Raw genomic sequence first — 72,089 nt, 5'->3', positions numbered from 1 at the left:
ATTTATTCTAAGGTTATTTTTAGATTTTTAAAAGTCTCAAGATATTTGAAATTCTAAGATATCATTTGGGACATGGGCCAGTACTTAAAACTGTAAAACCTTGAACAACCTTTAAAATTTGCATGCATTCTTCTGATACGAAATGGTACAGAATGACTATTAAAATTCAAAACAGAAAGAATGGGAAAAGAGCAAGCAAAGAGTAGGCTGATGTAAAACCTATGAAGCTCTGTGTCTACAGATATGTTACAGTTACTAAGCCTTCAAAGGATTTAACGAGCCTTGACTTTTATTCTCTGGTGGTAATAGTATGCATCCTCTTTCTTGAGCTGTCTGTACCATACACATGCTGCATTCCATGATAGGCACCACAAATTTCTGGCATCTCCACCATCCTGGTGATTCCACTGCCACACAGAATTCAGCTTCACATCTTTATGCATGGGCCTCTCTATACGTCGTTGCAGGATCTACAGTTCTGACTCACTCTGCCTCACCTTAGAGGCTCTTACACTGTGTTTCAGGAACATAGTAACATCATCACTTTGCAAAGTCCTTTTCAGCAGAATGTGTACCTTGGGGATCCTGAAGCCAAGTTCTTCGGCCTGGTTGGATAGAGTCTCACCATTCTGATTAGTGTTTTGTGAATGACACAGTCATCTTAGAAGAAGGAACCGCTGTTGAGATCATTCCTTCATGAAACTGGTCTGGACAGAAGACTATAGATTGATCCTTTGAGTTGTGATTGGTTTGGGAGGTTTGAGCTCTCTGTGGGTGGTGCTTATCCCGGGTTGTGCAGGAAGGCCAGCTAGGGTTCTTTTAGAGAGTAGACTTTAAGCAGTATTCCTTAGTGCTGTCTGTTTCATTCAGTTCCCGCCTGCAGGTTTCTTCCTTGATTCTTGACCTGATCTCCCTTAGTGTTGGACTGTGTGAAGCTCCTACTCTCCTTTCTCTGGTAAGTTTCCCTGGAAGTAAGCCTAGTTGTTTTCTTTGCAATATGTGAATCCTTAGCTGAAGACATCCAGATCAGTCACTTTGTCCTCTTGGTGTTCTCTGCAGAAGTTCCCTTTCCAGAGCCATCCTCACTGTTGCACGGATCATGCACTGAATATTTCTCGTGAATTCCTCCAGAACTCATATTCTAAGGCCTCACCCTGAAAGTACAGTGATCATGAACTTTGCTTTGCCTAAATAGCTTCCTTGGATCTCTCCTGTCCACACCATGCACATACTCCTTAGTCTAGGACCTTTTATTCAGCTTCTGCATCTATTTTACCAGAATGGTTTCCCAGCCAGCTGCTTGCTTATAGCACCCTCACACATGCTGTCCTCTTTCTGTTGAACAGGTCTCATTCCAGCTTTGGGTGATCAGATTCCATGCCATAGCCTGCCACGACACTGCTCACTGTTCCATGCCTGACTCTAGTCACACATGTCTTCACTGAATTTCCTGGTGAGTTCCCCTATTATTGAGACCGTTTGTTTAGTGTCCATACTAAGAAGCCTAGCTAAGCATGTGCAGATTACACATGAATGTTGATCAAGAGCAATCCTGAACCTAGTCCCCCACTGCTGTCTCTTACTCCCAGGCCTTGTTAAGGTTGATCAGCACCTGTATTGGTCTCCCCTGTGTCCTGTTCTCAGATTCTTTTCCTCCTCTACTGTCTGCACACTGCCAGGCCTAGGTCTGAATGATCAGATCATGTGCCCACCTTATCTTGTGGTCTCCTTATTATCTTTTTTTCATCTCTGTCACCCCTTGTGTCTGGGTCATATTCTAGTCATATATGTGCAACACCGGATTTCCTTGGTAAGTTTCCCCATGACCATGTTTGTCTGTGACAACTTTATACTGTAAGGTATATCTCTAAGTGTCTCATTAGACACACTGACCTTGCTGGTGACTGCCCCTGAACCAAGTACATCACTACATGGCTGGATATTGTCATGTATCTTCCATACCAACATTTCCTGGTAGGATATGTGAGAACCAAGACCTACTGGTTCTGGTTCATACTCCCAAGCCTAGGTTGGTGTGGACTCTTTTTCCTGTTGATTCTCCAGATCCATATGCACCAGAGACTTTTCTTCACTCCCATGTTGACATCCTGTCCTGAGTCACTGGCAATAATTCTCCATTTGTATCATGCCAGAACTAACCACCCATGCACCATCTCCACATTCTAAGACCTAGGTCAGGGTGCACATATCCAAGATTGGATTTTCCTGGTGTCATTGAACTGATACATTTATAGAGAGTCGTCCACTCACTGCCGTGTAGCTTCTGCAAAAAGTTTCTCAAATCAGATCCCCCAGAACCAAATACACAAGTACCATCTCACTTGCCCATGTCCTAGACTTGAACTCAGATATTTTACAGGCGTTTTCCTGATTATGCTATTTGGAAACTTACGCCCCAGCCTCAATTCCATATTCCTGGGTTTACTGGTCTAGCTCCAGATGGTTGGAGTTCATAAGCGTTTTCTGTTTTGGGGTATAAAGAACCTCTCCCAACAGTACCATCCACATAAGTTTCCTTTTCTGGTGTTTTCTGTTTATTTTTTTTATTATTTATTTATTTATTTTGGTTTTTGGAGACAGGGTTTCTCTGTGGCTTTGGAGGCTGTCCTGGAACTCTCTTGGTAGTCCAGGCTGGTCTCGAACTCACAGAGATCCCCTGCCTCTGCCTCCCAAGTGCTGGGATTAAAGGCGTGCGCCACCACCGCCCGGCCCAGACATACTTCTTAATGGACATATTCCTGGCCAGATTTCCCCGGTGAGCTCCAAAGAACTCTGCCACATCCTTTCCTATACTCCCAGAGCTAGTTTATGTCAGTCAAGCAGTTAGTGATGACCCACCTTCCTGTTGGTAAATGGTATCCTGGCTTTGGGTGTTGTTCTCCCCATCATGTATCCCTACAGCCCCAAAAGTACACTCTGGTCACTAACGTAGTATCACAGTTTTCCAGATGTTCTTCGAAAACAAAGCCCACCTGCAGCCTTTCTACCTGTCAGCTTTTAGCTGTGCCTGCAGAGATCTGACACTGGTTTGCCTGGTGTGCTCTCCAAATCGCTGTGGGCCAGCATCAATCTTCACACTGCCAGTGATAACTGTGGCCATGAAGCTCCTGCAACGTATTTTCCTGGCGAGTTCTCTAGAACCAAGCACAGCTGTGCCATCTCCAGTGTCCTATGACTATCCCTGGATGCACAGAGAACATATCAGCAATGCCTGAAACTATCCATAGCCTTCCATTGTCAGCCCCTAAATCCCCAACTCCTCACCCCACACCTATCTGTGCTGTCTCCCTCAATGCACAATTCATATAGCAGGTTTGCTTTGCAATTTTCTAAGATCATGTACACTTGACCCTTTACCACACTCTGAGACCTAGCTGTGGTCAGCCAAATTTGCACTATTTTTTTTTCCTGAGGAGTGCCTCCAGAAAAACTACTGCGTGACCATATCTCAACATTCCCAGGCTTACTTCTGGATGTGTAGCTCTCATACAAGGCCAGGTCCTATCATGCAAATGAAGTATCCACTTGGATTTTGGTGGTATGCTTAGTATATGTATCCTCCTCTCCCTGACAAATACATTCTTTATTAAATTGCTTTCAATTCCTCACCTCTTTAGGTAATGATCATGAGTTTGGATACTGCCAAGAAGCAGTGGCAAGGACAGTACTGGTGAAATGCAAGTTGCTTACATTAGCAACACAAATGTAAATTGAAAGAAGTTTTGTAAGTAAGTTGATGCCCCAACACAGAAAGGTCACCCAATTCTTTTGTGGAGACACTCGTGTACACTTATCTCTGGAGGGTAGAGCTGGACCTCAGCCTTGACACTATTGGCAGCGTGAAATGTAGCTTGGTGTAGGGAGGCAACGCTGTTCACCAAGGATGCTTGTACGATCTGTAGCCTCTATCTACTAGAAGGCAGTGGCATCTTCTTGTCACCTGGTTGCGAAGATCCATTATAGGTACATCAAGTTTCTGATTTCTCCATCGTCTTGGTGTTTCCATTGCCTCACAGAATACACCTTCACATCTTCATGCATGGGCCTCTCTATACCTCATTGCAGGATCTAATCTACAGTTCTGACCCACACTGCCTCATCTTAGAGGTCGTTACAGTGTGTTTCAGGAACTTAACATTATCACCTTGCAGAGTTCTTTTCAGAAGAATACACACCATGGGGATCATGCTGCTAATTTCTTCTGCCAGGTACGGTAGAGCCTCACTGTTCTGATTAGTGTTTTCTTTTTTTTCTTTTTAAATAATTTGTTTATTTATTACATATACAGTGTTCTGCCTATATGCCAGAAGAGGACACTGGATTGAATTGTAGATGGTTGTGAGCCACCATGTGGTTGCTGGGAATTGAACTCAGGACCCCTGGAAGAACAGTCAGTGCTCTTAACCTCTGAGCCATCTCTCCAGCCCCCTGATTAGTGTTTTCTTAATGACACAGTCACAATCTTCTGAGAAGAAGGAACCTCCACTGAGGTCATTCTTTCATGAAACTGGTCTGGATGGAAGACAGTTGAGGATTCTCTTGAGTGGTGACTGGTTTGTGAAGGTCAGTCTCTCCGTGGGTGGTGCCTATCCAGGAGAAGTGGTCCTGGGCTGTACAGGAAGGCAAACTGAGTTTATTCTGGAGAGTAGATTTTAATTAGTATTGCTTGACGATGTCTGCCTCATGCAGTTCCCGCCTGCAGTTTTCCACCTTGATTTCTGATCTGAGCTCCCTCAGTGATGGACTGTGTGAATATCCTGCTTTGCTTTCTCTGGTAAGTTTCGCTGGAAGTAAGCCCAGCTGTATTCTTTGCAATATTTGGATCCTTAGCTGAAGACATCCAGATTAGTCACTGTGTCCTACTGGTGAGTTCTCCCATTAGTGAGACCATTTGTTTAGTGTCCATACTAAGAGGCCTAACTAAATATGTGCAGATTACACACGTATGTCCTTCATTAGCAATCCTGAAGCTAGTCCCCTACTGCCATCTCTTACGATCAGGCCTAGTTCAGGTCACACAGCGCCTGTATTGGACTCCCCTGTTTCTAGTGCAATTTCTGCATGATGAGATTCCAGATCTTTGCCTGACAGGACCCTGCTTACCTTCCCACCCATGACTCCAGTCATGCAATTCTTAGTGGAATTTCCTGGTGAGTTCCCCCATACTGAGCCCAAGTGTGTAGTCTCCATAATAAGAAGCCTATCAAAGTATGTGCAGATTACATACTCATAGGTGTCCTTTGTGAGCAAGCCTGAATCTTGCCCTCCAGTGCCATCCCATTTCCTGTTTTCAGACTTATATCCTCCTCTATTGTCTGTACATTCCTAGGCCTATGCCTGAATGACCAGAATATGTGCCTGTCTTTCTGGTGGTCTCCTTATTGTCTTTTTTCATCTGTATCACCCCTTTTGCCTGGGTCGTATTTTAGTCATATGAGTGCAAAACCAGATTTCCTTGGTAAGTTACCCTGTGACCAAGATTCAAGCCCTCCTGTGCTGTCTGCACACTCCCAGGCCTAGTTCTGAATGTTCAGAATGCGTCCCTTCCTCCTCTGGTGCTCTCCCAATAACCTTTCCCACCATTGTTATCCCTATGTGTCCAGGTTGTATTCCAGTCACATGAGTGCTGCTACCCTGGATTTCCTTGGTGAATTCTCCCATGACCAAGCCTGACTAGAACAACTTTATACTCTAAGATCTAGCTCTAGGTTTACAGGTCATACATACCCTGGCCTTTCCTGGTAACCTCCCGTGAAACACAAACAACACCACATGGCTTTGTGTGGTCATGTAGCTTCTGCAACATTTCCTGGTAAAATCTGCAAGAATCAAGACAGCCTGTATCAGGTCCATATTGCCGAGCTAAGGTCTGTATACTACCTGCTCTTCCTATTGATATTTACAGAACCTTATGCCCTGGAGACATTTGCTTACTCATCATGTCCTGGAGCGCTGGAAATACTTTTCCCGTTGAGTTATGCTAGAACCTAGTACCCATGCAGCATCTTCAGCTTCTAAGCCTTAGGTCTGGATGGAGGTATTGAAGACTGGATGTTCCTGGTGTCATAACTTAAAGCTTGTATACAGAGCTATCAACTAGTCCCCAGCCCTTACTCATGTCATGTAGTTCCTGCAAAAGTTTTCCTAAATTAGGTCTTTAAGAGTCATATATAATGGCACCATTTCACTTGTCAATACCCTTGCCCTGAATTCACAGGTTGCATACTAATTTCCCTTTTGACGCTACCTAGAGCCTCACACTCTTGGTTCCAGCCCATATCCAGAAGCTATTGGTATAGGTCCAGATGGACAGAGCTCCTTATAGTTTTATGTTTTGAGGTACAAAGAACCTCTCCTATAGCACCACTGCCTTAGTCCACAGTCTATCCACCATTGTAAGCTTCCTTTCCTGGTGTTCTCTGTTTAACATTCACTGAACTGATCCTGCCCATGCTAACATTCTGTATCCAAACCTCCTCCTCCTCCTCCTGCTCTTCTTCCTCCTCCTCCTCCTTCTTTTGAGACAGGGTTTCTCTGTGTTACAGTTCTGGCTGTCCTGGTACTGACTCTGTAGATCAGCCTTGACTCAAAGTCACAGAGATCTGCCTGCTGCCGCCTCTGGTGTACTGGGTTTAAAGGCGTTCTCCACCACAGCCCTGCCAGACATATTTCTTAATGGACACATTCCTGGACAGATTTCCCTGGTGAGCTCCAAAGAAACTTTCCACATCCTTTCCCACACTCCCATAACTTACTCAGGGCAGTCAAGCAGTTAGTGAAGACCCACCCTCTGGTTGGCAAATGGTATCCAGACTTTGGGTGGTGCTCTCCCCATTGTGTGCCCCTACAGCCTCATGAGTACACTCCTAGACTTACCTCTGGTCACTAATGTAATGCCACAGTTTTCCAGATGTTCTTCCAAATAAAAGTCCACCTGCAGCATTTCTATGTGTCAGCTTTTAGCTGTGGTTGCAGAGATCTAACACTGGTTTGCCTGGTGTGTTCTCCAAATCGCTATGGACCAGCACCAATTCTCACACTTCCAGTGATAACTGTGCCCAGGATGCTCCTGCAACATATTTTCCTGGTGAGTTCTCCAGAACCAAGCACACCTGTGCCATCTCCAGTGTCCTATGACTATCCCTGGATGCACAGAGAGCATATCAGTAATGCTTGATGGAGATACTCAGAACCATTCATTTACACACACACACACACACACACACACACACACACACACACACACAGACACACAGACACACAGACACACACACCCCTGATGTGTTTTGGTTTGGATTCACAATTTATGTATCAGCTTTGTCTTTTGATTTTAAAAGATCATTCTCCAATTGTGCCTTTACCACACTTCCATCCTAGTTCTGGTCATCCATGTCCCCACTGGTTTTCCTTGAAGAGTACCTCCAGAAACCACCTTGCCTGATGAATGTCAACATTCTCAGGCTTATCTCTGGACATTTAGCTCTCACAACAGTTTTTCCTGGTATGGTCCCATACACACTCCCATGAATGCCATGATTGCACTTTCAAGCCTTGCAGCTTCCATATTCCTCTTGCCTGATGGTTTCCAAGTACCTAACTAGCATGGAGCCAGTGTGCCTCATTTCATCTCCTGAAGCAAATTGTCCAGGTGAAACTATCATGCCAGCTCCATCCTCACAACCAGAAGACTAGCTCCTATCTTGCAATTCTGTAGCAGGCTTCCCTTTCTGTATTGCCCCCACCTCCAGCACACACACACACTTCTCTAGAATCAAGCCTACTTGTACCATCATTTGCACAGTCCATGTCTTAATTATGGATTAATAGATCATGTATCAGATCTGACTTGTGAACTACACCTCACCTAACACAACTTCATGCATTAGGACTATTCCCATATTCCCAAATTGAGACCCTTGGTAACTCAGCTGCTGTACTAACATTTCCAGGGGTTTCTGAAACCAAGCCTGCCTGTGCCTTCTCCATACTCCCTTGTCCCAGCTCTGGAGGAAAAGACCATGCACTGATAATCCTCTTCAGAGCCTCTCCTGCCAGTGCCATGCCCATTCTCCCTGGCCTTCCTCTGATGATACAGCTCCTTCACGGGCTTTCTTTATTGAGTGTCCCCAGTAGTAAGCCTGGCCCAAACCCAGTATACTCTGAGACATATCTCTGGATGCACACATTGCTCAATTGATTTATATGATGGGCTGGAAAGATCATTAGTTGAACTAACCTCGCACTCACATGTCTAGTCGGGGTCTAGCTTTTCTTGCTAGTAACCCAGGAACCACATGTACCTAGTTCATCTCCTAAGTCGATCTCCACATTCACCATGGATGCACAGTTCAACACAGTTCAACCATTGGTTTCTCTATGACATTCTTCTGAATCATGTTGCTAGCACCATATTCCCTCTCCCATACTTACATAGTCTCCTGTCAAGAAGCTTTATAACAGAATTCTCAGGTGAGTTTCCCAAGAATCAAACCAAGATGTGTCATCTCTGCAACAGGAGGCATAGTTCTAGTTATGTACGTCATGAACCATCTTTTCCCTGTGAATTCCTTCAAAAGCAGCTAACCTTGTTTTGGGTATACAAACTATATTCTGGCTTTGTCTGCTGGGTTGCCAGTGTCTTGTCCCCCCAGAGCCTTCCCCTCATTTCAAAACCCACCTCTGGATAGGCAGATGGAATCCTAACTTTATTTATTGGTGTTCCCATAATGTCATTCTATGAGGGAGTCCCTCCGGGTGTCACGCAGGGAACTGAATGAACCACAAACAGAGATAATGATGAAAACCCGGTATAGATTGCCTTTGTCCACCTGGATCAGACTTTTGGGCGTCTAAAGACAGGTGGCTTATTACCAGTGTATTTAAGGCCAGCATATTTTGGAAAAAGGTTCCTAATGCAATACAATTCCCATTGTACAAAGAAGCATAATTATATTGAAACTCAACTCAGGATACATGTCATTTCTTCCAAGAAGATGGGTTCTAGAGATAGGCTACTGTAGTAGCTTAAGGGCCTAAGAGTCTGGCCCAGTCTCAGTCACACAGATAACATTGACGTCATTTTGGCTATTATCTGCCTCTAGTCCTGGTTGTGGGAGCCTGGGGGCACCTCTGATTATCAGGGTCATTTAGATTACTAGCTGTGTCCAGTCTTGATTGTAAGAACTTGATATGGCCTGGCTCAACAGATAACATAGATGACCAGACAGTCAATTGTTTCCAATTTTCAGCATTCTGGATGAAAGAACAGGCTTTTCATCTTTCCCACTGGAAACAGAATCATGTGTGATTAACATTTCTGGGCTCTCTGAAGATCTGTGGATGCAAGTGCCTTTATGCTATGCTCCCAACACTCCTACAACCTCATAACTACGTTTCCAGTCCTCCTTCTGGCCATGCAACTACTATACCAGATTTGTTCTGAGAATTCTTGCAAAAGCAAGTCCACCTGAACTGTCTCCACATTTCTAGTCCTCACTGTGGTTGTAGAGATCTAACAGTGCTTTTTCTGGTGTATTCTCCCAATCCTTGTGTAACAGCAGCCTTTCTACACTTCTAGGCTTAGTTATGGTGATGCAGCTCCTGCAACAGATTTCCCTGGTGATTTTCACAGGACAGAAAAGGCACACATGTGCTATCTTCAGTGATTCTGTATACACAGAGAACATATCATCTATGCCCGATGAAGCTACCCAGAACCTCCCACAGGTCCCTGGTCTAGCACACTAGCACCTTTCCAACACTTCTGAGACTACCAATGGTCATCCAGTTCTGTTACTGGACATCACTGGCAGTCATTCCCAAAATTGAACCTGCTCCTGACATGTGAAAAATACTAGGCATAATACTGAATACTCGACTCACATACCTATGGAGTCTTGTAACTTCCCTGGAACCATGCCAGTCCTTGCTATTCCTAGACATTTAGATTCATTTGACACCCTAGTCTTAGCTCCAGTCATGCATCTTAGGAGTTTTTTTCTAATGAGACTCCCTTGCTGGAACACAGCCTGCATTTACCATATGCAACACCCAGACCTAATTCTGAGTGTGAATATGTCATACTGTGACTAATGAGATCTACAGAACCTGTTCCACTTTTGGTCCCTATTCTGTTTACCCTACTATGCTGATTTTCCCTGGGGAATGATACCAGAAAGAGTTCAACCAGGCCAAACTCAACATTCTGAGGCTTAGCTCTGGATGCATAGATCTCACACCAGCTTTTCCCTGTGAGATCCCCTTTAAGTCTCCCATGAGTACCATCCCAACACCCCCAATCCAAAGACTCACCATTTAGCTCCTGTACCTGCTTTTCCTGACCTGAATGTTTCTCAGAAGCCAACCTGCCTAAGATATATCCACTCCTGCAGGTCTAATTTAGTTTTACTTTTGACACTAAAATTTAATGATAATTCCATTAGACTCTCTTATGCCAGCCAGCTCCATTTTCACAGCCCTGGGCATAGATCCTGTCTTGCAACTCCTTAGCTGGTGTCTTAGTCAATGTCCTATTGCTGTGAAATAACACCATGACCATAGCATCTCTTATAAAGGAAAACATTTAGTTGGTTCTGACTTACAGTTCAGAGGTTTAGTTTATTGTCATCATGTTGGGAAGCATGATGATGTGCAGGCAGATGTGCCAGAGAGGTAGTTGAGAGTTCTACATCTGGATCAGCGTACAGAGACTTATTCTTTTTAAAATTTTCAATTAATGAGTTATTTACATTCCAGTATTAGGTCCCCTTCTCCCCCTCCTCCTGCTCTCCCCTCCTTCCCCCATACCACCTCCCATCAACTCCTCAGAGAGGGTAAATCCTCCCCTAGGATGTCAACTGAGTCTGTTCCATCACTTTGTTGAGTCAGGACTAAGGCACGAATTCGCTATGTCTAGGCTGAGCAAGGTATCTCTCCATAGAGAATTGGCTCCACAAGGTCAGTTTATGCATTATAGTTAGATCTTGGCCCTACTGCCAGAATCTTCATATACTACCCAAGCCACACCATTGTCACCTCTTCAGTCCCATGCCAGGTCCCCAGTTGACAGTGTAGAGACTTATTTTTACTATGAATACCAGGCCTTAACTTGGCTTGTTTCTAGCCAGCTTTTCTAACTTAAATTATGCTGTCTCTCTTTAACTATGTTTTGCCTCTGGGATTTTTACTTTTATTCTATATGCCATTCTTTCCTTCTCTCCTTCTTTTCTCACTCCTCACTCTTTTGCCTAGATTTCTCCTATTTATTCTCTCTGACCACCAGCCCCACCTATTTCTCTCTCCTGCCTAGCTATTGGCCATTCAGCTCTTTATTAGATAAATCAGGTGTTTTAGCAGGCAAAGTAACACAGCTTTACAGAGTTAAACAAATGCAACATAAAAGAATGCAACACAATCTTTGCATCATTAAACAAATATTCCATAGCATAAATGAATGTAACATCTTAAACTAATATTCTACAAAACCCCAAAGCCCACCCCCACTGACACACTTCCTCTACCAATGTCACATCTACTCTAAGAAGGCCAAATTTCTTAATGGTGCCACTCTCTGGTGACCAAACATTCGTGTCTATGAGCCTGTGGGGACCATTATTCAAACCATCACGGTTAGCTTTCCCTGCTGAATCCCCCCCAGGACAAATCCATCCTGCACCATGTGTACACTCCAAGCCTAGCTGTGGGTACACAGATCATGCATCAGATCTGACTTATGAACTGTAGCTGATATAAGTGAACTTGAGAGTGCCATCCCCACTGTCAAAGGATTAGATCTCATGATAACTACACTTCGGCAGTAGCATTCCATGATGATTTCTGGAACCCTGCCTGTCTGTACCATTGCCTCACTCCCACATCATAGCTCTGTGGCCACTTTAAATGCACTGATTTGTATGATGATACTCCCCAGAACCTTTCCTGCCAGTCCCATGCCCACACTCTATGGTCTTACTGTGGTGACACAGCTCCTTCACTGGACTTCTCTGTTGAATATGCCCAGAACTAAGCTTGCCCCAAGTTGTTCACACTCTGAGACTTACTTCTGGATTCACACATTGTTTAACAGATTAGGCTGATGAGTTGGGAAGATCATTGTCTCTCAGATACCTCCACACTTCCAGGCCTAGCTGTTGTCACACAGTTGCTTTGCTTGGCCTGTGCCCCAGTACCAGGCCAACAGTGCTTTATTGATATATACACAGGACTTCCCCAACAGGAACCTTGCCTACTGTCACTGTTTTCACACTCCTAGGCATAGTTTCCTGTCAAGGAGCCCCTGCAGAGGAATTCTTTGTTGAGTTCCCTAAGAACCAAGTCAGTCTTTACAGTATCTATAATAAGAAGCTTATCTTTCTTTCTGCACCTTTTGGACCTGCTAACTAACCAAGTCCACCTGTACCATATGTACACTGTCCAACCTTCTGTTGCATATACAATATCATATGGGACTTATCTTCTAAGCTCCCTTGGTCATGCCCTCCAGGGCCTTCCATGAACACCTAGGCATATTTCTGAATAGTCAGATCATACACTAGCTTTGCCTGCTGATCTCTCTAGAATGTCATCCTACAGCCTCATTACCATATTATCAACCCACTGTCACTAAACTCCTGTACTGGCTTTCTGTGGAGGAGTGTCTCCAGGAACAATCCTGCCTGGGCTGTCTCAGCATCAGGTTTAGCTTTTGATGTGTAGAACTTTCTTCAGCTTTACCTGGTTACATTCCCTGTAAGACTCCCATGAGGGCCAACCCAGAACTTCCAAGTCTAGGACTAGCCATGCAGTTTTTCCTTTTCATTATCAAGAACCCAGCCTACCTAGGCCATATCCACACACGCAGGTGTAGCTCCCTTTCATTGCTAGCACCAAATTTGCAAAAAGATGATTTCTACAGAAGCTGGCATGCTAGATCTATCCCCACAGCCCCAGGCCTAGATACTGTCTTACAGTTCCTTAGTTGGCTTTCTCTGTTGAATTCCCCCAGAATCAAGCCTTCTTGCCCCACCTGTACACTGACCCACCCCCATTTTGGAAGCATAGATCACACACTGTCTTTGTCTACTGAGCTCCAAAAGTCTTGTCCACAAATGAATGTTTGTATGTAAGCTGACACCTCAACACAGAATAGACATCACATTTCTGTGTGGAGACACTTGAGCACTCATATCTCTGGAGAGTAGAACTGGAATCTCAGCCTTGGCACTGCCAGCAGTGTGGGATGCTATCTTGGATTAGGAAGGCAATGCTTTGCACCGAGGATGCTAGTGCCACCTCTAGTTTGTCTCTTCTGGAAGGCAACAGCCATCTGCTATTTCCCTTGTTGTGAAGATCACGAAGGCCCAGGCAATTGCAATGTGCTATTATGTCCCAAATTCTGTGTAGAAGACAGGGCAGCTTGTCTGAGTTGATTTTCTTGTTTCATCATCCCCATCACAGAATTTAAACTGGCACCATCATGATTGGTGGGACACACCCTTACCATTTCACCAAGCCCAAACATGTAAGTTTGAAGATACAGTATTTCACCCCTACTCTAAATAGGTTGAAGGACACATCATAATGCAAAATATTTTTCCAAACTCTAAAATTATCCAGTTATATATATATATTTTTTTCTTTCTTTCTTTCTTTCTTTCTTTCTTTCTTTCTTTCTTTCTTTCTTTCTTTCTTTCTTTTTCAGTTTAAATTTAGATAAGAAACAAGGTTGCTTCACAAGTCAGTTCCAGGGCCCTCTCCCTTTTCCTCCCCTCCTCCCGTGCCCTCCCCCAGCCCCCCCATTATACCCTCATTTCCCCAGGGAGGGTGAGGCCCTCCATGGGGGTGTCCATAGTCTGTCATTTCATATAGGGCAGGGCCTAGACCCTTCCCCAAGAGTTCAGGGTGAGAGTGCACCTCACATTGTTGGATGGGAGTCCAAAGTCCGTGTGTATACTCGGGTTGGGTACTGATCTGCTGCCCAAGGCTCAATAGATTACCTAGGCCTCCTCACTGACACCCACATTCAGGGGGGTCTTGATCAGTCCCATGCTGGATTCCCAGGCTGATGCCTAGGATTCAAGAGTTAACCTTTGTCAGGTCAGCTGTTTCTGGGGGTTAAACCAGCCCAGTCTTAATCCCTTTGGTCATCAGTCCTCCCTCTCTGTTACTGCCTTTCTTGAGTTCAGCTTAGTACTTAACCGAGGGAGTCTGCCTCTTCTTCCATCAGCTGCTAAATGAAGTTTCTGTTTCCCAGACTCTCTGACCATGGGATTGTAGGCTGGCACTCCCCAGATCTATGTCTAAAATCCATATATGAGAGAGTACATGCCATGTTTCTCTTTTTGTGACTGGGTTACCTCACTCAGGATGGTTTCTTTTAGTGTCATCCATTTGCCTGCGAATCTCAGGATTCCATTGTTTTTTTCTGCTGAATAGTACTCCATTGTGTAAATGTACCACATTTTCTCTATCCACTCTTCAGTTGAGGGACATCTAGGTTGCTTCCAAGTTCTGGCTATTACAAATAATGCTGCTATAAACATAGTGGAACAGACATCTTTGTTGTATGAATGGGCATCTTTTGGAAATATGCCTAAGAGTGGAGTTGCTGGGTCTTGTGGTAGGCTTATTCCCATTTTTCTGAGGAATCTCCATACTGATTTCCAAAGTGCCTGAACCAGTTGGCACTCCCACCAGCAATGGAGGAGTGGCCCCCTTTTACCACATCCTCTCCAGCATAAATTGTCGTTGGTGTTTTTGATTTTAGCCATTCTGACAGGAGTGAGATGGTATCTCAGAGTTGTTTTGATTTGCATTTCCCGGATGGCTAGGGATGTTGAGCACGTTCTCAAGTGCCTCTCAGCCATTTTAGACTCCTCTATTGAAAATTCTCTATTTAGTTCTGCAGCCCACTTTTTAATTGGGTCCTTTGATGTTTTGGAGACTTGCTTCTTGAGTTCTTTGTAAATTTTAGGAGATCAACCCTCTGTCAGATGTGGGATTAGTGAATATTTTTTCCCATTCTGATCCACAGTTTTTTTTTAACAGTTCCAACATGCTTCAAAATTACAAAGTCTCATTTGTGACTCAGATAAGTTTTTCAACTGGGAGGCCTTGAATTATCTTAAAAAGTGTACACTCTTCTGATAAGAAATGGTACAGAGTAAATATTACCACCCTTAAAGGAAGGAATGGGAAAACTGCAAGGAAAGAGCAGCCCAAAGAAAGACCTATATCCATGTGGGCAAACTCTGTGTCTGTGCCTGTGCCTGTGCTGTCTATGTCTGTGTCTGTGTCTGTGTCTGTGTATGCCATCTAGTGGTATGATGCAGTCATTTCAGCTTCAAAGGATTTAAGATGCTTGAACTTCCAGTTGTTCTGGCTCTAGCAGTGTCTTGAACTATCTGCACTACATATGTAGCTTTTCATGACAGTCACATGAATTTCCTGGAGTATCCAACCCCTTGGACTCCCCACTGCAGCATAAATTTTATCTTCAAAGCTTCATACAGGTTTTTCTATAGACCTCCTTACAGGATCACCAATCCTGACAAATATTGCTTGGCCCGAGAGCCTCTCAAATCATGATTCATTATTCTACTACCTCTACAATCTTGCATAGACCCTTTTTGTTAATTCAGTACTATGTGAACAATGCTGCCAGTTTCTTTGGCCAGGTTTTGATAGAGCCTGGCTATTCTGGTTAATCAACTTGACAAAATGTATACTAATCAGAGAAGAGGGACCCTCAGTTGAGAAAAATGCCGTCATGAAAGTGGCCTGTAGAGCATTGTTTTGTGTTATGATCAATCTGGGGCATTCCAGGCCACTGTGTGTGGTACAAATCTTGGCAGGTGGTCCTGGATTCTATAAGAAGGCAGTCTGAGGTAATCCTAAAAAGCAGTGATCCTTCATGATCTCTGCTTCATTTTGTGCTTCTGATTCCCACTTTGATTTTTGACCTAAGTTCCCTCAGTGACAGACCGTGAAGCTCCTGCCTTGCTTTCTCTTGTGAGTTCTTCCAGAATCAAGCCTAGTTACACTGTCTCCACACTTGAAGCCTTAGCTAAACACGCATGCTGGTGTCTTTGCCTGGTGAGATCCAAAGACAGTCTTGCCAGTCCATCCACTGACTATCTCTGGTGAATTCCCCCAGAAACAAGACACCTGTGCTATCTCCACACTAGAATGCACAACTCGGAATGCAGACTGCATACCACTATTGCCTGGAGAGCTTTCCTCAATCTCTTATCCACACAATCCCAAGAATCCCAAGCCTAGGTGCCATCATGCAGGACCAGTACCAAATTTTCCCCATTTTATTTACTGAGATCCCAGCTTGCTTATGTCATCTCTACATTTCTGCTTCTTCGCCCCCCCACACTGGTCAAATTGTTTCAGTGAGACTTTATTAATATTTTGGCACGGCTGTATTTTGAATTGGTATAGTATATCCGCGAGAACAAACCAGCTGGAATCCAGGCAGGAAAGGCCTGATCATGGGCCACATAGCATGTGAATGTGCTCACATGCAGCCTCCAGGGCCCTCATAAATGGAAGCTGGGTGCTGGTGGGTCAGGCCAGGTGGACTCCTAACTCGTCTTCTGTTGCTTCTGTCTCAGCTTGCGTCACATCCTCTCCAGTGCCACTTTCCCCGTGAAGAATGTGATGGCAAAATTCCGCTTGTACCAGTCTGGCAGCAACCGCATAGTCCCGGGCCTAGTTTTGATCGTACAGTTCCCTCAGTGACTTTTCCTGGTCGGTTCCTGCAGAAACAAGCTGCCCTGTTTCATCAACCACCCAGTTATGCTCTTGTGCACTTGTTGACAACACCAAACACCTTGCTCTGGTAGTTCCCATACCAGCTTTCCTTGGTCCTTTCTTCAGAACCAGGCTTTGCTGTGCTGTCTCCACACTCCCTAAAACTAACATGGGACACAGAGATCATAAACTGATTTACATTGCCATAGTTCACAGTATCTTGTCTGGCAGGGTTATCCCCACACTCCCAGGTATGGGAGTCTGTATCCAGAAGTGTAGACCTCAAAAGTGATTTGCCTTGTGTTCTCCAAATAATCCAATCTGTCAGCACCATCTCCTCACTCCCATACTTAGCTCCTGCCTAGCAGCTCATATACTTGCTTTCTCTGTTGCATTCCCTCAGGAGCAAACCTCCCTCAACCACTTGCACAGTCCAAGGCCTCTCTAAAATTGCTCCAAGATTACATGGTGATCTTCATATTACCTCACCTGCTTTTGCCAATCCCAAATGCCCAGAAGAAGCTCTTGTCATGTCTCCTGCATCTACATTTCCTAGTGAGCTCTGCCTGAATCCAGCCTTCTTGTATTCCTTCCTTATGCCCAGGCTTAGATCTGGATAGGCTGATCAATTTCCAGCTATGCCTTTTGTAATCTCTGAAACACACTCCCAGATCTTCCTACAGTCTCAAAGCTCCTTCACTGGTTTTCCTCGGTTAGTTTTCACAGACATAATGCCACCGAGGTCATCGCAAGATCCAAGGGCCCAATTTTCTGCTGCACAGATAGTGGATAGATTTGCCTGATAATGGCCACTAGAAAGTTGTCCATCAGTACATCCCTTAACTTCTTTATTGCTGTGATGAAAAAATATGGCAATAAACAACTATGGCAAGAAAGGGTTTAGTTTAACTTACACCTTTGATCTCCAGGCAGGAACTGGAGTTCTTTATGCTGTGTCTGTGTCCGTGTCCATGTCCATGTCCGTGTCTGTGTCTGTGTCTGCCATCTAGTGGTATGATGCAGTCATTTCAGCTTCAAAGGATTTAAGGATGCTTGAACTTCCAGTTGTTCTGGCTCTAGCAGTCTCTTGAACTATCTGCACTACACATATGTAGAGGGAGGAAATGACACAGATGGCACAGAGAAAATTTGTTCACTAGCTTCATATCCATAGGTCACTAAGTTTGCTTTTTAAAAAATAACTCAGCCGGGTAATGGTGGTGCACACCTTTAATCCCAGCAATTGGGAGGCAGAGCCAGATGGATCTCTGTGAGTTCGAGGCCAGTTTGGTCTACAGAGTGAGTTCCAGGACAGCCTCCAAAACAATACAGAGAAACCCTGTCTTGAAAAACAAAAAAAACACCTCAGTATAACTTGAACAAGAGTGACATCACCTCTAGTGAGTGAGTGGGACTCTCCCATACTAATCATTACTCAAGAAAATGCTCCACAGCTGTGCCTGTAAGACAATTGGATATAAACATTTTCTCAATTAAGGTTCCCTCTTTCCAGATGACTCTAGCTTATGTCAAGTTGACGCTTGTAGTTAGTAGTTTTACTAATCAACATAATTGATCAATTGTCAGCTTGGCACAAATGCATCACTATTAAACACTAAGTTTTCCCTTTTTGTTTATTCCCTAGGTCTCTAGTTAATCTCATGATATGAAAAATATATAACTTTAAAAGCCCCTTAGTCTGAAAAAGTTCAAACACTTGAAAATTTCAGTCTCTTTAAAGTAATTAAAGTTTCTTTAGAAGTCCAAAATCTCTCATCTGTGGTCTTCTATAGAAAAGGTAAATATTCTCTTAGTCTAAAAGGGAAGAACAAGGGCAGAGTTATGATAAAAAGCAAAATCAAACTATTTCAGGGTAAACAACTTAGTATCCAATATCTGAGACTCACTAACTATCTTCTGGACTTCAAAGAGCTTGAATCTAATGGTTTGTGCTCAGAAGGCTAGTGCTTTCCCAGGGGCCCAGATGCCTAGCCCAGATAAGTAAGTATATTCTGTATGTTGACTTTCTCACTGGCTATAGAACTGTGTAGCAGTTTGATTAATCATGGGCTTACATTCTCAAGACTTATTTTTTTCTCCTGTGTGGGACTGTCGATAATGAAATTGGCACTCATTCTTCATGAATGATGGTGCTGCATGGAGGCAAGTATTCTTACTGCCTTCTCAAAGGTACTGATTGTAGGGAGAGATCATGTGTACCTGTAGCACTGACCATGCCCGTATGAGCGTGGTCACAGGTACGTGGTAGAAGGCAGGGGCATAAAGAGCTAGGAGGAAGGGGACACTCTTCTCTTGGGGTTCTGGTTGAGTCTCAGAGATCAGCAGAGTGCTGACCTCAGGTTCTCGGCTTTTCATGTGACTTCTCCCTAATAAAGTATCATACGACATCCCTTCCATGTATACTTTGTGTAGCTTAATATTCCTCTTCATCTGGTGTCAGGAGTGAGATTAAGCTACGACTGGTGGTGACAGAAAATAGGATATCACAGAGAGAGCACCTGTAGCTTGGCTTGGCTCCATAACATCCTCTTTCTGGTCTCCTTCATTCATCCACTGTACTCTGATTCTAGTACCAGTGCTGGAGATGTCTCACCCTCACAGGTACCTGATGCAAAGGTAATACCTGTGCAACTGCTGGTTGCTATCTGCCTAATTAAAGAGTAAAAGATGACTGTACAATCAGGTAGGAGAGAACATACAAACCAGAATTACCCGAGTCTCAACAGGCTGTGCACTTATCATGGTAGATAACACCAGGTTCATGATGGACAGCAAAGCACCTAACATCTACATGTACACACGCCTGCAGAACAGGTGGTGACTCAGGGACCCACATCATGTCAAACCTGAGGACTGGTTTCAGGACCAGAAGATCCTAGCAATGCTCTTTGGCATCTGTTCCTATGAAGTGCTGGTTGATTCCATAACCACCTGAATGATATTTGGAGTGATGCAACAGCCCATAGTTAACAAAGCAGATTTCACCCTCTTTTACACAGGGTCTTTCCAATACAGAGAAGAAGAAGAAAACATATTTTAGGAATATATCATTGAGGAAGCTGATGGGAAGCTGTAACTCCAAGTGATATGTCTTAAAAACCTGAGATCCAAGTAGGCATTCTTGTAGCAGATGCTGAAGATGAGTGGAGGCCATCTAGTCTCGCTGCTGTTTAGTCCTGTCCTTAGACTGATGCTACAAGTAAATTATGGAATATAAAGAAATATAACCCCAAAGGTTACCATAGCTTCCCTTTGTCTTGTCTTTGATAATTCTTTTCTCTGGGTCACTTTAACTGTATTCTAATGGAATGGAAGGGTCTAAAATTTAATTAGTGTAACAAGACAGATGCCATGTATTTACAATATATATTATGTGTAAAGAGGCTGAACATTTAATAATGTTTGAAATTTTGAACATGGAAGGTTTATAAAGTGATATAAAGTTAAGTTATAAGTTTAACGTGAGTTCTAGGGGATAAACAAGAAAGCAAAGGTTATGGCTTACTAATAATTCATCTGTATCAAACTGACAACTGATAAAGTTTGTTGAGTAGGTGTTTGTCAACTTTATTAGACTGGGTTTAACAGACATCTATAGAACATTCCACCCAAACACAAAGGGATATTATACCTTCTTCTTGGTGCCACATGGAACCTTCTCTAAAATTAAACACATAGTAGGAAACATAACAAACCTCCAGAGATACAAAAAATTGGAATAACCCCCTGTATCTTATCAGACCACCATACATTCAAATTAGAATTCAACAATAACACAAATCGCAGAAACCCTACAAACTCATAGAAATTGAACAATGCACAATTGCATATCACTTGGAGTTACAGCTTCCCATCAGCTTCCTCAATGATATATTCCTAAAATATGTTTTCTTCTTCTTCTCTGTATTGGAAAGACCCTGTGTAAAAGAGGGTGAAATCTGCTTTGTTAACTATGGGCTGTTGCATCACTCCAAATATCATTCAGGTGGTTATGGAATCAACCAGCACTTCATAGGAACAGATGCCAAAGAGCATTGCTAGGATCTTCTGGTCCTGAAACCAGTCCTCAGGTTTGACATGATGTGAGTGCCAACTTGTACAGCCACTTTGGAAATCAGTATGGAGAATCTTCAGAAAAATGGGAATAAACCTACCATAAGACCCTGCAACTTCACTCTTAGGCATATATACAAAAGATGACCATTCCTACAGCAAGGATGTCTGTTCCACTATGTTCATAGCAGCATTATTTGTAATAGCCAGAACTTGGAAGCAACCTAGATGCCCGTCAACCGAAGAGTGGATAGAGAAAATGTGGTACATTTACACAATGGAGTACTATTAAGCAGAAAATAACAATAGAATCCTGAAATTTGCAGGCAAATGGATGGCACTAGAAGAAACCATCCTGAGCAAGGTATCCCAGTCACAAAATGATTAACATGGCATGTACTCTCTCATATATGGATTTAGACATAGATCTGGGGGTGTCAGCCTACAATCCCATGGTCAGAGAGTCTGGGAAACAGAACCTTCTTCAGTGGCTGATGGAAGCAGAGGCAGACTCCCATGACTAAGCACTGAGCTGAACTCAAGAAATTCAGTGACAGAGAGGGAGGACTGATGACCAAAGTGGTTAAGACTGGGCTGGTTTAACCCCCAGAAACAGCTGACCTGACAAGGGTTAGCTCTTGAATCCCACTGATGCCTGGAAATCCAGCATGGGACTGATCAAGACACCCTGAATGTGGGTGTCAGTGAGGAGGCCTAGGTAATCTATTGATCCTTGGGTAGTAGATCAGTATTTATCCCGGGTATACACATGGCCTTTGGGCACCCATCCAACAATGAGCGACACACTCTCACCCTTAACACTTGGGGGAGGTTCTAGGCCCTGCCCTGGATGAAATGACAGACTATGGACACCCCCACGGAGGGACTTACCCTCCCTGGGGTAATGAGAGGTTATTGGGGGGTTGGTGGGAGGGCACAGGAGGAGGGGAGGCAAATGGAGAGGGACCTGGAGTTGACATGTGAAGCAACCTTGTTTCTAATTACATTTAAAAATAATATATATATATATATAAACATCCCACACAAAAAGAATTACTATTAACTGGGTATGGTGGCACATGCCTTTAAATCCCAGCACTTGGGAGGCAGAGGCAGAGGCAGAGGCAGAGGCAGAGGCAGAGGCAGAGGCAGAGGCAGAGGCAGAGGCAGAGGCAGAGGCAGAGGCAGAGGCAGAGGCAGAGGCAGAGGCAGAGGCAGAGGCAGAGGCAGAGGCAGAGGCAGAGGCAGGCCAATCTCTGTGAGTTCCAGACCAGCTGGGTCTACAGGAGCTAGTTCCAGGAAGCCTACAAAGTCACAGAGAAACCCTGTCTGAAAAAAAACCCCTCCAAAAAAGAATTACTTCTTATAGTGTTGGAATAGCAAAATTGGTGGAGTTCTGTGGAGATCACCAGGCAAATTTGGCCTTGAACTGTTCAGATTGTTGAGAGAGTTTTGGTTCTGAGGATATTCTGTCAGGGCAGTCAGTGAAGGATCCACTAAACAGGAGCTAGGTATGGTACTGTGGGATAGTGCTGGCAGACAAGATTCTTTGTAGATAATAAGGCAAAATTGTTATGAAACTGGAACACCCTGAGCTAGACCACTAGACCAGTCAGTGTGGCTTAAGTGTGCGATTTTGGGTAGCATCTTCAGACTAGCTAATGTGCTATCTATGCATCCAGAGCTGTGACTTGGACAAGGAGGTGGTGCAGATATGCTTGGTTTGGTGGTGCTCACCAGGAAAAGATAGTGCAGGAGCAGTGTTACCTGAAGTAGGACTGGAGTGTGGAGATGGCCTGGCTTGGGAAGGCATGTTTGGTTCTGGAAGAATTCAGGAGGAAATGTGGGTGCAGGTGCTGTGTGATCAGACCTACTTCTAGCAGGGTGAGGATGGAGCTGGTGAGTGAGTTTAGTTTGGGAACAGTTGTAAAATCTGATGCATGTTCTAGGTACCCACAGCTTGGATGTGGAGTATGCAGATGATGCAGAGGTTTAATTCCAGGGGAATTCATGAGAGGGAGTCATTGTAGGAGTTTTGAGATAATAGGAACTAGGCCTGGGATGATGGACATGGTGCTGGCAGGTGATGTTCTTGTGAGCATCGTCATACAAGATCAGTGAGCAATCTTTGCATCCAGAGCAAAGACTTGGCAGTGTGGAGATGGCACAGGCAAGCTTGCTAGGAGGCAAAACAAGGGATAGCAGGTGCAGAAGCTGTGTTATCTTGGATAGCCTAGGCATGTGGGGATGCTGTTGGCAGACACGGTTTGCATGAGCTCACCACTGAACCAGTGTGGGATCTCTTCTTACGTTGTTGGAATTTGAAGTGTGGAGATGGAGCAGGTGCTTGGCTTGAGGAGAACTCACCAGTGAAACAGGTACAGTAGATGTATAATAAGAATTCAGAGCCGGGTGTTGGTGGCACACACCTTTAATCCCAGCACTTGCGTGGCAGAGGCAGGTGGATCTCTGTGAGTTTGAGACCAGCCTGGTCTACAGAGCGAGTTCCAGGACAGCCTCCAAAGCCACAGAGAAACCCTGTCTTGAAAAAAAATAATTCAGACTGGGAGTGTTATAATGAGGCTGGAGGATGGCACTCAGTGGAGACACTCATGCTCTCTCTGAACTGCTTTTGTCTTCCCATGTTCCATAACTGGATCTCAACATATTCACTGTAAGTCCTTTGTGCCACATGAGTGACCAGCCACATGTCCTCCTTTCCTTACCCTAGGACCTCTAACAGCTCATTTCACCAACAAACACTCTGCCGTAACTGCCAGTCCCAGCACTCACGCTACAGAGTAAAACTCCCCAAGCCCTGAACTTGAAAACCCACCAATCTCCACCCTGGAAAGCTTTGCCCCCAAGAAACACTACTACCTTCTACTCAGTTCTCTGCTGCTTCTCACTCAAGCAGAGGCAACCACCCTCTCAATAAGTCTTGAGTGAGGTTTGTTATGAGGTGTGACTTTGTGGTATTCCTTGGCTCCCAACTGTCAGGATATCTTAGCTTTCAGAGCTATAACAATTGTGTTGGTGAAACCTTCTCTATCTGAGCAGAACCTGTAGTACTTGCAGTGGAGAAGCCTTTCTACCCAGAGCTGTAATACTTAAATGCACTATTGATTTATGTAATCTACCATTATCATGGCCTCAGTGGGGTCTGGAAGCCATGCAAACAGCAGACAGGTCAGAATAGGTTTGTCTAGGTTTGACTTGGGGACTATGATAATCTTACAAATCATGATGAGCCGTAGGATGAATTGAATTCAGTAGACTGAAAAACCCTGACACTACACATCTTGACCAGATGATGACCTTATGCATTGAGTTCAACTTTGAAGACATTCACAAATACAAACTATACAGCATAATCTTATACTCCACTCAGTCTGTATTCCCAAAAACACACTGGGGAATTCATTTGATAGGGATATTTTGTAAGTTAAGTAATCCCCATTCATTCCATATATAATGGCATGTAGTAGTAGAATGTGATATGTAGAATCTGTATCTATAATATTCTACATATTTTATACCAATGACAAGGTCATAGATATAAATCCTTCCCATTGAATTGAAGTCTCTAGACAGAGAAGATTGTTTTCCAGGTTGTCTTGTAAGGCTGAGTTCTGGAACTCTCCACATGAACATTTAGCCTTGGGGTTGGACACTCTGAAAACTCTCTTCCTGAGCTTCATCTCACTCTTCCCAGATTTGCTGGCACTGCATAGAGACTTTCTACTACAGAGAAGAAACTTATTTTAATCAGATCATAAGCAGTTGGGAAGCTGTTAGCCAGTGTTGTGTGTCTTAGGTGCCTCCAGGCCCATTAGATATCCTTTGGTCCAGTGTGTGGAGTTGTTGACAATCCAGTTTCTCCACTGCTTAGTTGTATAGTACTCTAATCCTCCCAAGCAAAGCACTTTTTACTTGGCCAAGATGGCTCAAATTAAAAATCTTAAAACTACTTCATTTTATAAAGAAAACATTTGTGAGTTTTATTCTTTGTCATTATATCACAAATAACACATATAGTACAAAGAAATAAATTGCAAAAGTAAAACTACACCTACATTTTTCTTATTTTCTCTACTCATGTTTTGCCTCTGATTTATTTCAGCCATGTAGTTCAGTATGAGGAATTCTCAAGTTTTAATCATTGTTAATATGCAAAATCATATACAAATTTCAATGTTACAATGTGACTGCCATGTTTAAAATCTGATATAGAAAGAGGAGAGGTAGATTTATGTATAACCAAAATGATATGTCTCAGTATCTTTGCAGCTTTCAATATGGAATCTGCTTCTGTGTCTCAGACATTTATGGAATTCTAGATACACCAAAATGCTATAAGGAAAGGAAGACATTGTGATGGGGGAAGTTCTCCTGTGTATAAATGAATAAAACACTGATTGGCTGATTGACCAGGCATGAAGTGACATAGCTGGGCAGTAACAGAGTATAAGCAAGGACAAACAGGAAATTGTTCTTTCTCTTCTCTTCTCTTCTCTTCTCTTCTCTTCTCTTCTCTTCTCTTCTCTTCTCTTCTCTTCTCTTCTCTTCTCCTCTCCTCTCCTCTCCTCTCTTCTCCTCCCCTCCCCTCCTCTCCTCTCCTCTGCTCTCCTCTCTTCTCCTCCTCTCCTCTCCTCCTCTCCTCTCCTCCTCTCCTCTCCTCTCCTCTCCTCTCCTCTCCTCTCCTCTCCTCTCCTCTCCTCTCCTCTCCTCTTCTCTGTGGAGACGCTGAGCATGTGTGTGTTTCTTTGGGGCAGAGAAGGGCAGCGGGGCCTAGCTGGGCCAGAGAAATATCACGTTACAAAATGGTGCTCAACATTGGTTGCATGAGTTTCCATGTAAACTTGACAAAATTTTAAAAAGGGATTTTAAAAACAGAGAACAGAGGCGAACATAGATTCTTGGTAGCAACATTTTTCTCAGGTGGGCTCTGTTTTGCTATAGACAAACAGAGACTCACACAGTTTCTTTAAGGGAGTCTTCCAGATGGCAAAAATGCCCCCCCCAAACTGCAAAGCTCTTCTAAGAGGCCCTGCTAACAACTGAATGGTGTGTATGATCACCTGTCAGTGGCAGTGACCACATCTCCAAGCTGGCAGCATGCTGCTTGATGGCAGCATTGACCAAGGAAGTGAGCACAGCTCTTGGTGCTGGCAGTAAACATACCCCCTGCGATCTTGGAAAGACAGTTGCTAAAGCAGTTGTGGCTTTAATTTTGACAATGTTGTTTAACATATAAAAAACATGTGGCCAGACAAAGGTAAAGATTTACTGTAAAAAGAGTCAGATGAAGTAAAACCTCTAAAATATTCACAGTGTGTTAAAAAAATAAAGCTCAAAATGCACATAAAATCTCACACACTAATAGTAGGAGACTTCAACACTCCGCTCTCACCGCTAGACAGGACCTCCAGACAGAAACTTAACAAAGAAACAAAAGAATTAATAGAAGTTATGACCCAACTGGGTTTAACAGACATCTATAGAACACTCCACCCAAATACAAAGGGATATACCTTCTTCTCGGCACCACATGGAACCTTCTCTAAAATTGACCACATAATAGGAAACATAGCAAATCTCCACAGATACAAAAAAATTGGAATAACCCCCTGCATCTTATCAGACCACCATGCATTAACATTAGAATTCAACAATAACACAAATTGCAGAAACCCTACAAACACATGGAGATTGAACAATGCACAATTGCACCATCCCTGGGTAAAGGAACAAATAAAAAAAGAAATTAAAGACTTCCTCGATTACAATGAGAATGAAGACACAACATACACAAACTTATGGGACACTTTGAAAGCAGTGCTGAGAGGAAAGTTTATAGCACTAAGTGCCCACATGAAAAAACTGGAGAACAGTCATACTAGAGAATTAATAGCACAGCTGAATGTTCTAGAACAAAAAGAAGCAAACTCCCCCAGGAGGAGCAGACGCCAGGAAATAATCAAATTGAGGGCTGAAATCAATCAAGTAGAAACCAGGAAAACACTGAGAGGAATCAATGAAACAAAGAGTTGGTTCTTTGAGAAAATCAACAAAATAGACAAACCTCTGTCCAAACTAACCAAAAGACAGAGAGAGAGCATGCTAATTAACAAAATCAGGAATGAAAAAGGGGACATAACAACGGACTCTGAGGAAATCAAGAGAATCATCAGGGCATACTTTGAAAATCTGTACTCCACAAAATTTGAAAATTTAAAGGAAATGGACAATTTCCTGGATAGATATCACTTGCCAAAACTAAATCAAGAACAGATAAATAATTTAAACAGACCTATAACCCCTAATGAAATAGAAGCAGTCATCAAAAGTCTCCCAAACAAAAAAAGCCCAGGCCCAGATGGCTTCAGTGCAGAATTCTACCAGAAATTCAAAGAAGAGCTCATTCCAATACTCCTCAAAGTATTCCACACAATAGAAGCAGGAGGCTCACTTACCTTGATTCCCAAGCCACACAAAGACACAACTAAGAAAGAGAACTATAGAACAATTTCCCTCATGAACATTGATGCAAAAATACTCAATAAAATACTTGCAAACCGGATTCAAGAACACATCAGAAAAATCATCCACCATGATCAAGTAGGCTTCATTCCAGGAATGCAGGGATGGTTCAACATTAGAAAATCTATCAATGTAATCCACCATATTAACAATCTGCGAAAGAAAAACCACATGATCATCTCACTAGATGCTGAAAAAGCCTTTGACAAAATCCAGCACCCCTTCATGGTAAAGGTCCTAGTGAGATCAGGGATAACAGGAACATACCTGAACATAATAAAAGCAATATACAGTAAACCAACAGCTAACATCAAACTAAATGGAGAGAAAGCAATTCCTCTAAAATCAGGAACAAGACAAGGCTGTCCACTCTCTCCATATCTCTTCAAAATTGTACTTGAAGTTCTAGCTACAGCAATAAGACAACAAAAGGAGATAAAGGGGATACAAATAGGAAAAGAAGAAGTCAAACTTTCACTATTTGCAGATGACATGATAGTTTACATAAGTGACCCAAAAAACTCCACAAGGTTACTCCTAGAGCTGATAAACACCTTCAGCAATGTGGCAGGATACAAGGTAAACTCAAAAAAATCAGTGGCCCTATTATATACAGATGATGAAGTGACTGAGAAAGAACTCAGAGAAACATCACCTTTTACAATAGCCAAAAACAGCATCAAATATCTGGGGATAATGTTAACCAAGGAAGTGAAAGACCTGTATATCAAGAACTTTGTGTCTTTGAAGAAAGAAATCAAAGAAGATACCAGAAAATGGAAAGATCTCCCATGCTCTTGGATTGGTAGGATCAACATAATAAAAATGGCAATCTTGCCAAAAGCAGTCTATAGATTCAATGCAATCCCTATCAAAATTCCATCACAATTCTTCAAGGACCTGGAAAGAACATTAATCAACTTTATATGGAAAAACAAAAGGCCCAGGATAGCCAAAACTTCCCTATACAATAAAGGAATTTCAGGAGGCATCACCATACCTGACTTCAAGCTCTATTATAGAGCTATAGTCCTGAAAACAGCTTGGTATTGGCACAAAAATAGGCAGGTAGACCAATGGAACCGAATCGAAAGCCCTAATTTTAACCCACACACCTATGAACACCTGATTTTTGACAAAGAAGCTAAAACTGTACAGTGGAAAAAAGAAAGCATCTTCAACAAATGGTGCTGGCATAACTGGGTACTGGTATGCAGAAGACTGCAGATAGATCCATGTTTATCGCCTTGTACAAAACTTAAGTCCAAATGGATCAAAGATCTCAACATACATCCAGCCACACTGAAACTTTTAGAAGAGAAAGTGGGAGATACTCTTCAACGAGTTGGTGCAGGAGACCACTTCCTAAACATAACACCAGTGGCACAGGCACTGAGATCGACAATTAACAAATGGGACCTTCTGAAACTAAAAAGCTTCTGTAAGGCAAAGGACACAGTCAAAAAGACAAAAAGGCAGGCCACAGAATGGGAAAAGATATTCACTAACCCTACATCTGACAGAGGGCTAATCTCCAAAATTTACAAAGAACTCAAGAAACAAGTCTCCAAAACACCAAAGGATCCACTTGAAAGGTGGGGTACAGAGCAAAATAGAGAATTCTCAGTAGAGGAGGCTAAAATGGCCAAGAGACACTTAAGAAAGTGCTCAACATCCTTAGCCATCAGGGAAATGCAAATCAAAACAACTCTGAGATACCATCTTACTCCTGTCAGAATGGCTAGAATCAAAAACACCGAAGGCAATTTATGCTGGAGAGGATGTGGAGAGAGAGGAACACTCCTCCACTGCTGGTGGGAATGCCAACTCATACAGCCTCTTTGGAAATCAGTATGGAGATTCCTCAGGAAAATGGGAATTAATCTACCACTAGACCCAGCAATTCCACTCTTAGGCATTTATCCAAATGAGGCAGGTTCACACAACAAGGGCATCTGCTCCACTATGTTCATAGCAGCGTTGTTTGTAATAGCCAGAACCTGGAAGCAACCTAGATGCCCCTCAACTGAAGAGTGGATAGAGAAAATGTGGCACATTTACACAATGGAGTATTACTCAGCAGAAAAAAACAATGGAATCTTGAAATTCGCAGGGAAATGGATAGCACTGGAAGAAACCATCCTGAGTGAGGTAACCCAGTCGCAAAAAGACAAACATGGTATGTACTCACTCATATATGGATTTTAGATATGGATCAGGATAGTGCCAGTCTGCACTTCCACAGATAGAGAGTCTGGGAAACAGGAAAGAACCTAAAAGATATGCATATATGCATACTACCCAAGAGAAGAGGATGGACACAAGATCCTCTGAATGGATGGGGAACACGGCGAGGGGTGGGGGGGAGTGGGACCTGGGAAGAAGAGAGGTGGTAAAGAGGAAGGGAGTTGGTCATGGGGGAACAGGAAGTTGAGGGGGTGGGGGTAGAATAGGGGGAAGAGGGAATCATAGGATTGAAGACAGATCAGGCACCAGAGTGACCTCGAGTGATCTAAAGGTATAACATCAATTGGCAAGCTAAGCAATAGTGGAGGGACCACCTTGAATGCCCATTCCTGGTAATGAACTTGGTGTCTATAACCATCCGGGAGCCTTCATCCTGTGACTGATGGAAGCAGAGGCAAACACACAACTAATCACTGAACTGAACCCAAGGAACCCAGTGACAGAGAGAGAGGAGTGATGAGCAAATTGGCAAAGAATGGGCTGGCAAAACCAGCAGAGACAGCTGATCTGAACAGGGGAGTGCTCTTGGACCCCAGACCGACAGTGGGGAGGCCAGCATAGGACTGATCTGGACCCCCCAAATGTGAGTGTCAGTGAGAAGGCCTGGGCAACCTATGGGGCCCTGAGCTGTGGATCAGTGTCTATCCCTGGTATACCAACTGTCTTCATGTGCCTATAGCACAAAGAGAGATGCTCTCTCAGCCTGTACTCTTAGGGGAGTGCCTTGACCCTACCAAGAGTAAAATGACAGACTCTAGATATCCCCTATGTGGAAGGATTTGGCAATAGGGTGGAAGGGAGGGGGGAAGGGGAGTGCGGGAAGAGGGGAGGGAGAGGGAACTGGGATTGACATGTAAAACAAGCTATTTAAAATTAAAATAAAAAATGATAAAAAAATACAAGTAGACCTAGGAGAAAAGAAATAGAGTACCTTGCCTGTGCCTCCAGCACTCAGGAGTCACAGGCAAGCAGATCTCTGTGATTTCAAGGTCAGCCTTGTATACACAGTAAGTTCAAGGGCACTCAAAGTTACACAGAGAAATCCTGTCTCAAAAAGAAAAAAAGTAAGAGAAATAGAGTAATAAAAAGTAACATAAATATGGAAAATACATAGAGTCTGGGTACTGTATGCAATTGTGCTGTCTATGTATTGTTCAATTGCTAAGGAACGAACAACAACTGCTAAAATGCACTTGGTTATAAATGCTGCTGGATTAATCCAACTTATATATTTTAAATATGCCTTGACCCCAAAATTTAAATTTAAGGACCTGTTACTTTGGAAAAGGAGACTTTATTTGTGCTTCCACAGGAAATGAAAAGCTGTGAATTCCGTTCAGACTAATATGGTTTGATGAAGCATGACACCCTGAAGCAGTGGCCCAGGGGATCCAACATTCCAAACATTTGGGACAAGGCAGCCTTGCAGACCACTACAGCCAGGATTTCTGGGTTTTATTAGGATCCCCATAGTATTTCAGCACCCCTGAACAGCAGGAAGTACTTTGGAAAGAACGATGCCCACATTTCTAAATACTGTTTATAAATGTTTGTTTTTATTTATATGAGAGTGCGTATAAAAGGTTAATGATCACAGCCAATCTCTTTTTTGATGAAAACAGGGAATGTGACATAGAAATTAATATTTTGCTTTGGTATGGATTTTCATTTATTGATACAAATTTAAGGTCGATGCTGTTATATGGAAATCTCTCCTCTTGTTTGGGTACCTTTAATATATTAATTATACCTTTAAAAGTTTGCACATCTGAGAGGGACATTCACCACTCTGGTCCTTTAAGACCGCATGTCTTGACTCTGGTTCATTGCTCATAATGTGCCATTCATCACTGGTAACTATAGAAACAAGAATTTTGAAAGTTACTCTCTTATACTAGGTAGTCACTAACATTTGGCCTTCATATAAGGGAGAAAGAGGCAAGTATATTATATTTTCTACACACTTTCTATTAATTACTTTCCATTTCACAGGACAAAGAAAGTCAAAGAGGCGACTGAAAATAAGATTCAGTCTTATATATTATTTTGTCATGTTTGGTTGTTACAACATAGAAGAGGTGGTCATGGGGGATCAGGAAGTTGAGTGGGTAGGGGTAGAATAGGGGGAAAGAGGGAATCATAGGATAGAAGACAGATCAGGCACCAGAGTGACCTCGAGTGATCTAAAGGGATAACACCAATTGGCAAGCTAAGCAATAGTGGAGAGACCACCTCGAATGCCCATTCCTGATAATGAACTTGATGTCTATAACCATCCAGGAGCCTTCATCCTGTGACTGATGGAAGCAGAGGCAAACACACAATTAATCACTGAACTGAACCCAAGGAACCCAGTGACAGAGAGAGAGGAGTGATGAGCAAATTGGCAAAGATTGGGCTGGCAAAACCAGCAGAGACAGCTGATCTGAACAGGGGAGAGCTCTTGGACCCCAGACTGACAGTGGGGAGGCCAGCATGGGACTGATCTGGACCCCCCAAATGTGAGTGTCAGTGAGAAGGCCTGGGCAACCTATGGGGCCCTGAGCTGTGGATCAGTGTCTATCCCTGGAATACAAACAGTCATTGTGTGTCTATAGCACAAAGAGGGATGCTCTCTCAGCCTGGACTCTTAGGGGAGTGCCTGGACCCTACCCAGAGTGAAGTGACAGACTCTAGATATCCCCTATGTGGAAGGAATTGGCAATAGGGTGGGAGGCTGTGGGGGGGGGAAGGGGAGTGCGGGAGGAGGGGAGGGAGAGGGAACTGGGATTGACATGTAAAACAAGCTATTTAAAATTAAAATAAAAATAATAAAAAAAGAAAAATGTTAATTTCTAATGAGAGACAAGTGGAGTGGATCTGGAGAGGTGGGAAGGTGGGTAGGAACTGGGAGTAGAGAGAGAAGAAACTGTAATCAGGATATATTGTATGAGAGAAGAATATATTTTTTTAGTTTTTTTTACTTTTTATTATTTTAATTTAAATAGCTTGTTTTACATGTCAATCCCAGTTCCCTCTCCTTCCCCTCGTCCCGCACTTCCCCCACCATCCCAACCAGCCTCCCACCCTATCGCCATTTCCTTCCATATAGGGGATATCTAGAGTCTGTTATTTCACTCAGGGCAGGGTACAGACACTCTCCTAAGAGTCCAGGCTGAGAGAGCATTCCTCTTTGTGTTCTGCACTCCACCATTTAATTGGATACTTTGGTGTTTTGGAGAATTGCTTCTGGAGTTCTTTGTAAATTTTGGAGATCAGCCCTCTGTCAGATGTGGGGTTAGTGAATATCTTTTCCCATTCTGTGGACTGCCTTTTTGTGTTGTTGACTGTGTCCTTTGCCTTACAGAAGCTTTTTAGATTCAGGAGGTCCCATTTGTTAATTGTCGATCTCAGTGTTTGTGCCACTTGTGTTATGTTCAGGAAGTGGTCTCCTGTACCATTTTCTCTTCTAAAAGTTTCAGTGTGGCTGGATTTATGTTGAGATCTTTGATCCATTTGGACTTAAGTTTTGTACAAGGCGATAGACATGGATCTACCTGCAGTCTTCTACATACCAATAACCAAGTATGCCAGCACCATTTGTTGAAGATGCTTTCTTTTTTCCATTGTATAGTTTTAGCTTCTTTGTCAAAAATCAAGTGTTCACAGGTATGTGGGTTAATATCAGGGTTTTCAATTCGGTTCCATTGGTCTACCTACCTGCCTATTTTTGTGCCAATACCAAGCTGTTTTCAGGACTATAGCTCTATAATAGAGCTTGAAGTCAGGTATTGTGATGCCTCCTGAAGTTCCTTTATTGTATAGGGTTGTTTTGGCTATCCTGGGCCTTTTGCTTTTCCATATAAAGTTGATGATTGTTCTTTCAAGGTATGTGAGGAATTGTGCCGGAATTTTGATAGGTATTACATTGAATCTGTAGACTGCTTTTGGCAAGATTGCCATTTTTTTTTGGTTTTACGAGGCAGGGTTTCTCTGTATTGTTTTGGAGGCTGTCGGTCCAGCCTGGCCTCGAATTCACAGAGATGAACCTGCCTCTGCCTCCCGAGTTCTGGGATTAAAGGCATGCGCCACCAACACCCGGCTAAGATTTCAATTTTTATTATGTTGATCCAATCAAACCAAGAGAATGGGAGATCTTTCATTTTCTGGTATCCTCTTTGATTTCTTTCTTTAAAGACTCAAAGTTCTTGATATACAGGTCTTTCACTTCCTTGGTTAACATTATCCCCAGATATTTGATGCTGTTTATGGCTATTGTAAAGGGTGATGTTTCTCTGATTTCTTTCTCAGTCACTTCATCATCTGTATATATTAGGGCCACTGATTTTTTGAGTTAACCTTGTATCCTGCCACTTTGCTGAAGGTATTTATCAGCTCTAGGAGTTCCCTTGCGGAGTTTTTCGGGTCACTTATGTAAACTATCATATCATTTGCAAATAGTGAAAGCTTGACTTCTTCTTTTCCTATTTGTATCCCCTCGATCCCCTTTTGTTGTCTTATTGCTGTAGCTAGAACTTCAAGTACAATATAAAAGAGATATGGAGACAGTGGACAGCCTTGTCTTGTTCCTGATTTTAGAGGAATTGCTTTGCGTTTCTCTCCATTTAGTTTGATGTTAGCTGTTGGTTTACTGTATATTGCTTTTATTATGTTCAGGTATGTTCCTGTTATCCCTGATCTCACTAGGACCTTTACCATGAAGGGGTGCTGGATTTTGTCAAAGGCTTTTTCAGCATCTAGTGAGATGATCATGTGGTTTTTCTTTCGCAGTTTGTTTATATGGTGGATTACATTGATGGATTTTCTAATGATGAACCATCCCTGCATTCCTGGGATGAAGCCTACTTGATCATGGTGGATGAGTTTTCTGATGTGTTCTTGAATCCGATTTGCTAGTATTTTATTGAGTATTTTTGCATCGATGTTCATGAGGGAAATTGGTCTATAGTTCTCTTTCTTAGTCGTGTCTTTGTGTGGCTTAGGCACCAAGGTAATTGTAGCCTCGTAAAAAGAGTTTGGCCGTGAGCCTCCCGCTTCTATTGTGTGGAATACTTTGAGGAGTATTGGAATGAGCTCTTCTTTGAATTTCTGGTAGAATTCTGCACTGAAGCCATCTGGGCCTGGGATTTTGTTAGTTGGGAGACTTTTGATGACTGCTTCTATTTCATTAAGGGTTATAGGTCAGTTTATATTGTTTATCTGTTCTTGATTTAGTTTTGGCAAGTGATATCTATCCAGGAAATTGTCCATTTCCTTTATATTTTTGAATTTTGTGGAGTACAGATGTTAAAAGTATGCCCTGATGATTCTCTGGATTTACTCAGTGTCCGTTGTTATGTCCCCCTTTCATTTCTGATTTTGTTAAGTAGCATGCTCTCTCTCTGTCTTTGGTTATTTTGGACAGAGGTTTGTCTATTTTGTTGATTTTCTCAAAGAACCAACTCTTTGTTTCATTGATTCTTTTCAATGTGTCCTGGTTTCTACTTGATTGATTTCAGCCCTCAATTTGATTATTTCCTGGCGTCTGCTCCTCCTGGGGGAGTTTGCTTCTTTTTGTTCTAGAACATTCAGCTGTGCTATTAATTCTCTAGTGTGACTGTTCTCCAGTTTCTTCATGGGGGCACTTAGTGCTATGAAGTTTCCTGTCAACACTGCGTTCAGAGTGTCCCATAAGTTTGTGTATGTTGTGTCTTCATTCGCATTGAATTCCAGGAAGTCTTTAATTTCTTTTTTTATTTCTTCCTTTACCCAGGGATGGTGCAATTGTGCATTGTTCAATTTCTATGAGTTTGTAGGGTTTCTGCGATTTGTGTTATTGTTGAATTCTAATTTGAATGTATGGTGGTCTGATAAGATACAGGGGGTTATTCCAATTTTTTGTATCTCTGGAGGTTTGTTATGTTTCCTACTATGTGTTTAATTTTAGAGAAGGTTCCATGTGGCACCAAGAAGAAGGTATAATATCCCTTTGTGTTTGGGTGGAATGTTCTATAGATGTCTGTTAAACCCAGTTGGGTCATAACTTCTATTAGTTCTTTTGTTTTTTTGTTTAGTTTCTGTCTGGAGTTCCTGTCTAGTGGTGAGAGCGGAGTGTTGAAGTCTCCTACTACTAGTGTTTGAGATTTTATGGGCAATTTGAGCTTAATAATGTTTCTTTCATGAATGTGGGTGCCTTTGTATTTGGGGCATAGATGTTCAAAACTGAGACTTCATCTTGACGGACTTTTCCTTTGATGAATATGAAATGTCCTTCTTCATCTCTTTTGATTGATTTTAATTTTAAGTCTAGTTTTCTAGATATTAGGATTGCTACACCCACTTGTTTCTTGGGTCTGTTTGATTGGAAAATCTTTTCCCAACCCATTACTCTGAGGTAATGTCTGTCTTTGATGTGGAGATGTGTTCCCTGCATGCAGCAGAAGGATGGATTCTGTCTTCATATCCATTCTGCTATTCTGTGTCTTTTGATAGTCAAGTTGAGACCATTGACATTGAGGGATATTAATGACCATTGGTTGATGATCCTTGTTTGTGCTTGATTTATTGGTAGTGGATTCATTTTATGTAGGTTCTCCTCCCTTTTTCTTTTGGTGTTTGGTAAAGGGGAATTATCTATTGCCTGAGTCTTTGTGAGTGTCGTTATCTTCGTTGGGTCTAGGTTTTCCTTCTAGCACTTTCTGTAGAGCTGGATTCATGGATACATATTGTTTAAATCTGGCTTTGTCATGGAATATTTTGTTTTCTCCATCTATGGTAATTGAAAGCTTTGCTGGATATTGTAGTTTGGGCTGGCATCCTTGTTCCCTTAGCGTTTGCAGGACATCTGTCCAGGATCTTGTGGCTTTTATAGTTTGAATTGAGAAGTCAGGTGTAATTTGGGTAGGTCTGCCTTTATATGTTACTTGAACTTTTTCTTTAGCTGCTCTTAATATTTTCTCTTTATTCTGTAGGTTTGATGTTTTGATTATTATATGGTGAGGTGACTTCTTTTTCTGGTCCAACCTATTTGGTGTTCTGTAAGATTCTTGTATTTTCATAGGCATATCCTTCTTTAGGTTAGGGAAGTTTTCTTCTATGATTTTGTTGAATATGTTTTGTTTACCTTTGAGCTGTATTTCTTCACCTTCTTCTATTCCTATTATTCTCAGGTTTGGCTTCTTCACAGAGTCCCATATTTCCTGGATATTTTGTGTTAGGGATTTGTTGGTTTTGAGATTTTCTTTGGTTGATGACTGTATATCTTCTAATGAGTCTTCAACACCTGAGATTCTCTCTTCTATCTCTTGTATTCTATTGGTGATACTTGCATCTGTAATTCCTGATCGTTTCCCCAGCTTTTCTTTTTCCAGCATCCCCTTGTTTAGTGATTTCTTTATTGTTTCTATTTCAGCTTTAGAGCCTTCAACTGTTTGAGTTGTTTCTTTCATTTGTTTGGTTGTTTTTTCTTGGTACTCTTTAGATTCATTGAGAGATTTGTTTATTTCTTGAATTTTCCCCCATTTCATGGATTTTTTGTTTTTTCTTCTGTTTCTTTAAGGGATTTCCTCTGTTCCTCTTTGAGGGTCTCTATCATCATCATAAAATGATTTTTAAGGTCAGTCTTCTCTGCTTCATCTATGTAGTGCTTTTCATGTCTCACTGGCATTGGTTCTCTAGATTCTGGTGGAGTCATGTTGGTCTTTCTATTGCTGAGTGTGCTCTTATTCTGTCTTCTTCCCATCTCTTCTTCCAGTGGGTGCAGGTGGGGTCTTTCCTTCTCCACTGGTCTCCTTCCTTCCTGAAGCTGAGGCTAGGGATGCTGACACTGAAGCTGAAGCTGAAGCTTGGGTCCCTGGAGTTTGGGGCCTGGAAGGGCTGATGTCTTTCCTGCGTGGGCGGGTCTTCTGGATGCCAGGAGCGGGCCCCCGGAAGATTGAGGGGATGGGTGTTGGTCGGGGAACCGAGAGTGTCCCCCCCGAGACCCAAGCTCACCTGAAGCTGGGATCGCCAGAGCTTGGGGCTTGGAAGGGCTGATGTCTTTCCTGTGTTGGCGGGTCTTCTGGATACCAGGAGCGGGCCCCCGGAAGATTGAGGGGATGGGTGTTGGGCGGGGGACAGAGAGTGTCCCCCCAGAGACCGAAGCTCGCCTGAAGCTGGGATCGCAGAGGGTTGGGGCCTGGAAAGACTGAAGTCTTTCCTTGAATCTATTTTTAATAAAAAAACAAAAAAGGATTCAGTCATATGATTTTTATGTGAGTAAATCCTGCTGAATATCATAAGTGGTGGGAATTCCTGAGTGTCTGTGAAGGCTCTGGAGCCTACACTGACGTTTATACCACTATGGTTTCCTCAAGTTGAGCATGTGAATTAGATTCCCTGTATTGTTCTCCTCTCTATAAAATGGGGATAATGATTGTGTGGTTACCATGGAGGGACGGGGAAATGGGAATATCAGGTGGGTTAATACTCCTGAAGTGTATAAATGAGGCTCCAATGAAGCAAAGCAGAGGAGAGGAATGGGTCTGTTTGTGTGAACCAGGGTTTGCTTGGTGAGACACTGTTGTGTGCTGAAATATCTGCCTAACAGAACTTCTTTTACTGAAGGTGATTCACCTCTTACGTGACTCCCTGTCTTGTCAACATTTCCTGTTACTTTGAAGATATTTATGATCTTGGCATCTTTCAAATGGATCTCTTCCCCCTATATAAACAAAGGTAAAATCTTAAAATGAATTTCATGGAGGGATTCAAATTAGATCTTTATGAAGCACAGGGATCTCCTCCATGGGATTCAGACATTCCCACAACTAGATCTTGCACACTGTCTCATGGTCTGGCAAAACAGCATTCTCCACCCTGATCCCAGTTGTGCTTCAAAACTCACTGCTCCTGACTTCAAAAGGCTCAGATCTGCCTTGACAAGAAAGAGGGCATGAGTAGGGTGTTACACAATCCATCAAAGACTGTAAACCCATCTTGCTCATCTTGCTGATGTAACTTCCCAATTATTACAGCTACTGCATTCACCCAATTAGGGAGCACATCCCACAGAGACTGTAGCAGTGGGGCTGGTAGAGAAGTTTTCCTGCCAAGGAGATCCAATTTGTAGGCAACACAAACCTGCACTGGAGGTGGCAATGTCATCATGTACATGCCTGAACATTCTACCTTCTGTTCAAGGACACAGTGACATCCCTCATGAGCACTACCACTACATCTAAAGATATGAACTAAGAAGTGATCTAAATAAGTTGGTGCATACAGTAAATGTAGTCTTAGTTTGGTACTCAAGAAGATAATTACTCATGTAAGATAGTCAGGACACTTCATATTCAACAATGAACTGAGGGATGCTTTCTTTCTTTCTTTCTTTCTTTCTTTCTTTTTTTTTTACGGGACAGGGTTTCTCTGTTTTGGAGGCTGTCGGTCTAGCCTGGCCTCGAACTCACAGAGATCCGCCTGCCTCTGCCTCCCGAGTGCTGGGATTAAAGGCGTGCGCCACCAACGCCCGGCGAGGGATGCTTTCTAATATGGACAGTTGTGTAAGCTATGGGGAATGATGGAAAGATCCATGTGTACTCACATTTTACATACAGATTTAAAATTTGGTAACAGGGAAAGAATTCAGGTTTTTACACATGTTTTCCTATCACACCTACACTAACATACCCATGTACAGAGAAATGTATATATATATCTCAAGTATGGAATTTTGACATAAATGTGTGTACCATGCAAATCACTTTGCTTGGTTCTTTCAGAAGACAATATAGGGGGATTCAGTTTCCTTGTATAAATCCACTACCATAATTTATAAATGACATTTGAGCATTCTTCTGCTTATACATCTCATCCAAGTTACTCAACATAATTATGTACTGCAAACACTGCTTAAATAAACATCATTTTATATATGGTATTGTGAACTCTTTTTTGACTATTAATTCCAAGCATTAAAATGGTTGGTTAACAGATACTCACATATCAGCATTTGATAGATAAAATGAAATTGCTAAGAAAAACCTCTTATAGTCGGAACTTCTGCTATTAGTCATGGAATTTAGGGTTTCTTATACTCTTGTCTGTAGTATGTTAAACCCCAATACATAGACAGACTACTTAAATACAACCATGTGACAGCAGGGACAAGGTATGAAAGGTTAGTGCTCTGTAAACCATCACTTATTTTGATTTCCCACCTTCTCTTGTGTTCCTGACTTAACAATAGCTTTATTTAATCTCATTTTCAGATTTGCTAATGCAAAGGAGTGCATCTTCAAGCTGAGAGGACTCCTTATCAGCCTAGCAGCATTGGTGTTTGAAATAGTCATTGCAAATAGCCAATGCTGGCGCCTGTGGGAATTCAACAACAAGGTCGTGCAATTTGTGTCCTTTGGACTGTGGGAAGCTCATTACCCTCAAGAGTTTAATGTCTCAGGGACTGTAGTCAAGATGCTGGTGCATACCCCTATCAATTCCACCTGGACCATTTCCCCTGAATATCAGTATGCAAAAACCCTGATAATGTGGGCCGTTTTGATGAAGCCTGTAGTTCTGATTTTTGGTGCAATAGCCATCAAGATCAGCTGTATGAGAGACCCATTCGTGGAGTTGCAGATACATTGTTACAAGGTCTGTGCCTTAAATTTGTGTGTTAGCAGCCTCTTCACATGTGTTTCTGTGAGCTGGAACCACTTTGTAGATCATTATGGCCAAACCACTCTTGACTTTCCACCTAACTTTCCGGTTAAAAAAGAAGCCTTGATAGACAAACACAATACTGCTGTGTTCCCAATAGGGGTTCTGACAGCCACCATGTCACTCTTTGGTGTGATCTTCTTTCTCTCTGAGATAAGAAATTTGAAACTACAGAGTCAGGTGAAGGCCCAGCGTGCTTGCATAGTGGCCAATCAAGAGGCTTGAAGTGAGGGCTCCTGCATTTGAAGAATCTGTTAAACGTTTCCTTGAAGAAAGTTTTTATTCATACAGATAACTCCTATGGTCATCAATTCATTCTAAATAAAGCACCAACTTGATTCTCTCTGTGTGTCTAAGCTTACTTCCTACTCTATCTGTCTAAAGTGTTCCTTTCTTTGAATGTTTTCACATCCTAAACTCTGAAGGCCATGATCATGTATTCAGATATTTCCAACAAGGAGCTGTGTGCAACAGTGATTGTGAAAAGCACATTGCAAAAATAAACATGACAAATACCAAGTGAAAGAACATTTGTAAGGAAACAAAGAAAAGTAACCACAGTTTTGTCTGGAGACCCTTAGGTACCCAGGACTAATGGAGGCAGAGCTGGACTTCATAGTGTTGAGTCTGTGGAGAGTGTGTGCCCTTTTTATGCAGTAGGAAGAAACCTATATCTTTCTGTTTGTTTCCAGTGTGCTCTGATGGAACAAGTGGTATGGATATCAGTGGACTATTTGTCTGAGTTGTTTTTCTTGCTTTACTCAAATCAATTTTGGTGGCAAGTTTACTGTACATTGGGCAATCCCACTAATCCCAAACCTTCCCCATTTTACATAAGGCTATGTAAATGCCAATAGAATGAAGGCCATTTCACAGTGAAAAGGAAATTTGCTGGCAAATGAGTAGAACTAGAAAAGATCATCCTGAGTGAGGTAACCCAGACCCAGAAAGACAAACATTGCATGTACTCATTTCTAAGTGAATGTTATCCATATAGTAACGGATGACCATGCTACAAACCCAGATCTAGAAAATCCAAGTAACAAGGAGGCCTCAAGGCGGCACTGGAGAATCTCACTGTGAAGGGACAATTGAATAGACAATTGGTGAATGGATGGAGGGTATAGATGGGGGTTTGTGGTGGGAACAGGAATTATCAGGTTGGGGGAACATGGAGGGAGAGAGTACTGGGAGAGACAACTGGGATCAGGGGCATCTTTGGGGTGAGCTAGAAACCCGGTGCAATGGAAGCTCCCAGGAATCTATGAGGGGACCCAGCCCTCCCCATCCCATCTTATTTTCATCCTCTATTCCTCCTCTATTTCTTTTCATAAAATGGTAGGTCTTACATTTTTATCAGCCAACCATGGAATATCAAATTGCAATGAGACTAGACATCTCTTCTATTAAGGATGTATGAGGCAATCCAATAGGAGGAAATGATCCCAAAAGCTGGCAACAGAGGAAGAGACAGCCCTGCTCCCACTGTTAGGAATCCCACAAGAAGACCAATCTATACAGCTGTGATACATATGCAGAAAGCCTAGGGTTTCTTATTTTTTTACATTCCAAGATTAGTTCACCTTATTTTGTCCTTACTCATTTATGTATTTCATTTTATTCATTTGCTGATTTGATTTTACATGCGGCCCAAGTCAGTGTGGAAATCTGGATATTGCTATGTAGTGGAAGCTGGCCTTGAACCCCTGGCCTTCTACCTTCACCCTCCCCTGTACATGCTAGGATTGCAGATGTATTTCAGTCCTAATTCGGACACTAATGAAATAGAAGTGGGAGAAAGTCATTACTTTGTGATTGTGTTATCTAGTCTAAATCCCGTACATCTAAGAAGTACATAGGATATTGATTTTCTTCTCTATTTTAGGTTGTCTGCTTACCATCCAGTCTTTCTGATGCTTGAGTTTATTTTAGAAACAAGTAATTTGGGAATAAACTAAACTCAAAATATTGAGAAAACTGACTTCTTGACATCTAAAAATAGCAAATTACTCTTTTCTCTTTTTATTATTTATTTTTAAATTTAAATTTAAATTAGAAACAAGGTTGCTTCACAAGTCAGTTCCAGGTCCCTCTCTGTTTCCCTCTGGGTTTCTGATTTTTATTGTTAGATTTACAAGACTTTGTCCACAAGGGTCATGCCCATCCTCCAATGCCAATTCCCTATGGTACTGCTTCTATTTGGATTTTCTGCCAGATCCCTCACAACCCATGCCTACCAGAACAATCTGCACACATCAAGTCCTGGCTGTGGATGAGCAGATCATACATCAAATTTCCCTGGTGATCTTGACCACATTTTGCCCTTCTGTATAATCCTAACACTCTTATTAGTAGCTCTGGTCATATACGTCCTGTACCAACTTTCCATACAGGATTAATCAGATACAAGCAAGTTTGTGTCATCTTCATACTCCCAAGGTCTATCTCTGGGAACACAGATCAAGCACCCATTCACAAGATGATGTTCCTCATAACTTCTTCTATCCAGTGCCATTCCCATACTCTCTGAATTTGCTCTGGTGACACAAGTTTTGTCACTGGATTTCTATGTCTTGAATCATGAGAAATGATCCTGCTAATGTCTTGCATATGCTAATACCGACATCTAGATGCACACATCGCTTAGCCAATTTTCTTGCACAGAAACTCAGGCATCAGAGCTATCCCCATGTCTCCAGGCCTAATTGTGACTGAACAGTTGTGTATCTTCTTTTCTTGGTGAATATCCCTCACATACACCTGCATAATCTCTACAAAGTCCTAGACATGGATGCAGAATCAGACATCAGTTTTCTTTATGACAGTCAACTGACTTCTGCCACGTCAGGACTGGCAGGCTGTACACTGGCTTTGCCTGGGGATTCCACAAGAATGACACCCGACACTCACAAAACCACCTTTCCAATCCTGTCAGTAGTCAGGTAACTCCTATACCAGAACATCTCCATATCCAATGCCTGCCTCCAGATGCACAGAAACCATACGGCTAAGCCTGATGGAACTACCCAGAAGCTCTCATACTCTCTTGTCTAATGCTCTAGTTCTGGATTTGCAGACTGAATAACATATTTGCTCTCTGAGTACCAAAAATTTTCCTTTAAGCAGCTTTGTCATAATCCAGAGCTAGCGCAACTAATGCAGGTTCCACCAGGGCTCATACTTAAATATCCCTAGAACAGTGCCTGCTCATGTCAAATCCACAACCCCAGGTGTAACTCGTGATTCTCAATTCAGATAGACACATGCAGTGTTCTCAGATCCCTTGAACCTTTCCAGGCCCCCTCACGTCTACCCTCTTGGTTTAGATCTGGTCATCTAGATCTTGTTGTTTCTTTTCATACCACATAACCACAGAACCAAGATGATCTGTGCCATGTACACTAGTAGGGTTAACTGTAGTCACACAGCACGGACACTTTCTCTTCCTAGTGATCCCTTTCCCCTACCACACAGACAACAGCTTGCATGCCCCAACTTCAAAAATTAATGCCTAGCCTAATATGAGAAGTGGCTGTTTGTTTTCATTGGATGGGAGCCACAGCACTTGTCCCTAAAGGGTCAGTCCCACACACCCACTTCTAGCTCTGGTCATCCAAAAGTTGCTCTAGATTTACCTGGGAAGTACTTTCAGAAACCTTCCCATCCTTGCTGCATTACGATTCTCTTGTTTAGTTCTGGAAATACAGATCTCTCACTAAGTGTGCTTAGCGAGGTCCCAGGAGTGCCATTGTAGCATGCTGAAGCCTAGATCTACCCACTCTGCTCCTGTACCAGGTTTCTCTGATTGTTTCCCAGAACACAGACTGCTCAAGTCACATCTTCTCTTGCAGGTATATCCCCATTTCGTTGCTTACACAAAATTTGCAGCATAATTTTTTAAAGATTTTATTTATTCTATTATGAATACAACACCCTGCCTTTATGTATGTCTGCACGCCAGGAGAGGGCACCAGATCTCATTATGGATGGTTGTGAGCCACCATGTGGTTGCTGGGAATTGAACTCAGGACCTCTGGAAGAGCAGTCAGTGCTCTTAACCTCTGAGCCATCTCTCCAGCCCCCCAGCATAATTTTTTTTAAGGGAACAAGGGTATATTTGGCTCATCAATCCAGGGGATACAGTCCATTAGGGCAGAAAAGGTATAGTGGCAGCAGTATGAGGTAGCTGGTCACATCATCAGGAATCAGAGAACAGACAGGATGTGAGGACTACCTATAGAACCTTAAGGCCCGTTCCATGTCAATCTGACCCCTAGTGACTCTGTCTCCTAAAGGTGCCACAACCTTCAAAAACAGGACCAGTATGTGTAGACAAAATATTCAAGTATATTAGTCTATCAGTGACATTTCACATTCCAACTCCACCACTTTCCAAACAGAAAATACCAGCCCCTTCTTTAGGTACCCTCGGCCTGACAGCTTGTGTCATTGTGAGTGTGGCCATAACCGGTCAGACCTCTGTAATAGAAGTCATCCACCTCATGCAGTGAGTAGTCGAGGATTGTGTTCTGATCCTGGAATTTGAAGTATCCACAGAACTTCTTCTTCTGAACCAGTAGCTGATATCAAGCCACATGTCTGCAAAGGGAATCTAGTCCAGTTGGAACCGCTGAGGGTGCATTTTGTCACTCTCTGTGGGCATCCCATGCACATGGACAATAGAGAAGGTATTTACATCCATCAGCTTGGTGGAACCCACAAACTAAAATAAGATGTGGCTCACCTTGTGCATTGCATCCACTGTAAGTACACTGTCTTCCTGCAGCTCCCTCTTAGCGCTGTCCTTAATGGTGTCTTCTTCCTGCAGTTTGCCCCCAAAGCCATCCCAGTGTCGAGCACCAAAGTCCGTTTTCTTTGTATGCATGAGAACTTGTTGAGGTTGCAGCACCATCACCAGAATGTAGAGCCTGAAGGTGCCAATGGTCTCTCAAGTCTTCTGCACCCCATGCAAGATACAGTCAATAGAAGCTTGTATGACAGCTTCATCCCTACAAACCCAGGCAAATTTGTCTTACAGCTCCTTAGACTAATTCCCTTTCAGCATCCTCCAGAACCACACCTCCCTGTACCATCTGCACACTCCAAGTGTTTATGTGTAGGTCAGACATCAGATTTTACTGGTGATGTTGACCTATTTTCACTGGCCAGGTCCGTCCCTTTACTCTGCAGAATAACTGTGATAAAAATAGTTCCTGTACCATGTTTCCCTGGTTATTTCTTCTGAAACAGGTCTGTCTGTCTTTCCATCCCCACACTTCTAAATGCTAGTTCAGTAAGTTTAGATCATGTACTAGTTTATAATAATAATGGCCTGCAGCACCTCCCCTGCCAGTGTGACTTTTTAAAAACTTTTTAACTTTAAATTTGTAACAATCTTATTTTATATATCAATCCCAGTTCCCTCTGCCTCACTTTCTCCCATGACCCCACTGACGCCCATCCCATTACTCTTCTGCTCCATTGAAAGGGTGAGTCCTTCTATGGGGAATCATAAAAGTCTGTCACATCATTTGGGGCAGGGCCTAGGCGTTCCCCTGTGAGTCTAGGCTGAGAGAGTATCATTCTATGGGGAATGGGCTCCCAATGTCTATTCGTATACTGGGTATAAATGCTATTGCATTGCCAGGGCCCCATAGACTGCCCAGGCCTCCTAACTTACACCCACATGCCCGGGGCCTGTTTCCATTGAGCTATGCTGCTTTCCAAGCTGTCAGTCTGGGGTCCATGAGCTCTCCCTTGTTCAGGTCAGTTGTTTCTATGGGTCTCTCCATCCTGGTCTTGACTCCTTTGCTCATGACTCCTCCCTCTCTACAACTGGATTCCAGGAGTTTGGCCCACTGTTTAACTATGGGTCTCTGTTTATGTTTCCATCAGCTACTGAATAAAGGCTCTAGGATAGTATTTTAGGTAGTCATCAATCTCATTATAGAGGAAGGGCATTTAAGGGAGCCTTTCCACTATTGCTTAGAATCTTAGTTGGGGTCATCCTTGTATATCTCTGGACATTTCCCTAGTGCCATATTTCTCTTTAAACCTATAATGGTTCCCTCTATTAAGGTATCTCTTTACTTGCTCTCCTCTACTTTTCCCCTGACTCAATCTTCCTGGTCTCTCATGTCTTCCTCCTCCCTCCTCTTCTCCCCTTTTCTTTCTCCTAAGTCCCTCTCAACTCCCCACATGCTTCCCATTTGCTCAGGAGATCTTGTACCTTTCCCATTCTCCTGGAGAATGTCTCTCTTTGGGTCCTCTTTGATTCCTAGCTTCTCAAGAGGTGTGGAGTGTAGGCTGGTAATCCTTTGCTCTGTGTCTAAAATCCATATATTAGTGAGTACATGCCATGTTTCTCTTTTTGTGGCTGGGTTACCTTACTCAGGATGATTTCTTCTAGTTCCATCCATTTGCCTGCGAGTTTCAAGATTCCAAGCCACACAAAGACACAACTAAGAAAGAGAACTACAGACAAGTATCCCTCCTGAATACTGATGCAAAAATACTCAGTAAAGTACTGACAAATGGAATCCAAGAACATATCAGAAAAATCATCTAACATGATAAAGCAGGCTTCATCCCAGGGACACAGGGATGGTTCAACATACAAAAATCCATCAGTGTAGGGCAAGCCCAGCTTCAGGTGAGAGTGGGTCTCCGGCAGGGACACTCCCCATCCCCTGCCCAACACCCATCCTCTCGATCTTCTGGGGCTGCTCCTGGCATTCAGAAGACCTGCCCACAGAGGAAAGACATCAGCCCTCCCAGGCCCCAAACTCTGGCGAGCCCAGCTTCAGGAAAGACATCAGCTCTTCCAGGCCTCAACCTCTGGCAAACTCAGCTTCAGCTTAAGCTTCAGTGTCAGCATCCCCAGCTTCAGCTTCAGGAAGGAAGGAGAACAGTGGAGATGGAAAGACCCCACCAGCACCCACTGGAAGAAGAGATGGTGTAAAGAGAAGCTTTTTCTTTGAGAGAAGCCTTCCTGCCAGTCTGGTTCTAGAGCCGCATCAGTCCCAAATAAACACACAGGAGGCTATATTAATTATGAAGCTGTTGGCCTTGCTTGTTTCTTACTGGCTAGCTCTGACTTAAGTAATTACCCCATAATTGTTAATCTAAGTATGTTTCTTACCGGAGAATAGTTCCGGGCTTCCTACCACATGGTGTTACATGTTGACTCTCTTGTGTTTCTCCTACCCAGAGTTCTTCTGGACTCCTAGTACCTCATATCTAGATTCCCTATTGGCCAGACAGTGCTTTATTGACAAAAAAGAAAGGTCTTAACTTTAGCATAGTCAAATTATATATAACAGAACAGTTATCAAGTAAGAACACAGTTACAACATTTTTTCTATCAACATTTAGTAAGATTTAAAGAAAATATCATCTATCTCATTCTTGTGAGTCCAAAGTCCTATATGTAGCTTATATTTTATCATAACTAAGGAAAACTATAATTATAACTATCTGTCTTCAACTCCATCAATGACCACAGAAGGATAATATATAAACACTAGGATTGACAGAGACATCTTGCTACCTGGACAGTCACCCGAAGTTCCTCTGTAACGTTGGGGCATCCATCTTCAGCCCATAGACCACAATGTGTCTGGAACACTTCTCAGCAAAGCAGGAAATTTCAAACTGTCCATCTGCATTGGCAGTCTGTCAGTCATTTTTCTGTGTCCTGCAGAAAGTCTGGTAGCCTCTTCCATGAAGCAGGAACCCTGTAAGACTGAGTTCAGCAGTCACTTTTCTGTGGGTCCTGCATGTCCAGATTATACAACAACAGTCAAGCAGTAGGCAAGAGCAGTTTCTTGCCCAAATGGCTAATCTTGCCATGTTGAAAGCAAACTCCATAACAAGTTTCTTCGATGCCCATCTTCCTCTCAGACGTAATTGGTGCTGCCAGGAGCAGACATTTCTCATTGTCAAGAAAAACCCTAAACCATTTTAAATGCCATTTTCTGAAGGTCTTTGAGAGGTTTGAAGACTGTTTGTGTCAAATATATTTCTATATATATAGAAAACCTAACTTACCTAACTATAAATTCTGACTATTATAAGTAACTATCTATAATCTGTATTTAATTATGCATTACATTTTAAAAGTTCAGTATAAGCACAATACTTAATCAAGAGGAGAAATATACATATCACAAAATTGACCTTGAATTTGTATCAATAAATGAAAAACAATACCCATACCATAATTCCCCTTTTTACCATTAAAAAGAGATTGGTTGTGATCATTAACCAATTATAAACAATCCCTTTAAATGAAAACAAAGATTTATAAACAAGATGGGAATTAGGACGTCGCTCATTCCAAACTGCTTCTTGCTGGAAGGGGGCGCTGTTCATACCATGGAGATCATGACAAAACTCAGAAACCTGTATAAGTCCGTATTTTCAGGGTCTGTAAAGCTGTATCATCTTAGCTGTTTCAATTGTTGGAATCCTGGTCCACTGCTTCTGGAGGTCTTGGTTCATCAAACCACAGAAGACTGGAAGGAATCCTCAGCTTTTCATTTTCTGTAGAAACCTAAGTAAAATCTCCTTTCCCAAGTAACATACTCTTATACTTAAATTTTGAAGTCAAGGCATTTTCAAAAGATAGAAGTTGGATTAATTCAGCAGCATTTATAATCAAGTGTACTTTAGTAGCAGTTCCTTCCTTAGCAATGAAAAAACTGAAAAACACAATATCATACAGTATCCAGACTCTCTGTGTATTTTCCATCTTTACATGGCTTATTTATTTATCTATTATTACTTTATTTCTTTTACTTTTATTTATTTTTCTTTGAGACACTGTTTCTCTTTGGAAATCCGCCTGCCTCTGCCTCTGGAGTAAATCCTACCGGCGTGCACTACCACAGCCAGCTTCTTTATTTTCTCTCTCAATCTTACGTATATTTTTAAACACACTGTAAACCTTTAGAGGTTTTTCTTCATCCAAGTCTGACTTTACTGTAAATCTTTACGTTTTTCTGGCCACGTGTCTTATCTGTAAAACGGCAGCTGTTTTAAACTGCCATTTCCAAGATGGCGGGCATAAGCGTGATTCCAGCTTACCGCCTCAGTCCAAGCTGCCACTTCTAGCTGTACCTACACACCTTTTAATAGTTAGCAGAGTCTCTTAAAACAACCTTGCTGTTTTTTTTTCTTTTTATGCCGAGTCAGAAAGACTCCGGTAAGCAAGCCACGTGAATCTCGGCTTGTCAATAGCAAAACAGAGCCCACCTGAGAAAATGCTGCTATCAAAAATCTGTGCTTCTCTCCGTTCTTCTGTTTCTAAAAGTCCTTTAAAGCTTTTGTCATTTTGCTTGGAAATTCAATCCCGCTCTGACACCATTCTGTAAAGAGAAGCTTTTTCTTTGAGAGAAGCCTTCCCACCAGCCTGGTTCTAGTGCCACATCAGTCCCAAATAAACACATAGGAGGCTATATTAATTATGAAGCTGTTGGCCTTGCTTGTTTCTTACTGGCTAGCTCTGACTTAAGTAATTACACCATAATTGTTAATCTAAGTATGTTTCTTACCGGAGAATAGTTCTGGGCTTCCTACCACATGGCGTTACATGTTGACTCTCTTGTGTTTCTCCTACCCAGAGTCCTTCTGGACTCCTAGTCTCTCCTATGTAGATTCCCTATTGGCCAGACAGTGCTATATTTACAAATGCACAGGACTTCCCCAACAAGATGGGAAGAAGACAGAATAAGAGCTCACTTAGCAATAGAAAGACCAATAAGACTCCACCAGAATCTAGGGAACCAACATCAGCAACACCTGAAAAGCACTACATGGTCAAAGCAGAGGAGACAGACCTAAAAAATTATTTTATGAAGATGATAGAGACCCTCAAAGAAGAAATGAGGAAATACCTTAAAGAAATAGAAGAAAAAACAAACAAAAAATCCATAAAATGGGGGAAAATTCAAGAAATAAACAAATCGCTCAAAGAATCTAAAGAGCACCAAGAAAAAAACAACAAAACAAATGAAGGAAACAACTCAAACAGTTGAAGGATGGAAAGCTGAAATAGAAACAATAAAGAAAACACAGAATGAGGGCATGCTGGAAATACAAAAGCTGGGTAAACGATCAGGAACTACAGATGCAAGTATCACCAATAGAATACAAGAGATAGAAGAGAGAATCTCAGGTGTTGAAGACTCATTAGAGGATATAGAGTCGTCAGCCAAAGAAAATCCCAAAACCAACAAATCCCTAACACAAAATATCCAAGAAATATGGGACACCATGAAGAAGCCAAACCTGAGAATAATAGGTATAGAAAGGCAAAGAAATACAACTCAAAGGTACAGAAAACATATTCAACAAAATCATAGAAGAAAACTTCCCTAACCTAAAGAAGGATATGCCTATGAAAATACAAGAATCTTACAGAACACCAAATAGGCTGGACCAGAAAAAGAAGTCACCTCACCATATAATAATCAAAACATCAAACCTACAGAATAAAGAGAAAATATTAAGAGCAGATAAAGAAAAAGTCCAAGTAACATATAAAGGCAGACCTATCCGAATTAAACCTGATTTCTCAATGGAAAAGATGAAAGCTAGAAGATCCTGGACAGATGTCTTACAAACGTTAAGGGAACAAGGATTCCAACCCAGACTACTATATTCAGCAAAGCTTTCAATTATCATAGATGGAGAAAACAAAATATTCCATGATAAAGCCATATTTAAACAATATATATCCATGAATCCAGCTCTACAGAAAGTGCTAGAAGGAAAACCTAGATCGAAGGAAGATAACCACACTCACAAAGACAAAGGCAATATATCATCCCACTTTACAAAACACCAAAAGAGCTGGGTGGTGGTGGCGCATGCCTTTAATCCCAGCACTCAGGAGGCAGAGGCAGGCGGATCTCTGTGAGTTTGAGGCCGGGCTGGACCGACAGCCTCCAAAAAAACAATACAGAGAAACCTTGTCTCGTAAAACCAAAAAAAAAAAAAAACACCAAAAGAAAAAGGGAGGAGAAACTATACAAAATAACTTCACTAACAATAAATTAAGCACAAACAAGAATCATCAATCAATGGTCATTAATATCCCTCAATGTCAACGGCCTCAACTTGCCTATAAAAAGACAAAGAATAGCAGAATGGAACCCTTCCATCTGCTGCATACAAGAAATACATCTCAACATGAAAGACAGACGTTTTCTCAGAGTAAAGGTTTGGGAAAAGATCTTCCAATCAAACGGTCCCAAAAACAAGCGGGTGTAGCAATCCTTATATCTAACAAACTAGACTTCAAATTAAAATCAATCAAAAGATATGAAGAAGGACACTTCATATTCATCAACGGAAAAGTCCATCAAGATGAAGTCTCAATTTTAAACATCTATGCCCCAAATACAAAGGCACCTACATTCATGAATGAAACATTACTAAAGCTCAAATTGCACATAAAATCTCAAATACTAGTAGTAGGAGAATTCAACACTCCGCACTCACTGCTAGACAGGACCTCCAGACAGAAACTTAACCAAGAAACAATAGACTAATAGAAGTTATGACCCAACTGGGTTTAACAGACATGTATAGAACATTCCACCCCAAAACAAAGGGATATACCTTCTTCTCAGTGCCACATGGAACCTTCTCTAAAATTGACCACATAATAGGAAAGATAGAAAATCTCCACAGATACAAAAAAATTGGAATAACCCCCCTGTATCTTATCAGACCACCATGCATTAAAATTAGAATTCAACAATAACACAAATCGCAGAAACCCTACAAACTCATGGAAATTGAACAATGAACAATTGCACCATCGCTGGGTAAAGGAAGAAATAAAAAAAAAGAAATTAAAGACTTCCTGGAATTCAATGCGAATGAAGACACAACATACACAAACTTATGGGACACTCTGAAAGCAGTGCTGAGAGGAAACTTCATAGCACTAAGTGCCCCCATGAAGAAACTGGAGAACAGTCACACTAGAGAATTAATAGCACAGCTGAATGTTCTAGAACAAAAAGAAGCAAACTCCCCCAGGAGGAGCAGACTCCAGGAAATAATCAAATTAAGCGTTGAAATCATTCAAGTAGAAACCAGGAAAACATTGAGAAGAATCAATGAAACAAAGAGTTGGTTCTTTGAGAAAATCAACAAAATAGACAAAACTCTGTCCAAACTAACCAAAAGACAGAGAGAGAGCATGCTAATTAAAAAACCAGAAATGAAAAAGGGACTCTGATTAAATCCAGAGAATCATCAGGGCATACTTTCAACATCTCCACAAAATTCGAAAATTTAAATGAAATGGACAATTCCTGGATAGATATCACTTGCCAAAACTAAATCAAGAGCAGATAAACAATCTAAACAAACCTATAACCCCTAATGAAATAGAAGCAGTCATCAAGTCTCCCAAACAAAAAAAGCCCATGCCCAGGTGGCTTCAGTGCAGAATTCTACCAGAAATTCAAAGAAGAGCTAATTCCAATACTCCTGAAAGTATTCCACACAATAGAAGCAGGAGGCTCACTGACAAACTCTTTTTATGAGGGTACAATTACCTTGGTGCCTAAGCCACACAAAGACACAACTAAGAAAGAGAACTATAGACCAATTTCCCTCATGAACATCGATGCAAGAATACTCAATAAAATACTAGCAAACCAGATTCAGGAACACATCAGAAAAATCATCCACCATGACCATGTAGGATTCATCCCAGTAATGCAGGGATGGTTCAACATTAAAAAATCTATCAATGTAATCCACCATATAAACAAACATCAAAAGAAAAACCACATGATCATCTCACTAGATGCTGAAAAAGCCTGTAACAAAATCCCGCACCCCTTTATGATAAAGGTCCTCGATAGATCAGGGATAACAGAAACATACCTGAGTATAATAAAAGCAATATACAGGAAACCAACAGCTAACATCAAACTAAATGTAGAGAAACTCAAAGCAATTCCTCTAAAATAGAAAAAGAAGAAGTCAAACTTTCACTATTTGCAGATGATATGATAATTTACATAAGTGACTCGAAAAACTCCGCAAGGGAATTCATAGAGCTGATAAACACCTTCAGCAATTTGGCAGGATACGAGGTTAACTCAAAAAAATCAGTGGCCCTATTATATATAGATGATGAAGTGACTGGGAAAGAAATCAGAGAAACATCACCCTTTACAACTGCCATAAACAGCATCAAATATCTGGGGATAATGTTAACCAAGGAAGTGAAGACCTGTATATCAAGAACTTTGAGTCTCTAAAGAAAGAAATCAAAGACGATACCAGAAAATGGAAAGATCTCCCATGCTCTTGGATTGGTAGGATCAACATTATAAAAATGGCAATTTTGCCAAAAGCAGTGTACAGATTCAATGCAATCCCTATCAAAATTCCATCACAATTCTTCAAGGACCTGAAAAGAACAATAATCACCTTTATATGGAAAATCAAAAGGCCCAGGGTAGCCAAAATAACTCTATACAATAAAGGAACTTCAGGAGGCATCACCATACCTGACTTCAAGCTCTATTATAGAGCTATAGTCCTGAAAACAGCTTGGTATTGGCACAAAAATAGGCAGGTAGGTAGACCAATGGAACCGAAATGAAAACCCTGATTTAACCCACACACGTATGAACACTTGATTTTTGACAAAGAAGCTAAAATTATACAATGGAAAAAAGAAAGCATCTTCAACAAATGGTGCTGGCATAACTGGGTACTGGTATGCAGAAGACTGCAGATAGATCCATGTTTATCGCCTTGTACAAAACTTAAGTCCAAATGGATCAAAGATCTCAACATAAATCCAGCCACACTGAAACTTTTAGAAGAGAAAGTGGGAGATACTCTTCAACGAGTTGGTACAGGAGACCACTTCCCTAAACATAACACCAGTGGCACAGGCACTGAGATAGACAATTAACAAATGGGACCTCCTGAAACTAAGAAGCTTCTGTACGGCAAAGGACACAGTCAGCAAGACAAAAAGGCAGCCCACAGAATGGGAAAAGATATTCACTAACCGCACATCTGATAGAGGGCTGAGCTCCAATATTTACAAAGAACTCAAGAAGCAAGTTTCCAAAACACCAAAGGATCTAATTAAAAAGTGGGGTACAGATCTAAATAGAGAATTCTCAATAGAGGAGGGCTAAAATGGCCAAGAGACACATAAGAAAGTGCTCAACATCCTTAGCCATCAGGGAAATGCAAATCAAAATAACGCTGAGATACCATCTTACTCCTGTCAGAATGGCTAAAATAAAAAACACCGAAGACAATTTATGCTGGAGAGGATGTGGAGAGAGGGGAACATTCCTCCACTGCTGGTGGGAGTGCCAACTCCTACAGCCACTTTGGAAAGCAGTATGGAGATTTTTCAGGAAAATGGGAATCAATCTACCACAAGACCCAACAATTCCACTCTTAGGCATATATCCAAATGAGGCAAATTCATACAACAAGGGCATCTGCTCCACTATGTTCATAGCAGTATTATTTGTAATAGCCAGAACCTGGAAGCAACCTAGATGCCACTCAGCTGTAGAGTCAATAGAGAAAATGTGGTACATTTACACAATGGAGTATTACTCAGCAGAAAAAAACAATGGAATCTTGAAATTCGCAGGGAAATGGATAGCACTGGAAGAAACCATCCTGAGTGAGGTAACCCAGTCGCAAAAAGACAAACATGGAATGTACTCACTCACATATGGATTTTAGACATGGATCAGGATAGTGCCAGTCTGCACTTCCACTGATAGAGAGTCTGGGAAACAAGAAAGAACCTAAAAGATATGCATAGTACCCAAGAGAAGAGGAATGAGGCAAGATCCTCTGAACAGATTGGGAACATGGCAAGCAGTGGGGGGGAGTGGGAGCTGGGAAATTGGGAGGGGGAGAAGTGGAAGAGAGAGTAGGTCATGGGGGAACAGGAAGTTTGAGTGGGGGTGGAATAGGGGGAAGAGGGAATCATAGGCTAGAAGACAGATCTGGCACCATTGTGACCTCTAGTGATCTAAATGGATGACACCAATTTGCAAGCTAAGCAATATTGGTGAGACCACCCAGAATGCCCATTCTTGATAATGAACTTGATGTCTATAACCATCCGGGAGCCTTCAACCAGTGACTGATGGAAGCAGAGGCAAACACCCACAGTTAAACACTGAACTGAACCCAAGGAACCCAGTGACAGAGAGAGAGGATTGATGAACAAATTGGCAAAGAATCGGCGGGCAAAACCAGCAGAGACAGCTGATCTGTACAGGGGAGAGCTCTTGGTCCCCACACTGACAGCTGGGAGGCCAGCATGGGACTGATCCAGACATCCGGAATGTGAATGTCAGTGAGGAGGCCTGGGCAACCTATGGGGCCCTGAGCAGTGGATCAGTGTTTATCCCTGGAATACAAACAGACATTGTGTGTTCATAACACAAATAGGGATGCTCTCTGCCTGGACGCTTAGGGGAGTGCATGGACCCTACCCTGAGTGAAATTATAGAGTCTTGATATCCCCTATGCTGAAGGAATTGGCAATAGGGTGGGAGGATGGGGGGGAATGGTGGGGGGTGCGGGAGAAGGGGAGGGAGAGGAAACTGGGATTGACATGTAAAACAAGCTGTTTAAAATTAAAATAAAATAAAAAAATAAAAAATTAAAATAAAAAATTAAAAAAATGAAGTAGCTGACATCCTCAAAAAAAATCCATCAGTGTAACCCACCATAGAAACAAACTGAAAAAAAAATCTCATGATCATCTCACTAGACGTTAAAACCTTTGACAAAATCCAACACCACTTCATGATAAAGATCTTGGAGATATCTTCAATTTCTTTTTTTTATTTCTTCCTTTACCCAGGGATGGTGCAATTGTGCATTGTTCAATTTCCATGAGTTTGTAGGGTTTCTGTGATTTGTGTTATTGTTGAATTCTAATTTTAATGCATGATGTTCTGATTTTAAGATACAAAGGGTTTTTCCATTTTTTGTGTCACTGGAGGTTTGCTATGTTTCCTCCTATGTGTTCAATTTTAGAGAATGTTCTATCTCGTGCCGAGAAGAAGGTATATCCCTTTGTGTTTGGATGGAATGTTCTATAGATGTCTGTTAAACCCAGTTGGGTCATAACTTCTATTAGTTCTTTTGTTTCTTTAGTAAGTTTCTGTCTGGAGGTCCTGTCTAGTGGTGAGAGCGGATTGTTGAAGTCTCCTACTATTAGTGTGTGAGACTTTATGTTCGATTTGAGCTTTAGTAATGTTTCTTTCATGAATGTGAATGCCTTTGTATTTGGGGCATAGATGTTCAAAATTTAGACTTCATCTTGATGGACTTTTCCTTTGATGAATATGAAATATCCTTTATCTTTTTAAATTGAATTTAATTTGAAGTCTAGTTTGTTAGATATTAGGATTGCTACACCCGCTTGTTTCTTGGGTCCGTTTGATTGGAAAGTCTTTTCCCAACCCTTTACTCTGAGGTAATGTCTGTCTTTGATGTTGAGATGTGTTTCTTGTATGCAGAAGAAGGATGGGTTCTGTCTTTGTATCCATTCTGCTAGTCTGTGTCTTTTTATAGGCAAGTTGAGACTGTTGACCTTGAGGGATGTTAATGACCATTGATTGTTGATTCTAGTTTGTGCTTGATTTATTGGTAGTGGATTTATTTTGTGTAGGTTCTCCTCCCTTTTTCTTTTGGTGTTTGGTAAAGTGGGATTATCTATTGTCTGAGTCTTTGTGAGTGTCGTTATCTTCGCTGGGTCTATGTTTTCCTTGTAGCACTTTCTGTAGAGCTGGATTCATGGATACGTATTGTGTAAATCTGGCTTTGTCTTGGAATAATTTGTTTTCTCCATCTATGATAATTGAAAGCTTTGCTGTATATAGTAGTCTGGGCTGGCATCCTTGTTCCCTTAGCGTTTGTAGGATATCTGTCCAGGATCTTCTGGCTTTCATAGTTTCCATTGAGAAGTCAGGTCGAATTTGAATTGGTCTGCTTTTATATGTTGGCCTTTTTCTTTAGCTGCTCTTAATATTTTCTCTTTACTCTGTAGGTTTGATGTTTTGATTATTATATGGTGAGGTGACTTCTTTTTCTGGTCCAGCCTATTTGGTGTTCTGTAAGATTCTTGTATTTTCATAGGCATATCTTTCTTTAGGTTAGGGAAGTTTTCTTCTATGATTTTGTTGAATATGTTTTGTGTACTTTTGAGCTGTATTTCTTTGCCTTCTTCTATACCCATTATTCTCAGGTTTGGCTTCTTCACAGTGTCCCATATTTCTTGGATATTTTGTATTAGGGATTTGTTGGTTTTGGGATTTTCTTTGCTTGATGACTGTATATCCTCTAATGAGTCTTCAACACCTGAGATTCTCTCTTCTATCTCTTGTATTCTATTGGTGATATTTGCATCTGTAGTTCCTGATCGTTTAACCTACTTTTCTATTTCCAGCATGCCCTCATTCTGTGTTTTCTTTATTGTTTCTATTTCAGATTTTAATCCTTCAACTGTTTGAGTTGTTTCCTTCATTTGTTTGGTTGTTTTTTCTTGCTACTCTTTAGATTCTTTGAGAGATTCGTTTATTTCTTGAATTTTTTGGTTTGCCTTTTACCCCATTTCATGTATTTTTTGTTTGTTTTTTCTTCTATTTCTGTAAGGGATTTCCTTGTTTCCTCTTTGAGGGTCTTTATCATCTTCATTAAATAATTTTTAAGGTCTGTTTCCTCTGCCTTGTCTTTGTAGTGCTTTTGAGGTCTTGCTGGCGTTGATTCTCTAGATTCTGGTGGATTCATGTTGGTCTTTCTATTGCTGAGTGCACTCTTATTCTGTCTTCTTCCCATGTCTTCTTCCAGTGGGTGCAGGTGTGGTCTTTCTGTCTCCACCTCTCTCCTTCCTTCCTTCCTGAAGCTGAAGCTGAAGCTCAAGTTGGGGTCGCCAGTGGTTGGACCTGGAAGTGCTGATGCCTTTCCTCCATTGGCAGGTCCTCTGTATGCTTAGAGTAGGCCCCCAGAAGACTGAGGGGATGGGTGGTGGGTGGGGGATGGGGAATGGCCCCAGGGAGACCCAGGCTCATCTGAATCTGGGGATGCAGGAGGTCGGGGTCTGGAAGGACTGATGCCTTTCCTGTGTAGGCATATCTTCTGGATGCCAGGAGCGGGCCCTTGGAAGATTGAGGGGATGGGTGATGGGTGGAGGATGGGGAGTGGCCCCAGGGAGACCCAAGCTCACCTGAAGCTGAATCGAAGCTGGGGACACAGGAGGTTGTGGTCTGGAAGGACTGATGCCTTTCCTGTGTGGGCAGGTCCTCTGAAGCTAGGGATGCTGGAGGTTGGGGTCTTGGAGAACTGATGCCTTTCCTGCAGCTGGGGTCGCTGGAGGTTGGGGCCTGGAAGGTCTGATGCCTTTCCTGTGTGGGAAGGTCCTCTGGATGCCAGGAGCAGGCCCCTGGTAGTTTGAGGGGATGGGTGATGGGCAGGGGATTGGGAGTGACCCCAGGGTGACCCAGCCTCAACTGAAGCTGAATCTGTTGATGTAGGAGGTTGGGGCCTGGAAGGTCTGATGCCTTTCCTGTGTGGGTGGGTTCTCTGGATGCCAGGAGCGGGCCCCTGGTAGTTTGAGGGGATGGGTGATGGGCAGGGGATGGGGAGTGTCCCCAGGGTGACCCAGGCTCACCTGAAGCAGAAGCTGTTGATGTATAGGTTGCGGTCTGGAAGAACTGATGCCTTTCCTGTGTGGGTGGATCCTCTGGAGGCCAGGAGTGAGCCCCTGGAAGATTGAGGGGATGGATTATGGGCGGATGAGGAGTAGCCCTAGGCAGACCCAAGCTCACCTGAAGCTGGGGACACAGGAAGTTGGGGTCTGGCGAACTTTGAGTCTTTATAGAAAGAAATTAAAGAAGATACCAGAAAGTGGAAAAATCTCCCATTCTCTTGGATAGGTAGCATCAACACAGTAATAATAGCAATTTTGCCAAAAGCAATCTACAGATTCAATGCAATCATCATCAAAATACCACCACAATTCTTCACAGACCTTGAAAGAATAATACTCAACTTTATATGGAAAAAAGACCCAGGATAGCTCAAACAACCCTGTACAAAAACTGAACTTCCTGAGGCATCAGTATCCCTGACTTCAAGCTCTATTATAGAGTTATAGTCCTGAAAACAGCTTGGCATTGGCACAAAAATAGACAGGTAGACATAGAGAATTGAATTGAAAAGTATGATATTAACCCACACACCTACGCACACCTGATTACTGACAAAGAAGTTCAAATTATACAATTGAAAAAAGAAAGCATCTTCAACAAATGGTGTTGTCATAACTGGATGCTGGCATGCAGAAGACTGCAGAGCAGATAGAGCCTTATCTATTGTCATGCACAAAACTTAAGTTCAAATGGACCAAAGACCTCAACATAGATCCAGCCACTCTGAATCTCTTAGAAGAGAAAGTGGGAGATACCCTTCAACAAATTTACACAGGAGACTGCTTCTTTTTTTCTTAGAATTTTTAAATTTAAATTAGAAACACGAATGCCTCACATGTTGATCCCAGCTCCCTCTCCCCTCCTCCCTTGTCCCTGCACCAGGACCCAGCCCCCAACCCAATCCCCACATCATTCCCCAGGGAGGGTGAGGCCCTCCTTGGGGAATCTCCAAAGTCTGTCAGAGACTCCTTCTTGAACATAACACCAGTAGCACAGACACTGAGATCAACAATTAAAAATGGAACCCCCTGAAATTGAGAAGCTTCTGTAAGACAAAGGACACAGTCCAAAAGACAAAAGGGCAGATCACAGAATGAGAAAACTCCACTTCTGACAGATGACTGATTTCCAAAAATATGCAAAGAACTCAAGAAGCTAGTCTCCAAAATACAAAACTTTCCAATAAAACGTGGGGTATAGAACTAAATAAAGAATTGTCAATAGAGGAGTCCAAAGTGACTGATAGACACTTCAGCAAGTGCGCAACATCCTTAGCCATTCAGGGAAATACAAAGCAAAACAACTCGGATACCATCTTGTTCCTGTCAGAATGGCTAAAATAAAAAAACAGCAGTGTGATTCTTATATGCACGGTGTTATTATTACAGCAGTAAATGCACAGACCTCATAACAGGTTTACCTTTTCTTCTCCAAAGAATCTCATCTGCCAGTACCATCCCTCACTCCCAGACTCAGCTCCTGCCTTGCTGCTCCTACACTTTCTTCCTCTGCAGCATCCATTCCCTCAGAACCGAACCTCTCTCAACCACCTGCCCAGTCCAAAGCCTCTACATAAATAAACCCATCATGCACCAAGTTTTTCTAGTGACATCCACATAACCTCACCTGCTTTTGCCATTCCCACGTTTTCAGAAGACGTTTCGTGGCAACTGTTTTTACATTTCCTTGCAAGTTCTGCATGCCTTCAGCACTGTTGTGGTCTCTCTGTACTCCCAGACCTGTCTGCAGTGACTTTCATTGATCACAAGCACTTCCTGTTGAGTTCCTCTTAAGGTTGATGACCAGTGCTATTCCTTTGAGGTCTTACCTAGTCTTGAGGTTGCAGCACTGGCTTTCCTTGGTCAGTTCTCACAAAGCCAATACCACCTGGACCATCTCCATACTCCAGGGTCTAACATTCTCGTGTGCATATTTCATGGAAAGTCATGCCTGATAATGGTCATTAGAAGGTTTCCCAACACATAACCAACTTCCTTACAGATGGAATGAAGTAACATGACCAAAAGCGAATTTGGAGAAAGGGGTTTATTTCAGCTTATACTTTCCAGCTTCAGGCAAGATCTGACACTGAGTCCACAGAGTGAAGGTGGTCACTAGTTTTTTATCCATGGGAAACTAAGCTTGCTTAGTTATATAAATTATATAAGTCAATATGGTCAGAATAAGTTTCACTGGAACTCTAGTGAGCTGGGCTCTGACACATTAAACATGAATCAAGAAAATATTCCAGCTATTTTCGCAACGGGTTTGCTGTCAGAACGCAGGTGTTGCGAAAACCACCGCTAATTCAAATCCAACATGGGAAAGGAAAAGACTCACATCAACATCGCTGTCATTGGACACATAGATTCAGGCAAGTCCACCACCACCGGCCACCTGATCTAGAAATGCGGTGGAATCGACAAATGAACCATCGAAAAGTTTGAAAAGGAGGCTGCCCGAGATGGGAAAAGGATCTTTCAAGTATGCTTGGGTCTTGGACAAACTGAAAGCTGAACGTGAGCGTGGTATGACTATTGACATCTCCCTGTGGAAATTTGAGATCAGCAAATACTATGTGACGATCATTGATGCCCCAGGACACAGAGACTTTATCAAAAACATGATTACTGGCACATCTCAGGCTGACTGTGCTGTCCTGATTGTTGCTGCCGGTGTTTGTGAATTTGAGGCTGGTATCTCCAGAATGAGCAGAACCGTGAGCATGCCCTTCTGGCTTACACCCTGGGTGTGAAACAGCTAATTGTTGGTGTCAACAAAATGGATTCCACCAAGCTACCCTACAGCCAGAAGAGATATGAGGAAATTGTAAAGGAAGTCAGCACCTACATTAAGAAAATTGGCTACAACCCTGACACAATAGCATTTGTGCCAATTTCTGGTTGGAACGGTGACAACATTCTGGAGCCTAGTTCTAATATGCCTTGGTTCAAGGGATGGAAAGCCACCCATAAAGATGGTAGTGCCAGTGGTACCACACTGCTGGAAGCTTTGGATTATATCTTGCCACCAACTCGTCCCACCGACAATCCACTGTGACTGCCCCTCCAGGATGTCTATAAAATTGGTGGTATTGGGACTGTTCCTGTGGGCTGAGTGGAGACTGGTGTTTTAAAACCTGGGATGGTGCTTACCTTTGCTCTAGTCAATGTCTCAACAGAAGTAAAGTCTGTTGAAATGTACCATGAAGCTTTGAGTGAAGCCCTTCCTGGAGACAACATGGGTTTCAATATAAAGAACGTGTCTTTACAAAGACATCAGACGTGGCTGGTGACAGCAAAAATGACCCACCAATGAAAGCTGCTGGCTTCACTGCTCAGGGGATTATCCTGAACCATCCAGGTCAAATTAGTGATGGCTATGCTCCTGTACTGGATTGTCACACAGCTCACAAAGCATGAAAGTTTGCTGAGCTTAAAGAAAAGATTGATCGCCGTTCTGGTAAGAAGCTGGAGGATGGCCCTAAATTCTTGAAATCTGGTGATGCAGCCTTGTTGACATGGTTCCTGGCAAGCCCATGTGTGTTGAGAGCTTCTCTGACTATCCTCCACTGGGTCATTTTGCTGTTCGTGACATGAGGCAGACAGTTGCTGTGGGTGTCATCAAAGCTGTGGACAAGAAGGCCGCTGGAGCTGGCAAGGTCACCAAGTCTGCCCAGAAATCTCAGAAGACTAAATGAATGTTATCCCTAACACATGCCACCCCAGTCTTAATCAGTGGTGGAAGAACGGTCTCAGAAATATTTGTCTCAATTGGCCATTTAAGTTTAATAGTGAAAGACTGATAATGTTAACATTGCATCGGAAAACCTTCAGGAGGAAAGGAGAATGTTTTGTGGACCATTTTTTTTGTGTGTGGAAGTTTTAAGTTATTAATTTTCAAGATCAGTACATTTTAATGGAAACAAGTTTAATGAGAAAAAAAGAAAAGGTTCCACATTCTTTCCTGGAGGCCAATGGGATAAAAGTGATTTCTCAGCTAATGTTCCCTCCCTCCAGATGACTCTCGTTTTTGTCAAGTTGGCAAATTATCAATCAACACCACTGACTACTTACCCATTTCACATAAATACTTCACTAATAAGCCATATGTTTCCTTTTTTGATTATCTTCCAGGTTTCTAACTTGCGATACTTAAAATTACATAGTTTTATTGTGCTGAGTTTAGGGAGCTATCTGAACATGGTGATCTGTAGCCTTAAATGCACTGTACTCCAACACCTGTTTCAAAAGTAAATGTGACAAATGCCAAGTGGAATAAGGTTTGTAAGGAAGTTGACACCTAAACAAAGAAAAATGACTGCAGTTCTGTCTGGAAACCCTTAGGTACTCAGGTCTAATGAGGGCACATCTGAACTTCTCTTTATATTACTAATTAAAAATTTTCATTAAATTTATACCCTGACCACAGTTTCCCCTCCATCCTTTTTTCCCTTACCTACCTCCACCACGTCCCCCTACTGAACCCTCCACTCCTCAGTCTGCTTTCATCAAGTTGAGGCACGACCAAGCTACTCCTGCTGCTCCAAGGCTGGGCCTAGACAACCCAGCATGGGGAATAGATTCCAAAAAGCCAGAGCTGAACTTCTTTAATGTTTCCTCTGTGGGCAATGTGTACTGTTTTCATGTAGTAGTAAGGCTATGTTGTACAGTGGGCTGTGGGTGTCTTCTGTTTTTCTGTGTATGAATATCACAAATAACTACACATTTCCTGTGTGTTCTGGTGGGACAAGTGGTATGTACATCATATGACAGCCTATGTCACTCACATTTTTAAAAATTCATTTTCTTTTCTTTTACTCTTATTAATTTCACATCATGCAGTCTAATCCCATTTATCTCCCTTTCCCCTCTAAACTGCCCTCTGCCTTTGGAACCTCCCCTTAAAAGCAAAACCAAATTGAAAAGAAAAACCAATAACAAAATAAAACGAAGAAACACAACAAAACAACAAGAAAAGCAAACAAACACACAAAACGAAAGAAAGAAGAAAAGAAGAAAAGAAATCTTGTGGAAACTATAATGTGTCCAGTTGAGACACACATTTTACCCTTTAGTGTAGTCATCTTTGCTTGCAAGTGTTCATTTCCACGAGTCAGTGGTCTGGTTTGAAGTTTCTGGTTTCTGCTCTACACTATTGATTATGAGCTCTCACTGGGACACTTCTTGGATATCCTGTTGTTGCTCTCCGTTATCGAGATCCTGTAGCTTTGGATCTGCAGGATCTGCCCTTTCACATGCTCCAACATTACACACATTCAGTGGATGTTGGGGTGTGCCAACTCATAGCCCTGGTTCTGGGCCTGGGTGGTAGTTGGGTTGGTTATCTCATGAGCCGTCCCTCATAGTCTCTACCTGGATGAGCTCTCCGGCACTGCATATGCTAGCTTACCCAATGCAGCCTGCAGCAAGGAGTAGGGCGAGTTCCCCTGCTCTCGGTTCCTCAGATCCAGGTCTGCCTCACTCATATCACCAGGGCCAGCTCTATTGTTTTGCCCAGGAAAGGTGAAGGTGAAGGGCTCTCTCCTCATGAGGGAGGGACAGCTCTCCTACTCTTACGTCCTCAGGGCTGGATCACCGCAAACCCTGATAACAGTGTCAGCTCTGGTATGCTGCCCAGGTAAAGTGCAGGGCCCACTCTCCTGTGTGCTGTAGCTGGTATAAACCTACTCTCTTGTGTGCTGTAGCTGGTATAAACCTACTCTTTTGTGTGAAGTAGCTGGTAGAGGTCAAGGCTAGCTAGTTCTGTCTGTCTCATGGCTCTGGGGCCAGCTCTTTCACTTGCCACAGATAGCAAAGGACAGATGGGGGCCTCTTTACCTCACAAATGTCAGCTCTTTTGTTCTCCAACACTCAGGGCTGACTCACCTGTGATCCAACAACAGAGTGAGCTCTAGTGTGTTGCCCAGACAGAAAGTGGGGGCTACTGCTGCCTGTGAGGGTCAGCTCTCTCAACTGCCCCAGGTAGTAATGATGATTGGGGGGAGGGCATCTTTCCCTCATCCATGTCACCATATGGCCAACAGGAGGCGATCTAAACATTAGCATTTCCTGTTCTCATGTACACTCAGTTCACCTGCATCCCTCGCTACAGTGAAGCTCTAGTGTGCTTCCCATGTGAGGTGCATGCCTATGGTGAGAGTGGGGTCATCTTTCCTAGTTGTAGGGGAAAGCTCTCCCCTGAAGGGTAGGGCCAACTTACCTGCTGCAATATCCTATGAAGGGCAGGAAAAGTCATCCCAGGTTCAGTGAATGCATGGCTGGCTTAGCACACCATGTTTCCAATGAACTCCACGCTAACATGGGTCATGGACATCACCACAGACCACAGATGCAGAAGGACCATGGACCCAGACATGGTCCTCATAAGCAGCCTGGGCATGGACGCTACAATGGCCCTGGTGGCAGCATATGCCCCTCATACCAGCCTGTCCCTATCTGCAGCATGGTCTCCCAAGTATCAACATAGTCCCAGGAGGCTGACCAGATTCCAGATATCTGCAGAACCCTTGGTGATAACTGAAACCATGGACATCATCCCAAACCCTGGCCTTCAGACATGGCTCTAGGAAGCAGCTTGTGCCTGGATGCATTTTTGGCTCCAAGTGGCAGTGCAGACCTCCCAAATCAGCATGTTCTTGAGTGTAGCACAGTCCTAGGACACCAACATGCACATTTCTACAGTAGGGCTACAACCTGTTTTTTATGGAACATTCTTTTTTTCCTTCAATTATTTAAATATTTATTGAAAAACCAGAAGTTAGAAAATAATGGTCATAATGTAAAACTTCAAATATAACTTTTCTCTCAGTATAACAGATTTAAACTATAACAATTAAATATTTAAAAAGATAAAACTCCCTCATTACACATTATAAAATATGTATCTGTAAAAAATATATGCATATGCTTCCAAATTTCTTTTTCTTGAGTGCTTCATTTATAAATGCAAAAGATCCTTTGAGTGCCCATGCCACAATATGGGAGGCTTTCTCAGCCGGGACTCTTGGGCAAGGGCCTAGGCCCTGCCATGGATGAAATGACAGACTCTGGATATCCCTCACGAAGGGCCTTATCCTCTCTGGGGAGCGGAGTGGAGATAGGAGGGCTGAGATGGCTGGGGTGGTGGGAGGAGAGGGAGCTGGGATTGACATGTGCAGCAAGCTTTTTCTAATTTAAATAAAAATGTATTAAAAAAGATGACTCACATACATAGGGAGGTTGAGCATGCTGCTCCTTTATAGGTATATGTGACTAAAAACCTGTGCTCCTTGCACATAAGCCACCATTCAGTCTTAGTAGCCATGGAATCATAAGGATTTTAAAGTGAGTTACTTCTCTGACAACTATCAGACATTACCATTTTGCCCTCATGTAACAGAAAAAGAAGCAAGTATTTAAAATTTTCCAGGTGGTTTTATTAATCACATTCTATTTCACAGGACACAGAATGACAGAGATGGACATTGGTATGTGATTATGTGTGTGTAAGTCCCACTGACCATCATAACTGCATGGAAGCCTTATGTAGAACTTTTATGGGGTAACCACTCTTGACTTTCCAGTTAAAAATGAAGATGTTATAAAGAAACACTGCACAGGTGTGTTCCCAGCAGGAGTTCTGATAATCAATGTCATTCTTTGATGCGGTTAGGTTCCTCTATGAGATGAGCTCTTTAACAGTACAGAGTCAGGTGAATGGCCAGCATGCCTCCAAACTGGTTGAGAAAAAGGCTTGAAGTGAGGGTCTGGCATTTGCAATACCTGCCAGGAGAATCCTCAAAGAAATTCCCCATTTACATACAGTACTTGTATAGTCATCAATTCATTCGAAATAAAACATTTACTTGGTTTCTGAGGATGTGTCTAATCACCCTTATATTTGAATGCATTCCTTTTCTTTAAATCTTTCCACATCTTAAAATGCAGGTAATGATCATGTAATCAGACAGTGCCAAGAAGCAATAACCAAGGAAAAGTACAGTAGAAAGGCATGTTTCCTTAACACACAAAAAAACACATTCCTGTGTAGATACTTAAGTCCTCGTATCTATGTAGGGTAGAGCTGGTCCTCAGCTTTGGAACTCCCAGCAGTGTTGGATGCTATCTTGGAGTAAGAAGGCAATGCTGTACACCAACAGTGCTAATGCCTTCTCTAGCCTGTGTCTACTAGAAGGTAGTAGCCATCTCCTAATTCCCTGGTTGTGAAGATCACAAAGGCCCAGGCATTTTTAATTTGCTCTGATGGGCCAAGTGGGGTGTAGCACAAGGGACATTTTAATACACTGATCACCCCTTAGCATCTTTATCACAGTTCTGATCTTCCTTGGTACATTAGACCCCATTCCTTATGGGTTAATTCTGAGTGTGAATTATACTGTGTTTATATTTTCTCTAGGTGTATCTACATTAGTGATTCTCACCTGGTAGGTTACAGCACCTTTTGGGGGCTTGAATCAACTCTTCACAGGGGTTGTCTAAAACCATCTGAAAATATATATTTACATTATAATTAACAGTAGTAGAAATATTACAGTCAGGAAATAGCTAGGAAAATAATATTTGGGGGCCCCAACATTGTGAGAAATTATATTAAAGGGTTGCAACATTAGGAAGTGTGAGAACCACTGATCTAGATCTTCCATCACCATCACCAAAACAGATCAAGTTAGATACCTGATTCATTGCTGTGGCAAAACACATGACATAAGCAAGTGCAGGAAGGAAATTTTATTTTTCCTCTTTATTTGAGGGAGTATTTCATCATGGCTCAGAGATCATGGCGGCATGAGTCCCAAGTTACCTGCCACATTACTTCAGTAGTTAGAGAGCAGAGGGAAGAGTTAGAGCACTACTCGTGCTCACATAGGTCTCTCTTTGTTATATTTCCAGGGTCCACAGTCCAAGGAACAATTCTGCCACACATAGGATGCTTCTTCCTAGTCCAATTAACTTCACTAAAACTCTCTGAGACATTACCAGGGGATTCTGTATTCTTGACTTTAGATCCTGTTCATTCATTATTCATTATTGAGTATACCAAGCCCTCTCCTTGTCAATTTATGATCCAAACATATCCATATCACTTTTTATCACATTAATTTATTTGTGTATGTATTCATGTGTGTGGCTGTACATGAACCTTTGTGTAATGGCTTGTGGTGATGTTACACGCGTCTTGGTGAGCAGTAGTAATCTAGGGATATCATAGATTTCATTAATTGGAGTGGACAAATTGTGTGTGTGCTTGAAATTAGACCCATACATGCCAGAGAGTGGATTGACAGTTGAAGATAGAAGAGTGACAATTAGAGACATAGGACAAGGAATCTTAAAATGGAATCCAGTGGGATTGAAAGTAACAGAAATGTGAGAGTTCCTGACAGAAAGTTATGGTTAAGGTTCTCAGCAGGTTACAAAAGCAGCTATGCACAAGAGTGAAAGAAAAAAGAATGATGGTCCCTGAGAGAAAATTACAGTTGCAGATTAACACAGGAATAGCAACATCAGGCAGTTTCAGGAGGTCCCATTTATTAATTGTTGATCTCACTGTCTGTGCTATTACTGTTATGTTCAGGAAGCGGTCTCCTGTACCAGTTAGTTCAAGGGTACCTCCCACATTATCTTCTAAGAGGCTCAGTGTGACTGGGATTATGTTGAGGTCTTTCAGCTATTTGGACTTACGTTTTGTGCATGGTGATAGACATGGATCTATCTACATACCAGCATCCACTTATGCCAGGACCATTTGTTGAAGATTTTTTCTTTTTTCCATTGTATAATTTTAACTTCTTTGTCAAAATTCAAGTGTTCGTTGGTGTGTGGGTTAATATCAGGGTTTTCAATTTGATTCCATTGGTCTACCTGTCTATTTTTGTTCCAATACCAAGTTGTTTTCAGGAATATAGCTCTATAATAGTGTTGAAGTCAGGGATACTGATGCCTGTGGAAGTTCCTTTATTGTACAGGGTTGTTTTGGCTATCCTGGGTCATTTGTTTTTCCACATAAAGTTAATTATTGTTCTTTCAAGGTCTGTGAAGTATTGTGCTGGTATTTTGATGGGGATTACATTGAATCTGTAGATTGCTTTTGGCAGTATTGTCATTTTTATTATGTTGGTCCTACCTATCCAAGAGCATGGGAGATCTTTCCATTTTCTGGCATCTTTTTTAATTTCTTTCTTTAAAGAATCAAAGTTCTTTCTATACAGGTTTTTCACTTGGTTGGTTAGCATTACCCCAAGATATTTTATGCTGTTTGTGGCAATTGTAAAGGGTGATATTTCTCTGATTTTTTTCTCAGCACATTTATCATCTGTATATAGTAGGGTTACTGATTTTTTAAAGTTAATTTTGTATCCTGCCACTTTGCTGAAGGTGTTTTTCAGCTGTAGGATTTTCCATGTAGAGATTTTTAGGTTCCTTATGTAAACTATCATATCATCTGCAAGTAGTGAAAGCTTGACTTCTTCCTTTCCAATTTGTATCCCCTTGATCTCCTTTTGCTGTCTTATTGCTCTGGCTAGAACTTCATGAACAATATTGAAGAGGCATGGAGAGAGTGTACAGCCTTGTCTTGTTCCTGATTTTAGAGAAATTGCTTTGAGTTTTTCTCCATTTAATTTGATGTTGGCTGTTGGTTTGCATAGATGTTCAGAAGTAAAACTTCATCTTGGTGGATTTCTTCTGTGATGAGTATGACGTGCCCTCCTCCAACTCTTTTGATTGTCTTTATTTTAAAATGTAATTTTTGAGATATTAGATTACTACCCCGCTTGTTTCTTGGGGACACTTGATTAGAAAATCTTTTCCCAACCCTTAACCTTGAGGTAATGTCTGTCTTTGAGGGTGAGGTGTTTTTCTTGTATGCAGCAGAAGGATGGGTTCTGTCTTTGAATCCATTCTATTAACCTGTGTCTTTTTATGGGCGAGCTAAGACCATTAGTATTGAGGGATATTAATGAATATTGATTGTTCATTCTTGTTTGTTTTGGAATGGTTGATGGTGGTGGAATTTTATATGGATTTCCACCTCTTTTTCCTTTTGGCTGTTGGTAAGGTGGAATTATCTATTGCCTATGTTTTTCTGGTTGTAGTTAACTCCCTTGGGTTGGAGTTTTCCTTCTAGAACTTTCTGTAGGGCTGGGTTAGTGGTTACATATTATTTAAATCTAGTTTTGTCATGAGATATCTTGTTTTCTCCATCTATAGTTTTTGAAAGCTTTGCTAGGTATAGCAACAAGTAGGCCTATAACTGCAGGTACAAGTCAGGAAAGTCAGTGTTGGAAGTGTGCAGCTAGAATAAGGTCTGGAATTACAGTGATAATGATGGGAAGTGATATTCTTCTGAGTGTCAACAAGGGTAGCAGTGGTAGAGAAAGTCCTGAGAGTCTCTCTAGACAGACACTGAGTCATCTTCTCATATAGACAATGGAGACGTGTACTTGTTTCTGAAGAACTCACCAGTGAAATATGTTTCAGGAGTTGCATGTCTAGAACTATTTCCAGAAGTGTGGGGATGGTACACAAGGATTGGGAGAGTTCACAAGGCAAAATCACTGTGACATCTGTGCAACCGTAACTAGGAGTTGAAGTGTGGTGATAGCACAGGAGCATGGTTTTGGGAGAATTCAACAGTTATGTCTTGGCCGGGCGTTGGTGGCGCACGCCTTTAATCCCAGCACTCGGGAGGCAGAGGCAGGCGGATCTCTGAGAGTTCGAGGTCAGCCTGGCCTACAAAGTGAGTTCCAGGACAGACTCCAAAGCCACAGAGAAACCCTGTCTCAAAAAACCAAAAAAAAAAACCAAAACAAAACAGTTATATCTTGTGTCTTGTCTAAATTTATGTCAATTTGACACAAGCTAGAGGCATCTGAAAGATGGCAATTTCAATTGAGAAATTGCCTGTATAAAACTATCTACAGGACATTTTCTAAATTAGAAGTTGATGGTTGAGGGCCTAGCCCATTATGGGTGGTGCTGTTCCTGGGATGGTAGTCCTAGTTTCTACAAGAAACCAGGCTGAGAGAGCTAGAATGAGCAAACCAATAAGCATTACTACTCCATTGACTCTGCATCAGCTGCTGCCTCCAGATTCTTATAATTTGAGTTCCTGTACTATCTTCCTTCACTGATGAATTGCAATGTGGAAATGGAGGCCAAATAAACCTTTTCCTCCTCAACTTTATTTTTGGTCATTGTGTTTTGTCACAGCAATAGGAACTCAGAAGAAGTAATATTAATCCAGGATAATACTGCTGTGACAGACCTGAACGTGTTGTCTCAGGGAGGATTGTGTGAGGGCTTTGGATCTTTTCCTTTTTTATCAATTATTATTTAATTAAAAACAATTTTATTTACATACTGATCCCAGTTCCCTCTACATCTCTTCCTCCGATTTCCCCGATCATCTCTCAATTTCACCCCCCATCTACTCTTCAAGAAGGGTGAGGCCTCCTGTCCCTTGGATGATCATCAAAGTCTGTCACAACATTTCGGGCAGGGCCAAGGTCCTCCCCCTGGTATGTAGGTTGAGAGAATATCCCTCCGTAGGGAATGGGAGCTCAAAGTCCATTCATACACTAGGGATAAATACTGGTTCCACTGTCAGCAATCCTATAGACTCTCCTCCCAACTGATACCCATGTTCAGGGGGTCTGGTTCAGTTTTATGCTGGTTCCCCAGCTATCAGTCTAGAGTCCATGAGCTCCCACTCGCTCAGGTCAACTGTTTCTGTAGGTTTCCCCATCATGGTCTTGTCCCCTTTGCTCATCACTCCTCCCTCTCTAAAAGTGGATTCCAGGAGTTTGGCTCAGTGCTCTCTGCTTCTGCTTCAATCAGCTACTGGATAAAGACTCTATGATGTTGTTTAAGGTAGTCATCAGTCTCATATTATATGGAAAGGCATTTAAAGTAGCCTTTCCACTATTGCTTAGATTCTTAGTTGGGGTTATCCTTGTGGATTCCTGGAAATTTTCCTAGAAATCATCCTGAGTAAGGTAACTCA

General features: G+C 42.1%; 2 protein-coding genes and 1 pseudogene across 2 annotated transcripts; 2 read left to right on the top strand and 1 right to left on the bottom strand.

Annotated features, from left to right (window-relative positions):
- The first annotated feature begins 38,230 nt into the window (after positions 1-38,230).
- LOC101835690 lies at positions 38,231-40,645 on the top strand. Its single transcript, XM_005074257.2, has 2 exons — positions 38,231-38,337; positions 39,873-40,645. Exons 1-2 carry the CDS (start codon positions 38,309-38,311, stop codon positions 40,543-40,545), a joined length of 702 nt encoding a protein of 233 aa, XP_005074314.2. The 5' UTR covers positions 38,231-38,308; the 3' UTR covers positions 40,546-40,645.
- A 4,093-nt stretch (positions 40,646-44,738) lies between these two features.
- LOC101835425 (7,8-dihydro-8-oxoguanine triphosphatase) lies at positions 44,739-60,764 on the bottom strand. Its single transcript, XM_005074256.2, is given in 3 exon segments — positions 44,739-44,890; positions 44,893-45,265; positions 60,690-60,764. Coding segments are annotated over 3 exon segments (600 nt in total).
- Positions 60,765-61,314: 550 nt separating this feature from the next.
- Positions 61,315-62,764, top strand: LOC101834462 (annotated as a pseudogene).
- The last annotated feature ends 9,325 nt before the right edge of the window (positions 62,765-72,089 follow it).

Source organism: Mesocricetus auratus, unplaced genomic scaffold (assembly GCF_017639785.1).
Source record: "Mesocricetus auratus isolate SY011 unplaced genomic scaffold, BCM_Maur_2.0 Super-Scaffold_100003, whole genome shotgun sequence".
In the NCBI taxonomy this organism is placed as follows: domain Eukaryota; kingdom Metazoa; phylum Chordata; class Mammalia; order Rodentia; family Cricetidae; genus Mesocricetus; species Mesocricetus auratus.
This window is presented reverse-complemented; position numbering and strand designations above follow the sequence as displayed.

Bases quoted from the DNA above. Each gene is read 5' to 3' on its own strand.
- LOC101835690 (XM_005074257.2), top strand. From the start codon at position 38,309: ATGGATCTCTTCCCCCTATATAAACAAAG. The intron at 38,338-39,872 runs GTAAAATCTTAA...TCTCATTTTCAG, and splicing joins TTCCCCCTATATAAACAAAG to ATTTGCTAATGCAAAGGAGT.